General features: G+C 40.8%; 6 protein-coding genes across 8 annotated transcripts in view; all 6 read left to right on the top strand.

Moving 5' to 3' along the window:
• Nucleotides 1–3,579, top strand: part of LOC133019960 (RNA-binding protein Nova-1-like) — a 16,661-nt gene extending 13,082 nt beyond the window's left edge. The window contains exons 3-4 of the mRNA XM_061086558.1: nt 2,029–2,195; nt 2,560–3,579. Coding sequence (XP_060942541.1) covers nt 2,029–2,195; nt 2,560–3,579 — 1,187 coding nt within the window. The remainder of the gene's footprint in view (nt 1–2,028; nt 2,196–2,559) is intronic.
• A 14,921-nt stretch (nt 3,580–18,500) lies between these two features.
• capns1a (calpain, small subunit 1 a) lies at nt 18,501–24,104 on the top strand. Its single transcript, XM_061085624.1, has 11 exons — nt 18,501–18,612; nt 19,488–19,544; nt 19,636–19,672; nt 19,768–19,860; nt 20,016–20,073; nt 20,228–20,292; nt 21,061–21,129; nt 21,668–21,746; nt 22,061–22,177; nt 22,318–22,376; nt 22,513–24,104. Exons 2-11 carry the CDS (start codon nt 19,498–19,500, stop codon nt 22,537–22,539), a joined length of 651 nt encoding a protein of 216 aa, XP_060941607.1. The 5' UTR covers nt 18,501–18,612; nt 19,488–19,497; the 3' UTR covers nt 22,540–24,104.
• Nucleotides 24,105–24,494: 390 nt separating this feature from the next.
• Nucleotides 24,495–28,142, top strand: zgc:153990 (uncharacterized protein LOC768125 homolog). Of its 3 annotated transcripts, none has more exons than XM_061085623.1 (5): nt 24,495–24,541; nt 25,448–25,669; nt 25,889–26,326; nt 26,578–26,631; nt 26,732–28,142. In XM_061085623.1, the coding sequence occupies exons 2-5, from the start codon at nt 25,534–25,536 to the stop codon at nt 27,172–27,174; spliced, it is 1,071 nt and encodes a 356-aa protein (XP_060941606.1). In that variant the 5' UTR covers nt 24,495–24,541; nt 25,448–25,533; the 3' UTR covers nt 27,175–28,142. The 3 variants fall into 3 exon arrangements, with proteins under 3 accessions (XP_060941606.1, XP_060941604.1, XP_060941605.1); XM_061085621.1 differs by lacking the exon at nt 24,495–24,541 and adding an exon at nt 24,597–24,782; XM_061085622.1 differs by lacking the exon at nt 24,495–24,541 and adding an exon at nt 24,809–24,879.
• Nucleotides 28,143–39,984: 11,842 nt separating this feature from the next.
• On the top strand, nt 39,985–44,420 carry dlb (deltaB). Its single transcript, XM_061086372.1, has 7 exons — nt 39,985–40,035; nt 40,122–40,361; nt 40,521–40,578; nt 40,697–40,954; nt 42,079–42,440; nt 42,785–43,001; nt 43,705–44,420. Exons 1-7 carry the CDS (start codon nt 39,985–39,987, stop codon nt 44,418–44,420), a joined length of 1,902 nt encoding a protein of 633 aa, XP_060942355.1.
• Nucleotides 44,421–48,638: 4,218 nt separating this feature from the next.
• ppp1r14aa (protein phosphatase 1, regulatory (inhibitor) subunit 14Aa) lies at nt 48,639–55,645 on the top strand. The gene is made up of 4 exons (XM_061085853.1): nt 48,639–48,840; nt 51,227–51,307; nt 51,587–51,619; nt 54,407–55,645. The coding sequence occupies exons 1-4, from the start codon at nt 48,661–48,663 to the stop codon at nt 54,581–54,583; spliced, it is 471 nt and encodes a 156-aa protein (XP_060941836.1). The 5' UTR covers nt 48,639–48,660; the 3' UTR covers nt 54,584–55,645.
• A 1,828-nt stretch (nt 55,646–57,473) lies between these two features.
• Nucleotides 57,474–68,561, top strand: exoc3l2a (exocyst complex component 3-like 2a). Its single transcript, XM_061086041.1, has 13 exons — nt 57,474–57,603; nt 60,196–60,759; nt 61,562–61,779; nt 62,248–62,998; nt 63,094–63,208; nt 63,292–63,402; nt 63,497–63,597; nt 64,148–64,258; nt 64,367–64,502; nt 64,802–64,924; nt 65,032–65,187; nt 66,161–66,282; nt 67,728–68,561. Exons 2-13 carry the CDS (start codon nt 60,221–60,223, stop codon nt 68,041–68,043), a joined length of 2,799 nt encoding a protein of 932 aa, XP_060942024.1. The 5' UTR covers nt 57,474–57,603; nt 60,196–60,220; the 3' UTR covers nt 68,044–68,561.
• The last annotated feature ends 2,800 nt before the right edge of the window (nt 68,562–71,361 follow it).

The following is a 71,361-nucleotide window of genomic DNA, read 5'->3' as shown; positions in this document are numbered from 1 at the left end:
TGTGAGCAATTACTTTACAAATCTGCTGATGTGATGACAGTGATACATTATGTGTCTGAATAATGAGAATAACCCAGAGCCAGATTGAAATTGCAGGAAAGCTCCAGCAACTGGAGTTGTGTTGAAACTCTCTTACTTTAGGATCAAGATAGAAGACCTGGGATTCATTGGTCTCTTGGGAGAAAGCTGAAGGCTGAGATGTGTGCTCTCTGGGGTAGTGACACATTTCTCTCCCCTACCTGCCAACAAGCGGACGTGCAACTCAAACCCAGAGCTTTTATTGTGCAATTCATCATCCTCAAAGAAAGACAGAAGGCAAACGCTGATACAAGCAATTCAGGAAGTGAAAAGGGTGGATAATAAAACTTGAAATTTAGATAGTTTGTCCTTTTCACAGTTTCATGCCACTGACAAAGGTTTTAGTCACTCATCATGTTACATGGTACATGCATCAAACTCTCCCTCTGACCTGGGAGCTGTACTGTCACTGTGTGAAGACCAGTCTAGATGATTCAGAGATGTTTAACTTGAGGTTTTGGTGCCAACCAAAGTAAATTAATATCCTCATCATGATGTAAGATATATCATAGATTTACCAGGGGAATATGCCTTCTAAGGACATGTTGTGTCACTCAGTATGGCATCGTTTGTCGCATCTGGGTACAGCAAGCAAAAAGGTTGATCTAAGTAAATTTCGAATAAGTCAGTCATCACTGTGACCACATCTTGGTTCTAACTTTTTCATACTTTATATTCTGTGTCTGCTGTTTGTATCCATGGCTGCATACACAAGAGCACACTTCACATTAACATAAATCATTGAGAATGAGAGTAAAAGGAAACAACAACCACTGTTTTAAATGTCTGATTCATTTTTAACACTTGCAACTGATAAGTATGGGACTTTTTAAATATTCACTCTAACTAGTTCATTGGTAAAATGTGCAGGACTACTGTCTCAAGCAGTGTTATTCCAAGTTAGAGTGCAACATGTAGTACTGTATGGCTATTATAGAATGTTCAGGGTAACTAAGAAATTAAAATCAGTTTCAGCTCAGATGCCCGTTCCACCATTTTACCCAATTACAGTTTTCTACTGCTTCTCCTGATAGGCTTAAACTGACCTATTGATTGATTAAATCATGCCGATGGCATGAAGCCAATCCAGTCTGACTTTGACTTATTTCTTTGAATTAATTGATTAATTTCCTGAGTTATTTCCTGATAAATTCCCAGAGAACAGATGTATGCCTTTGAAATTCTACTGAATTACAGATGAAAATTTGAGTGATGCAGTAGAGTAGCGCTGCTTCGTCACGCGTTCACCTCATTAGCTTGCTTTTGCCATTTGCAAATATACCCTATCAATGTGGAAGATACAACTCTTTACTCTCACTAAATCATACAGATTTATGTCATTCTTAAGTCTTGTGAGAAAATCAGCCAAAGAATGGTCAACTGTATAGAGAGCAAGGCAGGAAGGTTGATACCAAAGGGGGAGCATTTTAAAAATCTTGTTAGGAAGTATAAAAGACTCGCTGTTGCATCACCTGTTTCCACAACTCAGCCCCTTTACCATGGTAACGGAATGCCAGTTGGATTGTCAATGTGGGTGTAGAGAGAAGCCTAGAGGAGGAACAAGTGTGTGTGTTTGGTCTGTTAGAGCTGCTGGGCAAGGCTCAGCATTACAGCACTGAAAGAGTTACATCATTGAAGAGGAATGAGCTGCCCCTTCGCTGCACCCCCTTCCCAACCACCCCAACCCCATGACTCCCAAACTAAGCATGGTTCTAAGCATGGATGTTTCTCTGTTGATTGTGTAAATGGAAGTAGCGAGGAAACGCTTAGTATTTGGTTCCTCTTTGTGAAATGTGAAAATGTTTCATGCCAAGACATCTTAATATAAATAGATTCCGGTCCAGCCTGAGCCAGTCCTTCAAATCTGGTCGTCAAGTATGCACTCAGAGAGCATTATAGTAACCAATGTAACAGACTTATGTTTGTCCTCTTCCTCCTCTGTCATCACAGGAACAACAGAACGTGTCTGTCTGATACAGGGTACAGTCGAAGCTCTCAATGGTGTTCACAACTTCATTGCGGAGAAAGTCCGTGAGATGCCCCAGAGCGCCCAGAAACCCGAACCTGTCAGCATACTGCAGCCACAGACCACCGTCAACCCTGACCGCGTCAAACAGGTGAGATACTGTACAGCCAGTGGGTCTGAGGGTGTGTGGTCACTGTGTGGTAGGAACAGGTCACTTCCAGGAGACCTTGTTTATTTGTCTTATTTGTTCTCTGGGCCATGACCCAGAGTCTGGTAGGGTCAGGAAAATGTGAGGGTATGTGGTTATTTTTACCTACGATCTTTCATAGCTAGACAGAGCTGTGTGGCAGCTGCAGCCTAAACCCCCGGGATTAACAAACCGCTGAGTAAAGCGGGGGCTGGTATAGTACTCTGACTCAGTGTAAGATATCACTCTCTCTGTCGGCCATTTATTGCCGTTAAATCTGTCTCTTATTACATTTTATTGCTACTTCAATCTTTCTATTTCTCCACAGGCCAAATTGATCGTGCCCAATAGCACGGCTGGACTGATCATTGGCAAGGGTGGAGCCACAGTGAAAGCAGTGATGGAGCAGTCAGGGGCTTGGGTGCAACTCTCCCAGAAGCCTGAGGGCATCAACCTCCAGGAGCGCGTGGTAACCATCAGTGGGGAGCCTGAACAGAACCGCAAGGCTGTGGAGATCATAGTGCAGAAGATCCAGGAGGACCCTCAGAGCAGCAGCTGTCTCAACATCAGCTATTCTAACGTCTCGGGTCCAGTGGCCAACTCCAACCCCACTGGCTCCCCCTATGCCAACACGGCTGAGGTCATGCCCAACGCGGCCGCAGCAGCTGCCACTGCCTCCAGCCTTCTGGGTCAGGCCGGCTTGACGGGAATGGGTGCCTTCCCCACCGCCATGTCTAGCTTCTCTGGCAATGACCTGTTGGCCATCACCTCAGCTCTCAATACATTGGCCAGCTATGGCTACAACACTAACACCCTTGGCCTTGGCCTCAACCCTGCAGCCGCCTCTGGGGTTCTTGCTGCAGTAGCAGCTAGCGCTAACCCAGCTGCTGCTGCTGCAGCTAACCTGCTGGCCTCCTATGCTAGCGATGCCTCCGGAAGTGCTGGCCACCATGCTGCGGGCCTTGGTGGGTTCTCCCTGGGTTCTCTAGCAGCTGCTACAGGGGCTTCCAATGGTTACCTAAATGCTTCATCCCCGCTGATGGCCTCCTCTCTACTGGCAGCAGAGAAGCTGGGAGATGGGGCCAAGGACGTGGTTGAGATTGCAGTTCCTGAAAATCTGGTTGGTGCCATTTTGGGGAAAGGAGGGAAAACGCTGGTCGAGTACCAGGAGCTAACAGGAGCCCGAATCCAGATCTCCAAAAAGGGAGAGTTCATTCCTGGTACTCGGAACCGTAAAGTTACCATAACAGGGTCGCCAGCCGCTACACAAGCAGCGCAGTATCTGATCAGCCAGAGGATCACGTACGAGCAGGGTGTGCGTGCTACCAACCCACAAAAGGTGGGCTAAAAGGAAAAAGAAGAGGAAAGAAGGAAAGGATGAAGACAGAGATAGAAGGGAATTGAGAGGGCCACGATGAATAGAAAAAGAAATGTCCAAATATCTGTTCAATATTTCAGTAACAAATGAGAGAATCACAAAGGAGGAGGTGGGGGAGACAACCAAGATAAGTGTGTGTGATTTGTGAATGTGTTTTAAGGACTGATGTCCTGATGTTTTTTAAAAGTTTGTGTCGAGTCCTTTTGATGATGGTGATCAGAGTAAGCTGAACTGGTCCACTGCCAAGCTGCAGATTCAAGGGTGAGGCCGCAGGGTTTCACACTTCTCCAAAACCTCATAGCTGTTTTATTTTCCATTTTTTGTTGGGTTTTGTTGGTTTTAATTTCAGTTGCAAACCTCAGCTCCCGGCGAGTTGAGCAGGTCAGATGAAGTTCCAGCTAAAAAAGCTGTTCTACAAACCTTGCTCTTTGTATACAATGCAGAAGGCATTGTTAACAGGGGACAGGTTTTATGACATGCACCTGAGGTCATCTCAATCTATGGGGAAGCAACCTGAGTATATTCATGTCTACTTTCACATAAGTTGAATTTTGGCTCATATCATGATTGACGTTTCTAAATTTGGGTATTTTATATTTTCATCCTTTATTTATTGACATGGTCTCATTCAAACACAAATAGATTATTTAAACCTGCTAATGCAGGTTGATCTGAATGTAAAAACAATATTAGCCTGATGCTATTTTTTATTTACAGGGATCAAACATTGTGTTGCAGTGAAAGAAATGTATAACTCAAACCCAGGCTGAACTTCACTGTTGCTGTCTGCAAGAATAGTTCAGGGGTTAAATAATCAATGTGAGAGGATAGAGGAGACACACAGGAATGTATAAATATATTTTACATGAACTTACATAGATAATGCTCCCACAAATGCACAAACACTGAAACATATTTGCATATTCAGCCACAGCTACAAACACAGAAATTTGTATGTTGTTTAACCCTTTCTGGTGCTATAGGATTAGGTTCATATCTCCTTAAACATGAAATCAAAATCTCTCTGGCGACCAATCTCGTTACTTGATTAGACAAATAAGCTGATGTATCATCCAGCCATTAGTAGCCCATTGGATCTGACCCAGCCTCTCCCCAAATGAAAAATAACTGATTTCAGCGTTTCGTGATGGAAAGCAATCCAGTCTCCATCTAAACTCCCAATGAAGGAATTGTTTTTTCCAAAAATTCTCTAGATTTTACCCGGCAGTGTTTTTGCCTCAGTCACACATTTGTAACCCCAAGAGGAATAACTTAAAGCTCAGTCTACCTTGATGCAGTGTCTATCCAGTTTAGTTCACAAAGGGAACAAAGCACTACAAAAGCATGTTGTGAAGAAAAGCTGTATGAACCAATATCTGTGAACAAAGAAGCGATTGCCTTTACATTAAGGGTACCAAATAGTCAAAAGACATAAACTAATGAAAGGGAAGTAGACTGACACTTGAAAAGAAGGTTTGGGCTCATTTTTTCTTTGAGCCATCCTTCCCAATTTGCATCAATACATAAAAAAACTACGACTCTGTAGTTCACGCCTGTTATCGTTCCCAAAACATGTTATCGCTCACTAACTTCATGTGGCGCACATATTAAAACATAGCAAAATGTTTTGGCATCATTGTCTGTTACGGGCAATTGTTTGTCAAATGCAGGGAGGCAAATTATCTAGAGCATTTACAAGCACGCAAAGATTACCTTGGCTTCCTTCTGTGCTGCTATCCATGGTGTTCATCCTGAGTACACTGGGTCTCTGAAGACTGCACTGTGAGACATTACAAACACAATGTAAAGCGTGTCTGTCCCTGCATGGGATGTGAGTATATTTTAATGTGCACATCTGTGTCACAAACACAAGACGTACCAATACTGACAAAAGGGATATCACCACAAGAGCATTCTCACTCCAGCGTCTTGTGATGTTTTTGTTTACTAGTACTAATGCACTGCATTTAAATTAGCGGACATTTTTCTGGTCAGAGAACCACAAATTTTCCCCCAACCACATTTTCTTGCACTGTTATTCTCCTGCCCTATTGCGTCCACTTCCAACACTTTATCGAGACATCTTTCAATTCTCCTCATCAACCCAAATTCTATGATCAGCTTCCTGAGAACACGGCTGTGAGGGTTGGTGCTGAGTAGTTACCAAGAAAATCAGAACCACTCCCATTTTTGGGAAAATTTAATGAATAGCCTTGTCTTTTTTCATTATCACAATTCATGTTTGAAAGTAAATGGATTTGCAAGTGTTTGAAACAACTCTTTGTGTCTGAACATTGTGCGTGCCAATTGCAACAGTAAGCCTTTCTTCCTAACTGAAATCGTTCCTTTCACTACATGTCCAAAAGGCTTCACAGTCATCCATTACTACGATGTGGCCACTAGTGAAATCTTAGCGTAAGATAACCTTTTACTGCCCAAGATTTTAAGCATATAATAGGATACAAGCACAAAACAAGGGGGTGTTTTATCAATGCAACTGGACTGCTTGCCTGATCAATACTGATCAATACGTTGTGCCAAATACAATTTCTCTCTGCGCCTCATTAGTTTTCCTCTTTCTCTCAACATTTTATTCCCCTGCATGTTGCCGTTTCTCGCCGTTCTAAAAATTCGTCCTGTGTCCTAATCCCTGTCTGTGCTTCTTCCTACGCCGTGCTCTCCCCCTCTTTCTCCTTCCTCCTGTCTTGTCTTCTCATGGGTGGTGTGTCGGGTGTGCTGCTGGTGGGAGTTATGCACTATAGGTCATAAGGGTATGAAAATATTTTCCTAGGCCGCAGGAGTTCACAAGGCTAAAATGCACAGAAAACACCTGCCTCCAAAACTGTGACACCCACCAAACCAACCAGCAACATTAGCTCAAAGTATCAAATTCCCTCTATAAGAAGAACAAGTAGGGTTTAGAAAGGTTTAGACTGTGAACTATGGCCTTTTAAGGAAAGAGAAAGTGTTGTTTTTTCCAGAAGAAGGCAAATCTTGGTTGAATAAATATTCTTATGTTGGCTGAACAAACTGAGCTCAAGCCTCAGCCTCAAAACAAAGCATAGAACGAACAGAATGCATAAGATAGCGAGTTTAAGGTGGGAACTCGTTTGTGACCTCAAGCCGAAACAATGACATCCTTTATGCATATCCTCTTATCTGAAAATGACTAGAATTCATTTCTGTGGAATACAATATGTCATGTCATATGATCTATATGTACTTTATTGTAGCTATTCTAGTTTGTAGTCCAAATGCAGTCCAGCGTTGTCTATACAATGTGAACTATGTTATATTTGTGTGGATGATGAGAGTGCCAACTAAGCCTGATTAAGATTAGCTTCGCGATTTGTTTGTGCATTATGATGACTCATCATCAGCCGGTGGTGTCCATATTTCTGTCATTGATGATTTAGTTTGACAGTAAGAAAATGTAAAGAATATTGGAAGCAATATAGTAGCATGTTGTCCTGTTTTGTGTTTTATGTCTGTTGTATGAACCTTTGAAATTACTAAGATTTTGAATGAATAGGTTTACATGTACTTTTTGTAAGTTATGAAAATGCTGCTATTTGATAAGTAAACTATACAAAAATATTTTAGTTGAAAAAAATGTCTGGTCTGTTTAGAAACATGCTCCACAAGGCTGGAGCATAAAACGAGGTGTATAGAATACTATACAGTATTGGTAAGATAGTAAAAGTAATAATAGACTCCATAGTAAAACCTGTGCCAAACTAGACCTCTGCAGCTTCTGAAATTGTAGATGTGCGATCAAATGTTAGATATCAATAACTTGTTTAGAAGTGCTGATCAAGTGCCAATCAAACACTGTCTTTTAAGTTAAGAAAAGATAATCAAATACATTACTTAAGAAAACAAAGGACAAAGAACTTTTTGTGCATTGTTTTATCCCATAGGTACATAGACTAAGAGTTAAAGATTGTGAATTTTATGGATCCATGTTGTTTTACACTCCAGGCATCCCTTGTGTGTTTGTTTGACCTGTGGCTTAAGTACTGCTGTTTTCTCACAAATGTCTCTATAGGCCAGCATGGACTAAGCATAACATGTTATAAGCATTCATAACATAACATTAACAATCAAAAATGTGTTTGTGGAGTTAGGTGTTATCTTTTTGCACGTCTTCTATTGCATGGTATCAAAGTAAATTATGGAGGAAAAAAATTACAAAAATTTGCGAGGTGTTCTCGCAACATTCAGAGACATAACACTGCATGAAGTCAAATGTAAAGCACTTAAGTTTTTCTCGCCTCATGTTAAAAAAAAAAAAAGTTGTTTTTTTTTTAATGTTGTGAGTTGGGAGGGAGCTCATTATTGTCATGTTGGCCCAAAAAAAAAGACACAGAAACACACACACACAGACACACACACAAACACACATCTCAGATCAAATTCTCATTGGTTCATCGAGTTCATCTCTCTACTTCATCAGAAAAGATATTTTCAATTTTAGGTACAGTGGGGAGTATTACAAATGTGAGACAAGCAAACGTGAAAATGTTATTCAGTGCATTGGCTCCTTGTGTTTTTTTTGTGTGTTTTTTAGGGATACCAGACAAGTGTTTGTTTTACTAACAGGTTGAACCTCATATAACCTGTCCCATGATATTTGTAGATTTTTTTTTATGTCACAGCTTGAAAGCCCAGATCTAATCTATGAATGTACCCATTTACACTTTTTTGATTTATTTCTGTCGAATGTTATTGGTCTTCAATGTAAATTCAGGGCAGGAATGTCAAATACATGTAGAGTTAATATCTATGTCAATAACAGATTTCAGCTATAGTCAGGTAGGCCTCACACGGCCATAGTCATGAACCAGATATGTTTTAACACAACTTCCGATTCGCTGTCAACATTATCTTGTTTGTTTGGTGTTGCATAAATGCACTTTACTGATCAGTGGTCATATTGGCTGTGAAATGAAGCAAACCATGTTGTCTTTCAACAGTTGACCTTTTTTTGTTTTATCCTGCCATTATTTGCTGTTACACTAATGTTACTTTAATTTATTTATTCCCTGAACCCTTTGGGTCTCATGAATGATGGAAAGGGCTGGAGTCTCAGACAAAATAGAGAAGTTGCACCTGTTCCCCCACTTGAAGGCTTCTCCTTCACATTCCCTTCAGCAGAGGCTTGTGTAAATCACTGAGTGCTGTATTTTGAACCAACAGGTGAAACCATGAGGGATGTGTATACTTTTGTCCTTTTTACTTTGTCTTTCTACTTAAATTGTTTTTATTTGATTTAAAGTGGTTTTCATTTCTCCAGTGAGGTGGGATGGAAGCACTGGGGTGGATGTACTGAGGGATGCAGGCTGGACATCTGGCTGATATGCACTGTCAAATCGGAGAAACATAATTGGCACCAGCAAAATGAAGATTGCCTCTGCCACCTCAACATAATGAAAACCACAGAGGAAACCTACTAGACTTGGAAAAGCCTAGTGACGTGAATGATATTTCTCTCCCATTACTTTATGTTACAAAGCCCTGTTGTTGCATTTACTGCTTCACACCTGAATGCCAAACGAACTACAACGTCATTCCAAAAGTTGTCACGTTTGTTTTTATTTCCACTCCAAATGTATTCCGGACGTTCATCCACCACCACCTCGGACCCCCACGGAGCCTTTTCACAGGAAGGCTACGACTGGTTTTAACCGCTACAAACTGGCTATAAGGCTGCTTGCTCCTCTCTTAAAACCTCTTCTACCTGAGCGTCACACTCTCAGCCTACACGATATCACAATTTGTGTTTCATTACAATGAGCACCTGCTACCGTGTCCACTGTTGAAATGGATTAAGGTATTTCTGAGCCCTTTCGTCTGAGAAAATACAGGATTCTTGCCAACCAGACATGAGGCCGTTTTTGTCTTTGACCCTCTGAACCTCCCATGAACATATAGTTGACCTTCTCCATCCCAGAAAACTCATGTACGTGTTGGATTTTACACCACTTTTACTGTCAAAGTCTGTGAGGCTGTTCTTTTCGTTATCTGGACAATTGTGCAGGGCTGAACGCTTGCTCAAGTGTAAACTGAAGAAAGCATGCCAGTACCTTGCAAACATTTTCATGTCATTTGTCGATTTTCTTTAGGATCGATTTTACTTCGTTTAACCTCTGTTCTTTCCAATTCAGAAAAAAATGGACTGACAGCATAAGATCATATATTCCGACCTAAGCAAAGTGATGTTTTGTTGATTGGGTACATCTCTCTTGGATATTAATGACAGTGGTTCGTTTGTTATAGGGGGATCTGTGAAAGTCCACAGTGTTAACTACTAAAAAGGGCTTTCTAGGACAGCATTTATATGTCTTTTAAAATGAGAAACTTCCTCTGAATATGTTCAGAAATGAGAGGAAAATGCCTTCTTGTGCCATTGTAGAAAAAGTGAAAGCTTTTAAATGGCAAATATTTGTCAGCAAGAGTGCCAAATAATTCCATACTGAGCCAAAAGGCTACCAGCCTACATAAGTAAATGTTAGATCACAGGAATGGTTACGTCCTGTCTCCACTCCCCTTGAAAGACATCACCCTAATTGTACAACGTTTGAGCTCATGTACTATTATTGTTATGCTGCCAGTCTGTTTTCTGCTTTTGTCAGAGAAACATCTCAGAAGCAGTATATTTTCTAAAGGATACACTGTTGATAAAAAGACAGCAGCTACTATGGCGAGTGGGAATGAGAGGATTTTAAAAGTGTCATTGTTTTTATTATTCGTTTATTTGAACATTATTCATTAATAGATTTAACGGTAATGACTATTTAATGTAACTGTAGTACTGTGTTTGTAAAAGAAATTCAGTGAGTTGTGTTTTATGACTCGTGGACTACCAGTGAAGTCAGCATTTCAGTGTTAATAATTGAATTGTTTTTTAAAGATTATTTTTGCGACGGCAACAAAGAGTCATTATAAATGTTCATTTTAACATCACTTGCCTTCTGTTGCTTTTATTCTCCACCACATCCCTCTATACTCAAGAGTTTATAGGGTTACAACCAACATCTTTATGACCAGATTGATTTCTGGAGTGTTTAATCTGAGCACATATTAAATGGGAATCACTTCTCTGTTAACATAATCCCCATATAATGAGGTATCCAATTTAGGTGAAGTGGTGAAAAGCAGTATAAAATTCATGCTTGCTTTTATTTGGTGGTTGGACTTCTGCACCGATAGCAGGGTGATACTGCATAGCTCATTATTTTGTTCAGCTTAAAAAGCTTGTTTAGTTGCACCAGAGCAGCAGTGCCATTGGCCACAGCCCATCTGCAAACATGAACATTTTGTTTAATTTCTTAAAACATGTGAGGATACTTTTGTCTCATCTGTGATCACAGTTTGAACGTAGACAAAGTGAACTGAATAATTATAGGGCTTTACAGGCTGAGGCCGCTCCACTACTTGTGGGGATAAGTGCCAAGCACAGATCAGGTTAGCAGTTAGCTGATTAAAGGGCTGCAACAATGCAAGGAGTTACCTGAATAAGGAGAATAAAGGTGTTGTTTCACCCCAGCAAACACAACGTCTACACACATATACACACCCGCAGAGGAGATCTAGTGAAGTCATGTGCCTACAAACACCTGTTTGTGTTTGTGTGTGGTCTACTTATTATGTTGCTGGGACCAAAATCTGGGTCGTTTTAGGTTTAGTTTAAGGGTTATGGTTAAGCGGGTGGTAACTATTGTTATGGTTAGAATAAATCTCCAGAAAATCATTGTAAGTTAATGTAATAACCTTGTAATCGTATGTGTTTGTGCTATGCTCACAACGACCATTATAGTTTTGAGTGCACTAACATTTGTGAATTAGCTAATAAGCAATATTCGTGAAGACTACCTGCACCTTTAGCAGTGTACCCTAATCTTAAAGTTAACATCAGCTTGGTATCACAATGTCCAATGTTCTCTATCTTCACAATGTTGTTTAAGGGTGCTAGTATGCTAAAATACACTAAATCCAGTTCAGGGTAATGTGAATATCATTAGTTACACATGTGTTTGGTGATGAACCAAAGTTCTGGACAAAATGACATTTCTCCTGATGATGACACCAGATGTAAAATGAGGGGGATATACACACCTGTGCCAAACCTCATGCTCATCTATCCAATAGTTGTGAGACATTACTGAGGAGAACACTGATAGAAACATCAGGGGCTCGCCAATGTCATTGTCTGGGAACCATGAATGTTTAATGCCAATCCATCCAATAGATGTTTCAATGGATGATGGTTAACCTTGACCTGCTGGTGGCACATGTTGAAAAGTAAAGCGAGATTAAACCGATCAGTCTCTCTGGATCATGAATATTTCCACTAAACTTTATGGAAATATATTCGGTTGCTCACATTTTTTAGTATCAGCCAAAGCGGTGGATCAGACCCTAACCCTAATAGACTGACATTGCAATCTACAGAGTCAAGCTCGTAGCGCAGCTAAAGAAACGTAATTATTGTTTTCCCTCGCATTTTTTTCTGAATGAGCATTTAGACCATTAATGCACATTCAACCCTATGACGTTATGCAGGGTAGTGAAAACCTTTCACTGTTTAAAGCACTGTATGGCAGAGTGACGCACTACACCATTCAAAGCACAGCAACAAGATGAAGGAAGCAAATTTCATTAACAAGTTAATTATATGGTCAGATAATAAATACATCAGAAGTGGATATAATGACAGAACGTCGATATAAAGTGCAAGCCAGTGTGGGTCCAACATATTAATCTGACAGATACATTTTAAACCAGCATGACACTCCCTGATCTCTGCACTGCAATGTATCCAATGAAAAAGCAATGTTAACGTTATACGGTATGAGCACAATCTCTCCCTTATAGAACAACAGCTAAGTTTGCACCTAAAAAAAGAAATAAAAAATAATTTGACATCAGTGGTTACAAATCATAGTTCCTGAACATGTCAGACTGACGTGACTTTTATGTAATGACTTACATGAGCCGCTGGGCACACAGCCATCCCTCCTACATTGATTGACCTTGTTCATTATCCAGGAAAGCCACCTGTAATGCAGTGTATATGCTGCAGTTAAAACAACTAGTACTGGTGGAGCCTTCCAGGCTTGTCTCTGTATTTGATTGGGCACCATATGTTTAATCCGATCTATGTGGACCTAGAAGAAGAGATAAGAATGAAGGTATTCAGTAGCTTCTATAACAGGACTGTTATTTCTGGCAGTTGTGAGGTTTGAAGAGGGTTCGTGGAGGAGAACATTTAGACATCAGGGCATTTCGGGAAATTATGCTTTCAAGTGAAAAACAAAAGGATCCCATGGTCCCGTATTTACAAAATTCTAGATAACACCCTGTTTTAATACTGTAGCATTCAGAATCTGAATACCTCCCTCCCTCTGCTCTGAGTTAGCTTCCAGGGCCCAGAGATAGAAGTTTATGCTAATTTGATTTAGATACCACTGGAAAAACAATTGAATACCATGGATGCTTGTGGAATTCAGTGAAGCAGATGGGCTTGCCTTGTGGAAAGCTCGTATGTAGCTTGAATAACAATGATCAGAATGACTAACTTGCACACATGCCCCAATAATTAAGCATATACCTACATAAGTAAGTCACTGGAAATAGCAACCAACCTGAGGTCACTGGTATTTGGGGAATTATTTATTTCCAATTTGAATGAATTAACTCTATGTAACTATGTAATCCTTTGCAATGTATCCCCTTAATGCCATGCCATAACAAAAGCATTTGGAATGCTAAACATATCTCTGTATGAAATGCATGATCATTTTCTGTCTTTATAATCTTAAAACCGTTCCTTTCACTTGCCCTAATCATCCAATATGCATTTTGTGAAGCACTACAGACCAAAAGCATATTCCTAAAAGCAAAGGCAAGAAATCCTCTTACATAGTCAATTGTCAAGCATCTGAATGAAATCATAATTGAAAATGTTCTCAGCCCATCACATGTCTCATTTCGACCTTGAATCGATGTGTAGAACCCTGCAGTAGTATACATTTAAGACACATTCGATTCCTGTTGTGAGAGAGGGTAGCAATGGGCTTGAATGATAAAATTGCGTTGTCAAGGTAACAGGTTGTTCTGAAGACTGCAAATATGTCGTATTGGGGATGCTGCTATACAATATTTCAACCTGCAGCCTCAACATGAGCTCTGTGTTTCACTCCCTCCAAGTCGAGCAGGTAACTGCAGATGTTATACGGTTTGCATTCATAATTCAGAGATATTTAATAGCCAGTCTATCTTCATCAATATTATTAAAATTATTCACTGCAAATCTCATTTGCAAAACCAAATCATAGCTGTTGTATACCTTGAGGTGGCACCGTGATTTCTTTCAAATGATGAATGAGGAAAAAGGTGGGGACTGCCAGAGAACAGAGATACTGAGGCACCCTTTAACATGGCTCCTGATGTAACCATGGATACCTCTATTTCGTGGATGGAGTAATTTTAGCTGGAGTGGGACCTGAAGGACAGATATCACTGTTTCTGCAGTGCACATCATATATTAATGCATCTTAAATAGCAGGTTACTGATGCATTTAGTCTTACTGTTAAAATCATGTTTTTCATATGCAGTATTAAATTACATTACAATTAATTTAGCAGATGCTTTTATCCAAAGCTACTTACAATAAGTGCATTCAACAGTATAAATGCAGTATATGCAGTATGCTATGCTTTGATAATAAGACATCCCTTAGTATAATGCTCAGGACAGTTAACCACTGACATTGGGGATTTTTTTGTTTGCTGGAACAAAGGATCATTCACAGAATCCAAGCAGGTGTCTGTGATGCCATGCCCGACAGTACAGTTTATATAATTTTGTAACCTGGCAAACAGCAGTTGTGCCAATCAAGCCCATGGTTTTGCAGATGATATGTCAGTAAACTAAGAAAATTTTAGAGAAGGTGATTCTACCGTGGGTGGAACCCAAAGAGATGTTTTCAAACTGAAATGCAAATGACAGCATCAGCAGCAATGAGATAATTTGTTGCTGTTGCATTTACGAATCCCATTTCTGTGTGAGTGAGAGTTCAGGATAGTAGTACAGAGACTTTTTCTGTTGAGGGGAGAGCAGTGGAAGTGTTGGCACTGTCAAGGCAACCATGAGAGTACAGGCCACAGGGGATTAAGAGAAGATGTAGCTATGATAAAAACAGAGTAGCACTGAGACGAGCTCAGCCAGTTCCTTAAAGTCAAGAAACAAGAGATTCCATTGTCAGTATCAGAGATTCAGAAGACTACCCTTGTTAACTACACGTCTTTACCAGCTATTGTCATAGATCTGGACAAAATAATTGGAAATAGACAGTGGTTAATTTTACCTGTTTGAAACATTAAACCGGATTCAAAAGACCTATTCATGGACTTGCTGCTCAGTAATGTTTACCCGATTGTTCCAGACCGGGGTGTATTTATACCCTCATGGGAATTTATTTATTTCGAAACAATCATCGATTAGAATCCTTGTCTTATTCAAAATAATTTATCAAATAGACACACCTACACCTCAGAATAAATGTAACATTGCAGACAGAGAGATTAACGGCAGCCAAATAATAATAATATAACGTGCCGTTAATCTCTCTGTCTGCAATGTTACATTTATTATTGTGGACATGTTTTCATTTATCTTTTTGGATTGGACCTCAGTTATTTGCACGGTGAACACAGAGGATTGCTTCTGTTTGTTCCATCTCAGCTCGGTCAAATGCTCTCTGTCTCCACCTGCTGGATTTATTCAGCACTGACGCTACACATATATCACTATCAAATCAATTGAAACTCTGCATGTTCAAAGAAGAAGTCTACTATTACCTGTGAATGGCTGTGGTAAACGTGTGGTAAATAGGCTGTTCATATTTCTAATCTTATTCAGCCAGATCAACCTGAGGGAGGAGCTGTTCTGTAGCCTGTGCAGAGCTGGGGCAAGAGAGGCAGGTGATGAGAGCCAACATTTGATCCTGGTGCCAGTATTCAGATGATTCCCACTCACACATTTTCATGCCAAATCAGTAACTAAAAACATGTTCTGTAAAAGCTTAAAAATAGAAAACAGCGTACAAGGTTTAGTCTCTGATACATCATCCTGTAAAGGTTGCAATTAATCAACTGTCCTGTAAAGTGAATGAAAACTTTTTGTGAAAATTTATTGCTTTTTATTTTCTCTCTCTTTATTAATGAGGTATTTGAGAGAGATAACTGAAAATGACAGTACAGACATAGGGAACACGGTCTGCACCTATCACTTGGCAGTCGTATCTGTGAATACATCAGGCTTGTCTCTACTTCTAAAAAACAAAAGCCCTTGGTCATGATATTATTCCACACAGTCCTGATCACTAACAACAACAAGAATAAAAACACTTCTCATGTCAGTTTGGCACACTCACGTCTGAGTCTGGGGTAATGGTACTTATGAGATCCAATTATCAGAGAATAGGATTTTGTCAAAATAAATGACAACACAAATTTCTCTCCCTTCTCATTAAACTGTGTTTAATTATTCAGTGTGCTGTGCTATCAATTCTAAACATGCCCCAAGTCCACTGGCAAATCTTCTGAGAGATTGTTAGGCTTCTTAACAGTGCTCCATTTTCTCTGTGAAACTGTTTAACTGCCATTAAATATGCTTCTCTAAAGAAATCTTTCATTTATGGATACAGCAGAGTGAAATTGAATGGTTTATGGGAGGAAATAGCCACATGCCTGGATGCAAGGCCCTGCTGTCGCTATAGTGGGGCCTTAGTCGTTCAATATAGGGGTAGTCAAACTATAGGACCCACCTGGGTTCTCTAAGTAGGTCCCTGAGGGTCTCGGTTTAAATGCAGATCAGAGTGATTGTGCTATCTCAGCATTCAGCATTTGCTGGGTAAAGACCTCCCTGACCAGAGCACTCACTCTCTGCCGTACACCTGCAGTAGACATAGACCATACATTTCACATAGACATGTATAAATTAATCTATATTTGCTAAGTCAAAGTCAACTTTATTGTCAATTGTGCCATATGTACAGTATGACATAGCTGGGATGGAAATGCTGTTTCTCTCTGATCCCTGGTAATAATTTCCCTTAAGACTATTTTATAACTGACTGTAGATGGCCAACTGTATGCCCAGATGACTGTTATCTTATGCACAAAACAAATGTCTCCATATATACTGCAGCCATATGTTCATACTGAGGACTGCTATGTTCACTTAGAGCCTCTGTAAACAGTATGTACGTAAATATGTTTTTGGCACAGTACTTTCTGAGGACCGAGAGGAGAGAAATATAATAAAATCTTTTTGTAGTAAATACTTGATAACGGTATAAGGCATCTACTGCAGCTTCGACTTTGCAGTATCAATGGCACTCCAAACCACATGGTGGCAGGAACACGCTTTGCACCAGTTCACACACGCTTAGCGAAATCAATGATGATACATTCAATGGTGTCGCAATAATCAGAAAAATATTTTTCCAAACTGGTAACATATGTTACACTTTTGATAGTTGCAAACTGACCCTACCTCAACCATCACCTTTTAGCCTACGGCCACGTTTTTTTTATAAGCATACGTTTAAAATGATTAATATGTCAGTCAAACCTGATGGTCACTGTTGTCTGCTCTTCGTTGCAATGTATAAACATGGGGTTCAATGCTCTAAACATATAAATACAGCACATCCATGTTTTTGTCTCCACATTCATTCATGCACGTGAATGTACAGACATGAAAACAGCGGGATTACTGCCTCTTGATATGCAGTCTATGGTATCTGCTAAAATTGGTCTACACATATGAAGGTATTTGAACATGATCTGTGTGGCGAACAGCAGCGTTTACACGAGTGAAGCACCAGTCGCACCCACACAGTCCTGTCCACAAACCAGTTTATTTTAAAAACACAAACAATACTTTCTATTTTTCTTCTCCAATATTAAACTAATTCTTCAGGTTTAACCCCATCACACACTTCCTCAGCTGCCTAGGTAGTTTTCCTCTCTGTGTGTTATATTTCTGGCAGTGACAGATGACATGCTCCACAGCTTCTTCCCCTAAACCCCATTCACATGGTCCTGATGGATGTTTCCCTATTAAGTGCATTGTTTTATTTAGTCCTGTGTCTCCTATTCTTAGCCTTGATATAGCTGTTTGTTCTCCAGTGTTTTTCCCTATTGTTTTCATCCCTCCCACTTTCACAAAGATATAGACTGTATATAACGATATAGAATGTATATAACGATACAGACTGCATATAAAGATATATACTGTATATAAAGATATATACTGTATATGAAGATATAGACTGTATATAAAGATATATACTGTATATTAGATACAGACTGCATATAAAGATATACACTGCATATAAATATATTTACTGTGTATGAAGATATATATGCTGAATATAAAGATACAGCCGTATATGAAGATACATACTGTATATGAAGATATAGACTGAATATAAAGATACAGACTGTATATAACGTTACAGACTATATACAGATACTGTATATACTGTTTATAAAGATACAGACTGTATATAAAGATATAGACTGTATATGAAGTTATAAATTGTATATGAAGATACAGACTGTATATAAAGATATAGACTGTATATGAAGTTATAAATTGTATATGAAGATACAGACTGTATATACAGATATATACTGCATATAAATATATATATATACTGTATATGAAGATATATATAAAGATACAGACTTTATATAAAGATATACTGTATATAAAGATATATACTGCATATGAAGTTATACATTGTATATGAAGATACAGACTGTATATAAAGAGGCGAGCTCCTCTCCGGCTCCTCACTTCCTGTGCGCAGCGTCCGTCTCGGGGTGTGTCGCTATTGACGGAGCCTCCTGTTCTCTCGCTGTAGTTTAGTGGAAGTTGCTCAGCCCGAATTCTCCCACTACTTCCCTGGCTGCTGTCGCCTCACGGTAAATATAAATGTCAGATGTAAAGACGAACCTCGCCTGTGGGATTAGATATCTGCTCACCACGCTTATTCTGAATCTTGCGCACTTTGACGGTTATCGTACCTAGCCATGTCTATTAGCTCGATGTTAGCTTAGCTAATGCTGAAGTTAGTTATGAGCTCAAAGCTACAGGCTAACGCCACTCAGTGCTAGCTTGAAGCGCAACTGTTCCACTGTGTCTAATGACATTAAGCAGCTGTTTTTAGTAGCCACAACACAATGTGTCGTTAAAACTGCATCGTTAGCTCCGTCGGGTGTAGAGCTCGTTGCGAGCTCACCCAAACTTGGCAGTGACGTTAAAGTAGGACATGTTGTACTAATTACTTGGTTATTAAAACTTCTAATATTTTATCGGAGCAGCTGATAACACACTGACAAAACCTTCCAGTGTCATTTATCGCCAGTCTTTGTTGTGCTTTAAGTGTTTCCGTAACAGGAAACACTGTGAGAGGGGCTAGTGGGTGTGCCTCCGCCTCTAATGGGACTGTGTTATTCTAACCACTAAACAAGGCATGCCATTGCTTGATCTATAACAAGCTCAACCAGTGCGGCTGTAGCTAGCTAGACAAACACTAAAGCTGCTAACATAGCATCAGCATGATACCTTCATACGAACCAGTGTTGTGAATCCAGTTCCTGTTTGTGAAGGTTGACATTCATGATTTATTTGCGATGCCCGTATCACATTCATATGTTACATGCCATTTACTCCTGCTTTTAAACTCTTACTGTTTCTTTATGGAAGTAGATTCTAATGTTGCCTAGGATTTTTATCGAGCATGTTCAAGAATTTGTGGTGTAAATAATTTCTTCTCTCTTATGTTGCACTTTCACAGTTGGTAGAAGATGTTTGTTGCCAGAGCACTCTTCAAAGGCGTCATCGATGTTGTGAGGTAACAATCTGCCCGAAGTACTAGCTCACACCAAGAGTTGTGGCTTGTGTTTTGACTTTTCATCTCACTTGTCTTCATCCTGTCTTTTTAGCAACATCGACCCAGCCCAGTTTGTGCCTTCTGACCCTGTGAGTGACACTTTACATTGCCAGCTTTATCTGCCCAACACTGTGCTGTAGATGATAAGTTTTAATTTCTATTTGCCAATTTCTCTGTCCCCCAGCCTCCTCCACGTAGACCACTTGCATATGCAGAGCAGCATGAGAATGATGAGGAGAAACAGTTCCGCAGAGTCTTCCAGCAGCTTGCTGGAGATGTGAGTCTACCTGTTCTATGGATATCTATTGTACTCTGCAGTAACAACACCCTTTACTCCATTAAATTAACACAAAAATATTTGTAATTGGAATTATTAAAAAAAAAATGCAGCTTTCTGATGTCCTAACTGTTATAATAATATTTGTCATACAGGACTTGGAAGTGAGCCCCACAGAGCTCAAGGACATCCTGAATAAAATCATTGGAAAGCGTAAGACATATTTGCATTTCTCTTAACCAGCCCTGTGTGTAGTTCTTATACTTCTGTGTAGTCTGTCTTTCTCTGTCGTGATTCAGTCCTTAAATGATTTACGTATCTGCCGCATTATATGATCTCATTGTATGCGTATATTATCATATTTCAGATGGAGATCTGAAGACAGATGGTTTCAGCATTGAGTCTTGCAGGAGCATGGTGGCAGTCATGGATGTATCCTTTCTATCATATTTAGGTTCTATATCTTGAGTTGTATGGTCGACAGTAAGTTGCTGACAGTTGACAGCAGAGAAAAAGCAGAATACAATTGAATACAGTTTTTTGCCATGTATTATGTAAAGCACTTTGTAACCATGTTTAGAAAAGTGCTATACAAATGAAGATATTATTAAATACACAGAACAAATACATCAGCATTTGGTTGCGGAGAAAAGAGCTGTATTGACTCACCACATTCCATCACACCCCACAGCTCATTAAGGGTGAGAACATGCATTGAAATGTTGAGGGAGTAACTGACAGACTAAAAGTTGGGCTAAGCCTGCGTTCATTTGTGCCTGTATAGTCAGGTTTAATGACCTTGTGTGCAGGTTAAATGAGTAGATCTCCTCTGGCGTACTGCACTTAAAGCAAGAGGCCTTGCTATAAAAGACCTCTTCCATCATGTTTTTGTTAACGGCTCTTTATTGTAAGCTTGAAACAAAGTCTTTTATACATTTTTCAATGGTAACAAATATGAATAGTATATTGAAAACTGTGTGAAACTAAATGGGTGTTATGTGATCCCTGTCATATGTAGTGTAGGAACAAGTTAGATGAAACGTTTGACATAGATTCCCTGCAGTGAGGAAGGGAATGTCACAAGGAAGGCATATAAAAATACTCCTTGGTCAAACACAGCATGCCCACGTGTAATGCAGTAGCTGATCAAAGCTGAAGGAAAGAAGGGAGACTGTTGTGTTGTCCTTAATGCTTTTTCAGAGTGACAGCACAGGGAAACTCGGCTTTCATGAGTTCAAACACCTCTGGAACAACATAAAGAAATGGCAGGCAAGTACAGCACGACCATTTTGAATTCGTTTTTTTTTTTGGGGGTGGGGGGTTACACAGCAGTTGCTCAGTGACATTCCTGTCGTCAATTGTCTTGTGTAACAGTGAACACAGATGAAGCTGCAGTGAAGTGTATATCAGCTATGGATTCTGGTTAAAAAATAACTTGGATTAGCATCTAATTTTTGCCCTTATTAAAATGAACTGCCATGTTTTATGTTCACTTGAATCTGTTAACTGACGGCCACACAGGAAACAGGCTACATTGCAGGACATTTTTATTTCCTGTTAAACTTATCTGTCAGTGATATGACTCAAATGTTATAGAAATTGAGTTAGATGATGAATTTATTATAATTTTTACTTAAATACTCTTCTATTATTAAGTTGCTACAGCAATATTGGCAGCTATTTGCTTTGTTGAAAAGTAACTGTAGTTTATTTTTCTACTTATAGTCTTTGTAGGCAGTAACACGGCTTAAAAGGAAATGTTTCAGATGCCAATGATGTTTTAAATTCTTATGTTGTTCTTATTTAGGGAGTGTATAAGTCTCACGACAGAGATGGATCTGGCGTCATTGGTGAAGATGAGCTGCCCCAGGCTTTCCAAGCTGCAGGTGAGCCTCTTTTTTTAACTGATATTCAAATTCAAAGATGGGTCTGAATAAACTTAAACGCAGTATGGATTTTATTAACTATTAGTCTGTGCATGTTTACAACAAAGACATATTGGATTTAAGTAGTTTCATAAGCCAGAAAACTACTTTATTCTATCAAATGTGTGTGTTTTTTCTTGTCACATAGTTATATAAATGTATACACCTTGACAGACATGGGCAGTCAAATGGTTTTGAGAGGCTGTATAAAGGGTTAATGTTTTGAATATTATACCAGTTGTTTGAATATATTTGTATGTTCATCTCTTTATCAGGTTTCCCTCTCAATGACCAGCTGTTCAAGATGATAATTCGCAGATACAGCGATGAAAATGGGAACATGGATTTTGATAACTACATTGGCTGCCTTGTGAGGCTGGATGCCATGTGCCGTAAGTTTCAAAGACCAGTCCTTAAATCAATTGATCTCTTTATTAGTAGGTCAGCTTTATCTCTGTGACAACAATGACTGACCTGGGATTAAATCTCATGACCTGAAGGTATAGTAGGCTTAATATCTGTTCTGTTTCAGGTTCCTTCAAAACCCTGGATAAAGATAACAATGGGACAATCAAAGTCAATGTCCAGGAGGTAAAGTCATCTCAGATATTTTCAACATTAGTGGGTTTTGAATGGAATTCAGATTTTCTAAAAGCGGTGGCTCTGTTTTTTTGGAATAAGTAGCTGTTTTCAAATAGTCATCTTCTCTGCTCTTGTGTCTTTCCAGTGGCTTCAGTTGACCATGTACTCTTGAGTCCAGACGACGTCTCTCCTGCTTGTTATACGGAACCACTTTATTTGTCTACACAGTACAATACTTTATCAACTATCCTTACAACTTCCTGTTATAATCAGCAAATCCCCTGTGCGTGCTTGTTTGGAATATTACTGCAATGAGTGTTGGGGGACTCTGTTCTGTAGTACTTGCCAGAAAAAGGTACAAACCTACACTTACAAAGGTACCCCTAGCTGAATACTCAGGACGAGTTTGAAGCCAATATAATTCAATTAAAATATGGTAGTATGTTGAATTGGTTTTTGTTCAGCCTTTTGATTTGCCTCTTCCCACAAGTCAAAATCAGACAGGCCGACATCAAGATGCCTAATTACAAGCAAAATTTTAAAATCTAATGTGAAAGCAGGAATCTCTCATTCTAATGTAGCTGGGGCTGGTTTTACAAGGTTGGATTAAGGAACATTCACATCCTCTGTCAACACTATGTCAGCTGCTGAAATACAGGAAAAGCTACGACACTCATCACTGTCATCAAATCTCACACTTAAGGTTACCTCAGGTGGAAGATTCCTTTTTAGGATATGTAGCTGCAAGCTTGGTCAGCCATGCTCTGTAGATCAAGTAGCTATCACTGGAGGTGTTTACAGATATTGTGCCGGAGGTAGAGTTCTGTAGAAGCTGAAGTTGGGTGACGCTACTGTGAGAATTACGTGAGGTCACCAAATCCCATGTACTAACAGTTGTTTCATGTATAGTTTTACATGGCTGTGTTGCTTTTGACCAGTCTCTGTGAAAGTCCCTGTGGTCCATCCACTCTGACTAGAATAGTTGAGCGACAGCCATGTAAAATTATATATAAATTGTTTGTCTTTTTGTTGAACTCCATTAATATTAAGTCTCTGTGAAACCAGGCCCAATACTACTGAATGAGAGATAGTTCACTAAAACCTTTGAGTCCACTAATATAATTTAAGTGAAGAAGGGGATGAGTTATGGTTTGTTTGCACCACAGCCTGTCACAGGCAGATCTTGGTTGGATTATTTGTACATTGTACAGTTACATTGGTATAATAAATGCATAGTGGACAGTGATACTGATGCTTTCTACAGTCAGTAGACAATTTTAACAAAGAATGTATCTCTCAAATCCCAAATGTTCTTTAAAGTCACCTAATATTAGAGGGAGTATGCTAATATATATATTTCAATTTACCCACATCTATATCTTCTTTCTAATAATAATGAGAGACAATGTTGTATTTGGGCAGGCTGATATTTAGCTTTTTAATATTGATTCTAGCAGTGCAACTTTGCAATAGCCTTCTGTTTGTCTTCACTTCCTGATCACATTATCACTTCTCACTGTTTACTGTGCCTGCGCCAGATAGTGTCAGCACTGTGTGTGAATTGATCACATATAACAGATGTGTATGCCACAAATGCATGTAGCCAATTGAAAGTATGGATTGCAAACGTTTATTTTAAACCATGCAGTTGAAGCCGTGGTCATTTAACTGTTACTGAAAATATTTGGTAAAATACATATATGTGCCATATTTGAAATAAATGGTAACTTAAATGTGCTTCTGTGGCTAATGTTTACTTAAAATTGGAACCCACTTACAACTTGTATGTGATGATGTTTCAAAAACAACCAAATCACATTCTCCCTTTGTAATCTCTAGAGAACTAGAGTCAGACTACTTGTGCACTAGTAGTTAACCTTGATTATAAAGAAAAACAGCAAAAAAAATGTGATAGTCCCCTGCTCTGCGAAACCTGAAATAACATCAGAATCTGCATGACTTTTAGAGCAACAGTGTACAAACTGCTAATGCTGTATAGTGATAAATACCAACACTCCTGTCTGTGTTTGTGTGTGTTTTGGTAAAGTCAGCTGTCACTGTACCGGAAGTTGGATTTGCTCCTTCAAAATAAAAGCACACATTACAGTGATAAATCTAAGACAGACACGGCAACTTAATTAGTAAAATGACTCGATCATCGTGGTCATCGATGTGTAAGTTACACGTCAAACCAATAATTAAACGTCATGTAGTTACTGGTGTCACATTAATGTTATGTTAGTCGGCAATATTTGAGCTACGCACTCAAGTGAAACATGCTACCTTACTAAAGCTAACCGGACATATTTTGCTTAGCGTTAGCTTCACGCTGGTTAGCTTGACGGTGGCTATCCCGGCGATAAGGAAGTTAATCTTCACGTTTTTTGGACCAAATCCCAACTTCTCTGTCCTGTGGTATGTTCACCATCTCGTTAGACATCTTTGCCATCACCGTACACCCTTTTCCAGCGAGGTTACGTGGACTAGCCGCTTCATTAGCCATTTCTGACTGGTATGTAGCGTTAGCTAGCGTCCTGTGCAGGGAAAGCTAACCCTCTGTTAGCTGTAATGTCCAGTTACATTTAACACAGCGTAATACACGTATGTTGCTGTATATGAGAAGATTTAAATGGCCGCTTCATGCTAAAATAACCAGGACAACGCTGGGTAATGCATCAATTCAGTATAAGTACGAATGCTCTCCAGATGCAGCTAGCTATCAGGTTATCGAATGTGTAGTAATAACTATAGCATCGTCCATTGTTCATTCACTCATCAGTGCCAGTGCAAACAGTGTAATATTCACACTAAACCTGCACTATATATCTGCTGAACTGTTGGAGAACCCTTGGGCATGAACAAGTAACGGCCTTACAAATAACCTATTGATAATATTGATTTTATTCATATTTAGTTAATCACCCAATTTGACTGTCACACGTTTATTGCTCAGCTGCTGAGTCTGATCGAGTGTTTCACAGCATTAAAGATACTTACCCCAGCTTCTCAGTCCCAAAGATCAACTGCATAGTTTAATTGATTGAAAATGTCTTCTTTCTTTTAACTGTGCTGTTCATCAGACTCCTGAGCCCTGCCACACAGCTGGAGGGGCTACGGCAGAGCTCAGAGGAGACTTCAAAGCAGCTGCTGACTGTGAGTGTGGAGGATGTCTTCTTCTTCATCATCATTATTCTTCAACCAAGACAGTGTCACCCGCTTCAAGAAGAGAAAAGCCCGGTTCTCATTCAGCGAAGTCCACATACTGTTGGATGAAGTGAGGAAGCATCGAATGGTTGTTGTGGGTATGTGTCGTTATCTGCCCAATTATTTTATCTTCTAAAAATAGAGATGGTTCCTCAACGTTTTTTGTTTGAATATATAAAAGTTTGCCACACAACTGGATAGAAAGTTAGAGTGACGTTCTGAATGATAAATGTTGAAATTGGCCCAACCATTGACCTAATGACATTCAAAAGCAAGCACTTATAAGTATTTTTGATTTTGATCGTTTCCCTCCAAAGGCAAATTCAATCGTGGTGTACCAACAGATGTGAAGAAGCACACATGGGCAGAGATTACCGCACGTGTCAATGAGATCGGAGAGTGTCAACGTGAAGTCATTGAGGTCATCAAGAAATGGTCAGACCTCAAGTGTGACACCAAGCGGAAAGTGGCTGCCATGCGGTCAGGGACAGTACCCAATAGGGGCCTCAACTCACGTCTTTCCCGAGACCTTAACCAGACAGAGAAAATAGTGCTTCAGATCCTGGAAATGGGCAACGAACACCAGAACATGGGTGACTTTGGCCCTCTGGGAGATGATGACGATGTGCCAGATGAGGAGGAAGAAATGGAAGAGGAAGATATGATGGGAATGCAGAATTCTCCAAACGGAGGGTTGGACATGTCATCTATGCCTCCACCAACCTCTTACTCCATTGGTGGACTTGCACAGTCAGGTAACAAAGAAGATCAATTCATGAGTGCTTAAAGGAATAGTTCAACCTAAACGGACCATTTTGTCAAAAGGTTAAATACCACTGAAGTTTGATATGTCTACTTAATAACAAATAATTTTTCACCTTTCTTTTGAGAGTACCTGTTGTGGGTGACAGATTTAGAATAACTATTAATTTTAACTGTTGTTTTAATTGCTTATTGAGGAGAAATACATTGAGGTTGTTTCATTTGAATGCTTTTAATGTTGTAGGAGACTCATCACAACCTTCCTTCGATGTGCAGTATGAAGTACCTTCCATGGAAGGTGAGATCTCAACTTTTGGATACATATGAAGTCAGTGAAATTTTCATAACATGTTTTACTAATGACAAATTACTGATGAGCCCTTTTTCTGTCACGCAAGACGCTGATGCTGCATTTGCAGACTCAGACGATGACCAAAGGGATGACGCACTTCCTTCCACTCTGGCATCAAAACCAACAGAGGACCATCTAGGAAACAACGGCATCCATAAACAAGGACGACCTCAGACGCCCTCCGGACCTTCAACCTCAACAGCCACTCCTTCGCTGCCAGGTCATTCCTCACAGAACATGAGGGACAGCATCCTGAATAGTGCATCGCTGAGCCTTCAGGAGCAGCACGCCACCAACATCCTGCTCGAGACGGTTTCACGCTCCCTGGAACTCCTGTCTGAGTCGGTGCAGCAGCTGGCGGAGACTCAGCAGGAGTTTGTGCGGGAGTCGCTGCAGCTCCAGCGGGAGACGGTGCAGGTTCTCAGAGACTTCACGGGTGGAGCCATTGCGCTCATGCATGACAAACTGAACGGACGGCCAGCATTATAGCAATAAAGCTTCAGAGTTGTAAAGTTGTATCACTGACTTCAAACATGGCCTTCAGGCGCAGGATTTTTTTAAGTTCCTCTGGACTCCATTGCTGGTTACTGTAATTTTGGATAATCCTCAACAGATTTTCCTTGGCTATATTTTAAAACGGAATTCATCGAAATGTATCGATGGCATCTCCGTGGTTACATGAAAAGGATAAAGTGTTCGTTATAAAGAAAGATCATGTGGAGGATTTTTTTTTTTGCTACTGAAAGTGAGACTCCTTCCACTTGCATTGTAAAACATTTTTTATTAAGCGTACACCACTTTTAAAGCCTTTACATTGTTTTAATATTGAGATTCAAAGGATGACTCTAATTTTAAAAAGTCAGTTAAATCCACGTGTGTTTCCTTGTATAAGTTGTAGCTTTCTCTTGCATCAGTGTCTGGAGATAATCACATGTACTGTAATGGTAAGTGGATTTCTGCACCTGACCATTATATGGTCCATTTTGAAAGGCTAAACAAGGTGTGTTAAATAGTTGGAAAATACCTGTAACTGAATACTTTATGACTGTCTCATTTAGTTTTTTTTTACTTTACAAACATGGACACTTGAATATGAAAGTTTAAATAATTATTTTCAATCATTGAATAAACTACCCATGCATTTAAACAGACCAGAATTCCGACGTAATTCAGATATCACATCATCAAATCAAATGCCCTTGAATGGTTGATCATAAAAATGTCAAGCTCAACTGAAGATGGTACATTGGAAATTAAAAAAAATATGGATTGCTTCACAGACTGATTGTTTAAATAAACCCATGAGAGGAACCTTTATAAAGTGTAAAAAAAGTGTTTTCATTGTCATCAAATACCATCGAAAGACCAAAAACTAGTAAACCAAAGTATTGTCTGTGTGCTGTGCCCTCTGCCCTCTAGTCCTTTTCATTGTTGTACAGAAACTATTAAAACACATTGATGAGCCACACTGTTGCCGTGGGTGACATGTTCCTTCACAATGATGAACATGAGCATTGTAGTTTAATTGATCCTGCTGCTGTAAATATTCACTGCATCACCAAGTGTGTATAAAGCGTATGACCAGCTGATTAAGGAAATTATAGGACATTTGAATTAAGATTATAATATTTGTGATCCAGTTCTGAACATTGAGCTAGGGGAACATTGGTGGTCCTGGGGCTGAAAGCTACAGGAAGGGTTAGGGAGGTGTGAAAGTTGAGAGGCAATACATTGGCTTTGGTCACCTTTTGGGATCTGCTGAAGGATAGAAAAATGTAAACACACCACATTTGTCCTAAAGGTATTGTCCTTCATGAGGTGAGGACATGCGATATCACAGCTTCATTAACCATCCTTAACTGAAAAACCTACTGATGTTGTTATTAGTTGGAGTTCAGCCACTTCTGCAGGTACATAAAATGTGCAGTAGGGGGCTCTGCTGCACAGTGTGTCTGAGAACTAGCAAACAAAATACAGAAATTGTCCCAGTGTGTCTCTAGTGTTTCCTCAATTTGAGGTAGTGTAATGCGAGAAACAATAGGCTTCTGCCTCTAGCTCCACCCTGATTAAACCGATCAGTCATAAATTAGGGATACCTGGCCAGTGGATTGAGGTTCTTTAAAAGCTCCTGTGTCAGGATCAGAAGAGAGGCTTCCAGTGTGGGGACTGCTGGTGCTTCTGGGCCTCAGCCGGGTGTTTTAAACGTTGAGTTTATTCTATTGTTTGATGGTTATAAATCCCATGGTTGGGGCTGTTTTAAAGGCTTGGTATTGATTTGTGTCAGTGATCTTACATGTTGTTGGCCCCACATAATCGTGGGACATGACAAATGGGGGCTCGTCCTGGATAGAATATCCATGAGGCAAAGTAAATGCTTGTGTATATTTGTCTCTAATGACCTTTTGTTTTAGTGAAGGGGTCCTCTCTCTAGATCACCTTTTGTTTTTGCTATGTGCAAATGCTTTTGACTGGGTGCTGGGTTCCTTGCTGGATGTTTGAAAGCATCCTAACACATATTTAGCCATCGGGGAGACCTGAGTCTTGCCACTATTCTATCTTGCATTTCTTATTTTTAGTGGTATACCTGGGGGTGGGTATGTTATCAGGGTATGGCAGGAAACTTTGTCTTAGGTCTGTTGCCCACTTCCTGAGTTAAATGTTTAAAGAAGCCTCCTTGGGAGCCACTGAAGACTAGCTAGGCTAGTTAGCCATCTCATTAGGCAGATGGGGTTTGAGACCCCTCAGCTCAGCACATCACCTGAGTTGTGATCTCTTGTGCGATGACTCCATTTTGTGTGATCACTGTGTTGTGGAGCTGTGCCTCTGATTCCAGTATCTTGGGTATGTGACCGTTTGTGTTTTGGTAACTGCTCTCCGCATTTTTTGAAGTGCAGCCATTGGTCTGACCTGTTTGTCTGGGTATCATCACTCCACATATCTTTGGATCTTACTGGTGGGTGTGACCTCCAAGTTTGTCAAGTATGTGTATGTTGCTGGTTTACTTCATATGTGACAGTAAGTGTGGATGTGGCTGAGGACCACTGGGTGTCCATTTTGGCTTGTGGTAGTGGCAGCTCACCCTTGTTGGTGCTCTGTTCTGTTTGTGAATGGCAGCAACTTTCTAGGTGGCCTACTTGTGCCCCTTTTGGTTTGTGGCTGTTGCACTCCATTTTTGTGTAATTCACCTGTGTAAATGTTGTTTAAGGTATATGAAGTAATATTTGTAGGCTACACCTCATGGCGGTAGCCATCTTGTGTCAAGTGGTAGTGGAATCCACTTGTATGGCTACTGATGTGCTTGCTGCTCATTTTTAATCCAGCGGCAGTAATTAGTTGGCCCTTCTGTATTGTGAACTTGTTGTGCCACCTCTCTTTAGCAGCTGAGACGGTTTCTGTCTTTTATCAACCTGACTTGTTAACATCAGCCTCAGTAATTGTTAAATGCATTTCAATGAATAAATAGAATAGAGTCCTTAGTTAGTGAATTTTTATGAAACAATTTATTAATTGATTTGAGGATGGGGGTGTTTGTGTTCCTGTTCTGTGTCCCTGTTTTGTTTTTTTGTCTCTCCTCTAGCTCCACCCTGATTAAACCGATCAGTCATCAATGAGGAGCCAGTGGATTGAGGTTGTTTAGAGGCTCCTGTGTCAGGATCAGGAGAGAGGCTTACAGTGTGGGGACTGCTGGTTCTAAGCCTGGGAGTTTATCATTATGTGTTGTGCCGTTTGATGGTAATAAATCCCATGGTTTGGGCTGTTTTAAAGTGATTGCATTCAGTCTTATATTCCAGGTTTTTAAACTGCAAGATCATTACTAACATTTTACTTGCACCTGACCCTTGGCTTGGAAAAAACTACATTCCCCAACTATATCAAAATACAGTTGATTAATGCATGCATCCAGGGCTACTGTTCATTAGAAAATTAACAAGGCAGAACATATTTATTCAAATTTCACATTTTCACAGATTTTGTGTGAATTCAGAAGTTAAATGTGCTATTACAGTAGGTACAGTATTAATTTGGATCTTTAGCACAAATCTTTGACATTTTAAAACATCCCGCTCCATATTGTAATGTAACAATGCATCAAAGGATGTAGGGGTTACTGATCTGTGGACTGCATTCTTAATTATAGACTGGTGCAAGTACACACACACACACACATGCACAGAAAGAGGGAGAGTTAACTCAAACTGCATTGTTCTGCCGCAGCCCCCTCTGTTTTGCAGCCTCAGTTGGTTAAACAGCTGCTGGGGCAGGTCTGGCATGCTGCAGCAGGGAGGGGTGCAGGGGCGGGATGCAGCAGGAGTTCAACAGTCCGCTGGGGCTTCCTCCATAGCTGGAAGGCAGGGGGCAGCATTAGTGTCTGGCTGGGGGGGCTGGGGTCCTGAATAGGCAGCTGTATTCACATTGTGTGCCAGTCTTTTTACCTTTGGTTCTTTATGGAGCCCTTAAACCTGAGACTTAAGCCTTTCTGAAAGGCCATTATTCACTTTGAATGCCTATAAAACTGTATTCTACTTCTTATTCTCTTCCATCTTTTTGGAATAAAAATACGACTTTGTCTATTGTACTTAGAGAATATTTACGCTAAAAGTGTAACTGATTTAATTCACTTAATAAATGCCTTAACAGAAATGTGATGGTACTATTCCACCTTTGTTTGAATCCATAAAAATAGCACATTTTTAGGATTCAAAATACACTACAATAAGATGAGTTGCATTGAAATAGATTACATGTTTGACTAGATACTGTTACAGTAAACAGCCCCACTTGACTTAACAAAATATTACTACAATTGTTACATTTTTCTAGATTTTAAGATGTTTCTTTCTCCAAAACTCAAACTATATAAAATGTCCACTTGTCACAGTAGTAAGTTGACATCTGGCAAAAAGAGACGGATTGAAAACGACAATAAAACGTTGAAAAAATCTATCCATCGATCTGTCCCAGTGCAAATCTATATGTAGGGCTCCCCCCCCTTTCTATTGCCCCAGTTGACCCCTGTGCCCTTTCCTTTTCTTCAGTTTTAACCCCCACCTGTTCTCATTCCCTCGTTCCTCCCAGCTCCCTCTTTCATCTCCCATCTGCCACTGAAGCTGCTGCATGAGTCGGGGCTGGCGGAGGAAAGGTTGCACTGAAAGATGGCAGATCTGTCTCGCTGCTTGGATGCGATTAAATTATTGTCATGGCTACATTTGTGCCCCAACAAAAAGAGTAATTACACATCTGCTGCTAATCCAAACAGTTAGATTTACTTCATATGTGTTTGTTTTAGGTAGCATTTATGGGGATTTGCATAAATGAGTTAGTGACAGATTTTATTTGTTCAATATGTTAAGACACTGGTCAGATTTTTTTTGTATCCTATTACAAAATGTAAACAACCAGTGCAGAGAGTGTTTGTGATCCTTTTTGCATCTATGGTACCTTATTGACTGGGTCTGTGGAGATACACAAAGAAACCATGAAAACTCATCATCACACATTAAACTGCATTTTACACATTGTGTATTTTATAGCTAAAGGTAGAAAACACTTCAGTTGGTTGTTAACTACAACCAGAGACTCGTGCTCTTCTAAAGGATTGTTATGGTTACTGAAACCCTTTCCCCTGTCACACCATTTTTCACTGTTCCTAGGAAGTTTAACATTGTTTATTAGAAAGGGCTTATATCGGTACAGACTTGGTTAAGAAATCAAATATGCCACACCTCATGCCTCGCATTGCCTACTGTGGCTCAGGAGGTAAAGTGGGTTACCCTCTAACCAGAAGGTAGGAAGTTTACTGCCAGTCTTTCCCATTCCACATACCGAAGTTTCCATGGGCAAGATACTGAGCCCCAAATTGGCCCTGACAGCTGTGCCATTCACTGCCTGCAGATGCACAGTATGAATGTGTGTGTGAATGGAAAAAACAACCATACTGTTATGATGTTATTATCTCAACCAAGGTCAGGTTTTCACCCCTATTGTTGGTTTCTAAGCATCATACACAAAAACAACTGCCCAGAGCATGAATCTTGGTGGAGGGATGCAGTATAAACCCAATTAATCATTGTGTGGATCCAGATCTGGGGCAGATCTAGGATTTTGTTTTCTTGAACATTGCAAGGGCATCATTCGACATTTTTCCTTTTTCCTAGGGAATAATTTATGGATCTTGATGACTATTGTTGGGATTTTAAATTATAGCTTGTTTATAGAACTTTACTCTAAACAATAAAGCAGGAGGGTGGGGGCAGGATCAGTTTGGGCCAGATATATGGCCTTCACACAAATGATTTATAATAACCTTTGCTGCTTAGTGTTAATCTTGAAGTTAGCTAGAAATGTGTGCGTCACAACGCTGGTCTCACAACTGTCTTGATAAAAGGTCTGATAAGAGCCGCTGTCTGTTGTGACTGTGAATTTGTGGCATACGATATACTGTACTTTAACGTTCTCGTACAACTTTTTATATTAAAGCATATCTCCCTTAGCTTCATTCAACATCACACAGAGTTCAAGCAGCTGCCCCAGATTCTGGGGGACAGACAGAGTGGCCTTGTTTTGGTTTGGAGAATGCAAATGTTTACATAAACAGAACATACAGCCGATAGAGCAGGAACACAATATTCTTTACTCCAATGAACAACAACATCGACCCACAAGGCGTCAGCTGTGTCAAGGCTTGTCATGAAGTGAACTTTTTGCCCAGCAACTATCAGAGGATGAGTGAGCTTAGGAGCGGCTGCTCGTCATATCCTTATCCCAATGCCAGAGGGTGGACTACGCCTGCGCACCATCGAGGAAGAACTAAGTTTTGACTCCCCTTCATTATTGACCAATCAAATTAGACCTACTGTAATATAAGATATTACAGATGCCGTCTGTTTGGCGCGACTCGTGACTGCCCGGTGCCGCTAGAGGGCCGGGGGGTTTGCTTTGGGTTCCCATTGCTTTGCTGTAACTTTTCATACCTTTTCATTGCTTCTTAATAAATACTTGAATGAACCAAACCGAGACCGGCTCTTCTCATATTTAGGATAAACGAACACGCAACAACACTTTCAATCAGGCATATTTAGAGAACTGATATCTTGATTGAATTTAAGGGGACTGTTGGGCCATGGCAGAGGTATGAGTTATACTGAGTGACATTCTAGAGTAGTAGATGTCATGCACTCAAATTGCAGCGTTCAGTTGATTCAACAGTAACAGTACTGCATCTATAACCTCCAGAGGTTCTCATCAGCCATTTAGCTGGCAGATCTCTAAACTAAGAAACTAACACTGCAGATATTGTTATGGATCCAGTAAGAGACCCACAATCCTGCACAGAACAGAAGTGGCTCTGATTTAATGTAATTGGTGGTAATGATATTTGTTGCTGCAGTTGAATGTTGATCATGGGGTTAAGGGTTGATAACCCTAGTTAATATATATTTAGTAATATGTGGCACAAATGGGCTAATTTGTATATCAAATCAATCAACCAGTCAATCCAATTTTATATAGTCCAATTTGTAAAGTCCATAATCACAAATCATTTATCTAATGGGGCGTAAAATGGTGCATCTTCTGCCCTTAACCCTCAACAAGTGTGAGAAAAATTACCCCCAAAAAAACTTAAACAGGGAAAAAAAGGTAGAAGCCTCAGAGAGAGCCACATGTGAGGGATCCCTCTCCCAGGACGCCCAGACGTGCAATAGATGCCACGTGTAACTGAACACATCAACAACAGTACAATATTTACAACATTGATTTAGAAGAAACAGTTTTTAAGATAATGGAAAAGTGTTTTTAATGTTTAAAGTATTTAAGAAAATGTCTGTTAGAGATGAAGGGAGCAGCAATGACAATTGTAATCGAAGAGTTATTGTCAGTAATGGCAGAATATGGGTGTAGGCATATTGTATAGATGTAATATTGCTACTTAATGATAGAGTTAGAGGAGAGAAAAAACTTCAACGTTATCACTGTAGCAGGTGGCTGTGGTTCAGGAGAATGAGCAGAACACCAAATTGCACCTGACAGCTGTGCTTGCTGGTGCTTGTAGAAAAGTGCTGCACACAGGTGCACTGTCTAAAACCTGATTCAGGGGACCTGTTAGCACCACTAAATCAAATGCATGGCTGCAAAACAAAAATTCTAATTTATTGATTTAAATACATAAAAACATAATTTTGTTGAGTTATGATGAAATAATATTGTTGATAATTACATCAACTTAATATTGTTTGTAATTCGAGATCAAATTTCTGCATTTATTGATTTGAAATTAACTTTAAGTTGTATCCATAAAATTGGCCGGACAACTACATTTTCTCCAACTTAGTTTAGAATTTTAAGTCCCCTTAAGATGCCTGGGTAGGGACTTCCGGTTTGCAATGGACTAGAGAAGACACATGCACTCAAAGCCAGATCCACCCCGGAATGAGCATGAATTCCCGAGGACATTATTCGGGCGATACAGGACCTAAACATTTGAGACTGTGTCAGAGGACATGCAGGCTGAAAAAACAAGATGAGAACATTCAAGGCAAGTTTCATTTCATTTACAAGTATATTCAAAAAAAGCTATGTATTTTGGCATTTATATCAATTGTATTGGATTGATAACGTTGGACCAAAAGAGAGCAAACCTCTTGTGATGAGACAAAAAGGGGAAAATCTAAAATGGTTGCCAAGAAAATGGCCACAACGTTTTCCCTTTGTAGGCAAGAAATCATATATGAGGCTCAGGCAATCAAAGACTTTATGGAGTGATGGCCTGCATTAGTTGATATAACTCAGGTAAGTTTGTTTGTAATATAAGTCTATGTATTTTTAATTTAAAACAGTGATATTGGTTGTTTGTTAGGCGTTTTCCTACATTTTTTATTGATTTTCCGATATCTTCAGGCAGCCATTGTTTACATTTTTTAATGGAAATCAGTCTGAAGTTACTTAAACATGCTGCAGATAGTTAATCCATCACAGTATACATTAGGTTCACTGTATCTAACTGTTGTTGTGCATTCAAAGATAGCAAAGAGGGAAACAATTTAATGAAAGAATGTAAAAATAACGTTTTAAGTTTCCTATTAAAGGGATATTTCTAGTCTATTACAACTTGGGTTGAAGCCCATTTTTTTAAAGGAATAGTTCACACACTGCACACAAGCTCTTGTCCAAGGGCACACAAAGGGTTTGCGTTAGGATAGCTATATCTGCTAGCATTGCGTCTTCCGGTTTGGGACTTTTAGTCTAAAACATGGTGTAAATTATGCCGTTTCGAGTTGAATATGAATGTCGGGGCTTGGAGCCTTGATGACACCACGACTTCTTCTGATGAGCCTGATGGCACAATGAATGAAACTAGTCAGTGTCAGTTAAAGATTTTTGATCATATTTTTTCAAGTTTAGTATGTGGCCTCTACCACAAAGACTCACCCCACTATTTATGTATCTACATGGTCTCATCTAATTATATGTTTTCTTCTCTGAAAACCATCTTGGTCATTTGTCAAATAAATTGACAGCTCGGTCAATCTCTAAATGTCTAATTGTAGGTAGTCGGCTAAAGGGTCTATATGTGTTGTGGCAATGGGGAAAGAAGGAGAATTCAGTGTTTGGTAGGATATGAATTTGATGAATATGAACTATAAATATTTCATTGTGTATAGGCACATATTTAGTGAAGATAAGATTAACAGGCCTTAAATGGTTAAAATACTGGGACATATGGGTCGTCAAAGGAAAGTACAATATATCTTCCTGTATAAGCCGACTGTCTCTACAGTCTGGAGGAGGGATAAAGGAACAGTAAATTGCCGAAGTCAGCACAGATGGCCCGAGGAAACGAGAGGTAAACGGCCTAAAAGGTTTCAAAAGACTGATTTTGTGACCTGTGACCAGGGACAGTAAAGAAAAGTCATAAGAGACAGTATTTCTGTCTGTATTATAATTAGCCAGTGATTTGCTTGAATGCGACTCCAGACTCCTTGTGCCCCCTTTCACTTCTGTAAATCTGCTCAGTGGGGAGGTGCCCGGGCCGGTGCATTGTTTAGTACCCGACAGTGTTTCTGCATCCAGCATATTAATGAGATCAACTAATCAAGCAAATGACATGCATACATTTTATGCTGCATACACACACACACACACACACACACACACACACACACACACACACACACACACACACACACACACACACACACATACAGAAGATCACAATACACCACACATCCATTCCACACCTCCCATTGTCCCACAGTCAGACAGCAGGCTGGGCTACAGAAGTGGCCACAGCAGCCAAAACATCTCCCTCGAGGGCCTGCTTGGGTCAGATTTGCACCCCCACCACCTCTCTGTTTCCAAATGTCCTTGGGGAGAAGAAGGATCCTCAAGCTGCTGTGGGCTGGAGATGAGGCAGATGCCGGCCACTCAGGCTAATGGGAGGTCTGAGGGGGATGACATGACTCCTTTTCGGTTCCCATGCCCCGTGGCACGCTCATGTCACACTCCTGCAAGTTAATACAGATGACCAGTGAGGGTGCACTGTCCATCTGCTCCCCTGACACAAAGGCACACACACACCCTCCTTCACAGAGAGATGCAGCAGGTAGCAGGTGTAGATGGAGGCAGGACGTACATTTGGGTGCACCTCTCCGAATGGAATAGAGGGGGATGATGATGTATGGGTTATGTGTGTGACAGGAGATGCATAGAAAGATTTACACACAAACACACGGAACTACAATTCATATATTTACAAGTTTTAAAATGCTCTTTCTGCATGTAGACATGATTTGATGTGCGAACAAAGATCGGAAATTTAATTTCTGCTTAATTTTTATCACCCACACATTCGAAGACAAACCGGATATGAGGATCTGGCTCAGTTGATAGTTCAATCATATCATTCTCAACCCAATGATATAATCTGTCCACTCTAATCATAACACTTTCCATATATACAACATTCACATTTTTATAAAGGTTATAATAAATATATATATATTTTAAAAAACCCTTGTGTGAGTAAAAGAGGCCTGTTTTCACCATTGTGTCGTGTGTCCTGTCTATATATTATTTTGTTATATTAAGAGGAGAATATAAAAAAAAAGTCAAAGTCAAGGGAATATTAAAAGCATGTTTGATTTGACACTAAGAAACAATAGCAGAGTAGTTTCCATGCCATTAAAACAACAAATCAACATTAGGGTTGGATATTAGTTTACTGTTAACTGATAATCATACTATTATCTATGAGTAAATAGATCACAGATCACATATTTCATTCTTGTGTGGTTGATTAGAAGGAATTGCAAGCCAAATATATGGCCAAACAAAGAAAAAAGTATTCTCATTTTGTCTGGACGTCCTCATTGGAAGTATTTGGTTTCCACTTGTAGAAACTGCTCAGGACTTGTAAGGTTTGTCATACACGATTATTGACCATTAATAACCGACAGAACTGTGAGTCTTCTCTGACAACACTTTGCTTAGTTTGCATACAACTGTGTGTTTCCTCCCTCCTTTGTCCACGTTGTCGTGCAGGGAAGCGTGTCAGGATATAAAGGGGGCCACTGCAGGCACGCGTCCCTCTAACTCATTTTAATATCAATAGGCCCCATCTCCCATCCTCCACCCTGCTGCCATCACATCCATATATATGCACATAATCACACAACACACATGCCTGTTGTGTGTGAGATGAATAAATAGCAGTTGCTATAAATAAACTGGTGGGATCTTGACATGTCTGATGCGTCCCATGTTTTTGTTCACTCGAGGAGTTCCTCTGGATTCAGAAAATCTGGATCAAACTCACATCCATGTCATCAGGCAGCATGTGTTGGGTTGTAAAAGTGGTTAAACTAAACCTTTAGGCGACCGTCATCATATACAGACAAACCAACGTAACCAATTATGTATTATAGGATAGAATTGTGAAGTGGCTTATTGTTCTGTTCAGTTATAGGACACAGAGTCTTATATTGGTCTTGATATGAGTCGTGGTGGTTGGATCAGCTCTTCTGTCTGAATAACAGTTTAGGTGTGTTTACTCTGAACCACATCACCCCTGCTGCAGGCGACAGGTGCTGGAACCGACCGCACTCCTTCCTAAATCAATAAGGAGTTATGGTGGAGTGTGTGCGCGCGCGTGCTTATGGGGGGGGGGGGGGGGGTGTATAGACGCTTGCGGAGACAATAGCTGGGGTTGGAGCCCCACAGGGCCGACCATGTGCCGCTGATTACCATACAGCTGTTCCTATGAGGTCCAGACAAAAGCAACATGATAGTCCAAACCCCGCAACCCCCTCAACCCACACTCACACAAACCCACACACACACACACAGACGCACACTTTCTTGCCCCCCCTTCTTCAGACTCAAGAGGACAACAGAAGAGGCCCTACCATCAGCATTCGCTATAGACGCACAATGTGGTCCTTCCAATTCTCCACCACCGCACACGCGTCAGAGCAATTATAATGTTGGATGTAAAGAAAGGAAGGCGATGTGCCATTCTTCCCTGCTTCCTTCTGATCTTTCTTTAGAGTGTAGGAGAGACCCAAAGTGAAAAACACTTTTGTTAACAATGATCTAAATAGCTGCGAAAGTTGTGATGGGAATTATTGTTTGATCAAATGCAGGAGGGCTTCATATACATTGTGACATGCTCATTAAGTTTACCCTGATTTTGGATTACTGTTTTTGTCTCTTGGATGAAAAGTTTTCATCTTTATTGTGTTAGAATCTCACTCCAACCACAAAATCGGGCTACTATTAAACACGTTCTTCAATCTGACTCCACTAAAACCTGGACACTTTGTTGAGCATATTCGTTTAGATCTGGTGACGCCGGTCCATCCCCAACACCAGGCCCATAGTTAATTAAAATTCATCTAATTCTCCACATATTTGCCCTACGCCAGCTTCTAATGCATATTCCTAAATGTGTCCAGATGTACTGTAGGTTGCCTAAATCCCCAGACAGGCCTCCTGTGCCAGGCTGCTCCCCTGAGGTCTGCCCCGGCTCCACCTCTTTGTCCGTGACGCGCAGCATCGCTGGGTATAAATCCACTGTGCGCCTTTACGCACCAGGACCAAAACAAGTGTAGTGCCAGCAATAGGACGTAGGGACAGAAGAAGAAGGAGGATTTAAGGGACATCAAGAGGACCATATAGCCCATTGTTTTACCTTTTTTCTTTTTGGGGAGATTTGTCCTCTACGCTGATTTTTTTCCTCTGTAACTTTTGGGAATATCATTGCACAGAACGAATGCGGACATTCACTTAAACAGGGAGCAAGAAATGGCAAATCTACACATCAGATACCTCCTGGCTCTGGCCTTAGTGCACACAGTAAGTTGTTTTTTTGTTTCTCCAAAATGAACCTCCTCACGATGTCTGTCAGACATGTGTCTGACATCAGCTCTCTGTCACTGCAGGTATTTTCCTCGGGTGTGTTTGAGTTGAAGATCCATTCATTCAACACGGCGCAGCGCATCTGCAGGAGACACAGGGACTGCCATATATTTTTCAGGATTTGCCTAAAACACCCGGAGGATGTGATCTCCGCAGAGCCGCCTTGCACCTTTGGCACCGGACACACCAACGTTATCAGGGCCGACCACACCTCCATCTCCAGCAGCGCACCCATCCGCGTGCCTTTCCACTTCAAGTGGCCGGTAAATGGAACATCTTTGTTACGCATGTCTAAAAGTTTTTTTTTTTTTTTTAATTTAAAATGGCTTATTGTTGTTTTTAAAGACCGTCTATATAAAGCAGCGTTTGTCTACTGTTGAATCGATTCATGTTGGATAAACGGTTATTTCTTTCGGTTTCAGGGAACATTTTCGTTGATCATTGAAGCTTGGAACGCAGAATCCCCCACTGAATACACAGGTAGGTGATGCTGTTGTCCCCACTCTTAGTAGTTGGACCGTATTTAATATAGTTACCCTATTACGCACGGGTTTATTTGCAAGATGCAACTGTTCTAAAATCTTGCTTTTCCCCACAGACAACCAAAACAATCTCGTGAGCCGCCTGGCCACCAAGAGGAGACTGGCCATCGGGGAGGACTGGTCCCAGGACGTGCACTTTGGCGAGCAGAGCGAGTTGCGCTACTCTTACCACGTCTTCTGCGATGAGTATTACTTCGGAGACGGCTGCGCAGAATACTGCAGACCGAGGGACGACACGCTGGGTCACTACACCTGCGACGAGGAGGGTAACCGCATCTGCCTGGAGGGCTGGAAGGGAAACTACTGCTCTGAGCGTAAGTGCTTCTGGAGTTCCCTCGAGCAAGGCACTCAGATACTGTACTTGTGGTCCACTGACTGGCCTGAGAAATGTATCCTCCCCTGTAAAACACTATATTCATCCACACACATACAAATAGATTTGGACGTCTAGAATATAATGTAAACATCCAATATATAATTTAAAAGCCTACCTCTTAATTCTTTAAAATAGTTTTTATGATTAAACTTTTAATCTTCACAAACTGTAAATTGCATAGATTTAGTAAACCTGCGTTATGGATACTTTCATAAATACAATAATTATCTTTGTTCAGATAACCCCCTTTAAAACAGCGTTACTACTGGGAAAACACAACAACTCAGCACTACAGTTAGACATAATCAGGTAAATAAATATACACAGTGTAACTATGATAGAATATGATAAGCAACACTAAAAAGGATGAGTAGAGTAAAATAACAGGTATCCTTCTAAGAACTGTGACAGCTCTCTATATTCAGTATACAAACAGTGTAGATAAAACATTTTCTTAAATTGACATATACTTCCATGTAAAGGAATTGAGAGCCTTAAAATAACACAACAAGTCAGATCACAAAATATTAAGACAAATGGACAATCCCAATGTTTCCTCGTCCCCTGAATCAAAATATGAAACTAAGGATTTGTCAAAGCATAAACAGATAAAAAGTGTGTGTGTGTTTATCTTACTGCTCAGATACTGTATTTGAGGTGCTAAACTCACACTTTGAGCAGGGATGTTTTCAGATTATATAGAGTCATTCCTTTCCCTCAGTAATATCCTGTAGTAACCCTTTTATTATTAAAAAAGAGACTCTTCAGTGTCCCATCTGTCTTTTGTTCTCTATTACAATGAGAGAAAGAAATGTGGCCCCATCAGATATACACATTCATTTTTCAAGGTGATCTGGGTGCCTTTGTGTGTGCGTCTGTGTGTAACGGGAAGGAGATAAAAGAAAGCATTTCTCCCCGGCAGTGTGCCTACCAGCTGCTTGGCTTAATACTTAACCAACAGTGAAGTCTGGAACAGGAGTGGGGTCAGACAGGGGGGCCAGTAGTGTGTTTGTATGAGAAGGCGTGCCCATTGTAATCACACACCCTCCCTCTCCTCCACAGCCATCTGCTCGGCTGACTGCAATGAGAAGCACGGCTACTGCGAGGCCCCAGGGGGCTGTACGTGTCGCATGGGCTGGCAGGGCCCCTTCTGCACCGAATGCGTCCGCTATCCAGGCTGCCTCCACGGGACGTGCAGCCAGCCGTGGCAGTGCAACTGTCAGGAGGGCTGGGGGGGCCTCTTCTGTGACCAGGACCTGAACTACTGCACCAACCACAAGCCCTGCGCCAATGGTGCCACCTGCACCAACACAGGACAGGGCAGCTACACCTGCACCTGCAGGCCTGGCTTCGGAGGCACCAACTGTGAGCTGGAAACCAATGAGTGTGACAGCAACCCCTGCAAGAACGGAGGCAGCTGCAATGTAAGTATAAGATAAGGTTCCCTTGTACAAAATAAGAATAAGAGGAGTCCATTAGGACAAGATAAGATCAAGTTAACTGATCCCATTCAGAAGCACAAGAACAGATACAAAGATAGCTTAACTTCAAAAGTGATTCATGCCAAACAGCAGGAGGGTGAATGACTTACATCCCAGTAGTTATGGTAGGCCTCAGTTGGGCACAGAGAAAAACTCTTTCTTTCTCTCATAATTCAACACAAGCAGAGCAGTTGCTATCTTACCTCACAGTCTAAAAAACTTAAAACAGTTAAAACTTTATATATTTCCTCATTAACATGTAGGTTTTTCTTCCATCCCCTCCTCAGGACCTTGAGAATGACTACTCATGCACCTGCCCTCAGGGCTTCTATGGTAAGAACTGCGAGATCATCGCCATGACGTGTGCAGATGGTCCCTGCTTTAACGGTGGCACCTGTGTGGAGACAATGACCGGAGGCTACACCTGCCGCTGCCCCCCCAGCTACACGGGCTCCAACTGTGAGAAGAAGCTGGACCGCTGCAGCAACAGGCCCTGTCTGAATGGTGAGTGGGGAGAGGAGAGGCGCCTCTCTGGCGACCCCTTGTGGCCTAACAGCAAAACAGACGTTTTCTTTTGGCTCAATATAAAATAAGATTAAGATTAAGAAGTCCTTTACTAGTCTTGCGATGGGGAAATTTGCAATGGTACAGCAGCAGAAATACATCACATAAGTAGCATGCAGTACTTGGGTGGAGGAATATAAAGAAATAGAAATATACAGGAATATATAGAACAAATAAAATGTATTATGTGTCAGAATATGTCCAGTAAATAGATTGCACATAACCGTTTAAGATAAGATAAGATAAGATAAGCTAAGCTTTATTTGTCACATACACAATTATACATGGTACAATGTGTAGTGAAATTTGTTATTGTGCCTGCATCCAGCTTTAAGATAGTAAAATGAAAGACACAATCAGAATCAGAAGGTATTTATTGCCAAGTAGGTTTATCAATATAAAAATAGTACACAATAATATTACAAAATGCAAAATATTACAAAGGTAAGATGTAAATATACAAATACTATAATATAATATAATACTAATATATGTTGAGTGTGCCTCTGCTGTAGTGCAGGAACTGTACAAAAAACTACAAAGACGGTGTTAAATGTTATCTTGTTAAAACACATTCTGAGGTAAACTGAATGGTTGTCTTTGAACGCTTGGATGCTGACCTCAGTATTTCTCTCTTCTGCAGGAGGTGATTGTCTGGATCTTGGTCAGAGCATCTTGTGCCGCTGTCAGGCAGCCTTCACCGGCGCCAACTGCCAGATCAACATCGATGATTGCGCCTCAAGCCCCTGTCAGAATGCCGGCACCTGCCAAGATGGTGTGAACGACTATACCTGTTCCTGCACCCTGGGGTACACTGGCAAGAACTGCAGTGTACGCTCAGACGCCTGTGGCGCCCGTCCGTGCCAAAATGGTGGCACTTGCTTTACCCACTTCACGGGACCAGTATGCCAGTGTCCTAAGGGCTTCATGGGTCCAAGTTGTGAGTTCACGCTTCAGCCCAGTTTCAAGCCAGCTTTGCGCCAAGCCTCCCAGCCGTCCTCCGCCACCCTCACCATCTCCTGCATTCTGGCTGTTCTGGTGCTGGTTCTGGTGGCAGGCATTATATTCTTGAGGAGGAGGAGGAGACTGCAAGGGAGGAAGCAGCTGAACGACAGTGCGGTTTACAATGACCTGGAGACGGTCAACAATGTCGGAGGGAACGAGAGAGACGCCTTCCTGGGACCAAACGGCATGTTTAAAATAAGTAACAGCACAGCTCGCCTCAGCCTCTCCCTCTGCCCAGACGGCAGATCTGGGTACAGGCACAGCCCCGTGGAGAGCAGCATGGCCAGAGGTGAGCGTCCGGACTTCATGTGGAGGGACGAGGCCGGGCTGGGCTCTGGAGCAGGCCTGAGATAAAGCAGAGAGTAAACATGGACGTGGAAACAGGGGAAGGAGAAAATTAGCACTTGTTACGCCTCTCTCTTTGTCCACCGTGAGCATGAGCACATGACGTGAGCGTGATTCATAAGCTGAATACTGCTCTGCTCATGCCGGAGAAATAATACCTTAAAAATGTAAGAAGAGGCAAACTATTGACAAATGAACTATTCTGATATGTATGTTTTACAAAGATTATCAAACTATACAGGGCAAAGCTCTTCCATGTTTAAGACCCAAAGAGACAAATAACGCAACCCACTTTTCATAGGACCTACAACACAAACCAAATACAGGAAGTCTCACCTTTGGAAAACCTGCCCAAAAAAAATGTTTTAATAGGTTATTGTCTTTTATATGTTGACTTTGTTTAATTATTGTTTTTTTTTAAACAGAGAATGTTTTGTTTCACTTTTCAATCTTCCTTTCAATCCCCCATTTTTTCCTTATTGTGCGTACCATCATTTTTTATTCCTTATATTATTTATTTATTTGAAACCTTGCGTTTATCACTTCACTTTGATTGTTACAGATGTAGAGATATATATTTATATGATGCTGAATGAATACCGATGCTTGATGTTGTTGTACGTCAACTGTTCTATGAGCTGTGCAGGCTGGTGTGAAATATCCCAAAGATATTCAGAGCAGGGATATAAAGGAAATGTGATTTACCACACAAGACAGCCATTACTTTAATTTAGATATATATAGCTTATATATACTACTGATCACATTGCTCTTTCATGTGCCATTTTGATTTCATGCCAAAGTTTGTGTTATGTTCCATGTTTTCATTCACATTATTTAATTTCATTGTGTGGTGGTTGTGATGTGGAATAAAAGATTCGCTTTGAAGTGATCCTGGATTTAAGTTTCTGTTCCACATAATGGAGTCATTGATGAAGGAAAACGGAAAGAAAATGTCTTCACCATGAACACATCCTTTTATCTTGGGAGTAAATACTGAATTTATTTGTTTGGGTCAGCTGTGGCTCAGGAAGTAAAGCGGGTTGTCCTCTAACCAGAAGTTGGCTGCTCGATCCCAGTCTACCTCATTCCATGTGCCAAAGTGTCCTTGCGCAAGAATCCCGAATCCAAATCTGAAGTGTGTGACAATATGTCATGGAGACAGTGCTGAACATATGCAACGTATATGTGTGTGTGATGAGTGAATGGCAAAACTGTACTGTGATGTACTTTGAGTGGTCATCAAACTAGAAAAGCACTAGTATATAAAAATCGAACCGAACACTCAAGGGGCATGAACAGCTCTGTGCATAAACATTTATCATCATCATTAACATATAAAAGTATAAATATTTAAGTCAGGGGTTCTCAAACCTTCGTGCTTCAAGGACCCCTCATACTTAAACAGACTAGATCACAAACCCCTGATCAGCAAGATGTTTTGTTTTTTATCTCAGGTAGTGTATGAAATGCAGGACCACAACAGTCTTGTGGACTTATGGATGAAATTATAGTGAAAATAACTTACTTCCTTTTGAGCCAGGGTACACCTGGAACCCCTCAGGAATCCTCAGTGGTCATCTGTCCCCACTTTGAGAATCCCTAATCTTAGAGATCTCAGGAAATTTCCTGTTGATATGAATTTGAAATCTGGAGTAAAAGCTGAAAATGATAAAAAAAACTTTTATCTCCCGACAATAATAACTCACCAAAGTGAAAAGTTGTATTTCTTAGGTCTTCTACCAAAAGCATTTCTCAGGAGGAGATACAAACCTCCTGTGACTTAAAACTTTCTAAGGAAGTCAAGTTGTGTACTTGGTGCTTAGGTCACTGGGTGCTGTTGGCTTGTGTTGATGTTCTGTCTAACAAACAGTTTAGGTTCTGTCACATTATCAACTGATCTGGTGCAGCTGAGCACTGAGCTGACACACCCACATAATCTGCTGGGATTTCCTGCCCTGACAGACTGACTTCTCTTTTTTCCTTCTTTCCTCGGGTTTACAGATGAGTTAGAAATAGGGAAGCTTATTATTTAAAAGCTGTCAGAGTCTGTCAGTCCTCACATGAAGAAGGAAAGTTGTGGTGTCAGATACAGGCTGCACATAATGTACATGGCATTGGAATTTGTTAGCATAGCGCCAAATCACAACATACATTATCTCAAGGCACTTTACATAGTTAGGTTGAGAGCTGACACAATTATAGAGAATAGATAGTCTCACAAGAGACAACATTTCAGTTCAATTCAATTTTATTTGTGTGTCTCAAGGTACTTTACACAGTAAGGTCGAAGGTTAAGACCTTAGCAGGGCTGGACTGGGAGAACAAAACGGCCCGGGCATTTTTTGGCTCAGACCGGCCCACATAATTAGCCGAGCACATCTGCCATTAAATTGACGTAACTTATGTCTTCTAAATGTCTTAAAGTAGCTCATATTAAAAGTACTTAAGTATCAAAAGTATCTGGTGTTGAAATGTACTTAAGTATCAAAAGTACAAGAACTAAAATTAAAAATGCAAAGTGCTTTTTATAGTAGGTCTATACAGACACAAAACAACCCAAAATGTTTCTCCTCAAGATTTATCTCAACTGACTGAAAAATTACAACAACAATATGAATATAATGTATATAATGTATAATTTTACCAATTTTGAGCCCTAGATGCTGAGGTTCAAATAGTAATGGACCAGTGCATCTGAACTTCTAATTAACTATAAACAAGTGCCTCTTGTGACCTGCACATCTCAGGAGGGAGGGGGCAGCGAGCGAGCGAGTGAGCGCGCGCGAGCGCGCGAGAGAGAGGGGGGGGTGCGCCGTGGGTAGAGGCGTGCGACGCCAACCTCCGCTGCTAAAGTAACGAGCCAGTTTTGAGAATGTATTGAAAATGCGCGCTCACATGTCTGCCTCCACTCGCTCATCATTGTCGAGTCCTCCTCGCTCGTCTCCCGGCGCACCTGCTGCTGCTGGGCTGGTGAACCCGGCACCACATAGGTCCGTCAGTTTGGCACATTTAGCAGCCTCCACCTCCAGAGACTTCAGCTTTTTTTCCCGATGCTTCTCAGCGCCACCCGGGCGTTTTTTTACTCTTATTATCCATTAAGTTAAGTTTCTGTCTCAGCAGCAGCCAGTCCCGCGACTCCCCCCCGCCAATGCCATGAGGTCCCGCCCCCCCCTGGTTTGTGTTGTGATTGACAGCACTGTCAGGGCTCTCTGAGCCTGTCAGCCCATGATTGATTGACAATGACAAACAATAGACCAATAATATGTGTCGATGCTGGCAACACACTGCTAGCCCTCTGTAGCCAATTGGCCGGCCCAATTGGAGGGAATTTAGAGAGGAAGAAGAGAAAAAAAACAAAACAACAACATAGCGGACCAGACCGGCCCACATTGGGTCAACGGCCCACCGGGATTATGCCCGGTATGCCAGATGGCCAGTCCACCCCTGGACCTTAGAATATTATAGAGAAACACAATATTTCCCTCTTTGGTGACTGAGGAGAGGAATGTTTGTAACAGAAAGAAACCTCCAGACACCAGACTCATTGTTGGCGGCCATCTGCCTCCACTGGTGGGGTGAGCTGAGAAAAATGGGGAAGAGAGGAGGAGTGGATGGAAAAGAGTGGAGAGAAAGAATGAAAGACCAAGGATAGTTGTGTAACAGTTCTGTCAGAATGGTTGTTACAATGAAAATAATAAGAGTGATATTTAGCCTATAATGACGATTTAAATGATAGCAGCACATACTACTAGTAACAGCAATAATGATAACACTACAACTACTACTACTACTTATAATAATAACTGATAAGTTAGAAATAAGGTGTGAAAACAGTCCTGTAACCATTCTATTTCAGCTGTCAGACTGGTTATAATGACCAATAAGAGAGAAATATTTGTAGATGTATTTTTTATGATAGCAACAACAGTTAATAATAGAATAATAAAACAACAACAATAATAATAATACTATTAATAATAATAATAACTAGAATCTTACTACTAATACTACTAATGATAATAATATATTACAATTTGTTCCATGATTTATGGAGATAATGTGATCTGATGTATAAATAGTTCCTCAGTATTTGTGATGATGCTCTGTGAACAAACAGCAGCAGCAGTAGTCAGTCAGCCTGTCTGAGCTGTCGCCGCCTCCCAGTTCTCTCCCCTCCTCATAGAAAGACACGAGGAACCAGTCAGATCAGTCCCCAGCAGACATGGCAGAGGACCGGACCAGCACGATGCCTTTAGCGGGTGACGAAGTATCGCCATCGGACCCGGAGTCGCCCCGGGACCAAGGGGGTAATACCCCGAAGAGACACGCACGGGTCACGGTGAAGTACAACAGGAAGGAGCTCCAGAGGCGGCTGGACCTGGAGAAGTGGATCGACGAGAGCCTGGACCGGCTGTACGCGGGTCAGGTGCGTGAGGGGGGGGGGGGGGGGGGGGCTGCTGAGTCTGCTGCTGTAGTATCATCTAATCAGCAGATAACATTCATCAGAATAGGTTCCCTGGAGTCAGGCAGGAGGTGGCCCATAAGACTGTTACTGAAAAAATAATCATTCATTCAATCAAATAATGTTTGTGTAGCCCATATTCACAAATCATAATTTGCCTCATAGGGCTTAACAAGGTGCACTATCCTAAGCCCATATCCCACTAGAGAGAGGAAACAACTTCAAAACACCTTCTACCAGGGGAACAACAGAGATCTCAGAGAGCCACTGGGATGCTCTGGGATCCCTCTCCCAGGACGGAGAGAGCGTGCATGGAGCAGAGCACATCAAGAAAATAACATTTTGAAAATTTATGAGAAAAGACAGTGATTTGAAAGTTGTTTGTGCCACAGTGAGCTGACAGTGTTGAAGCTGAGGCCTCCTGTGATATATGAGGTGTTTACCTCAGAGCAGAGGGTGGTTCTCCTTACAAGGCCAGGGCTGGTGCAGATGTGCACTCCACAGCTGTCCCCTTCTTCTCTGGGTCCATGTGTCTGTCTTACGGGGTTTCTGCATGCCTTACATGGACAGTGTGGAACTGAGACGAGTATGAATGATGAGGAAAAGGGAGGACAAGGAGAAGTTTATGGCGGATGAGAGCAGCATGTATATGTCCCTGGAGGAGGTGGACACTGTGCATGTGGCTGCTGAGGCAGCTGCTGGGGGAGTGGGATCTCTCAGGGGGGAGAAATGGGGGAGAAGAGTTCCTTTTTGGATTGTGTTGATGTTGATTATAGTATTTAACTAGAATTATTTATTAATTATTAATAATTATTAATAATTAATAATTATTACCTCTGTGAAGGAGGTTATGTTTTTACCCTTGTCTGTTGGTTGGTTTGTTTGTTTTTAAGCAAGATTACACAAAATCAAATGGACAGATTTGCAAGAATAGTGAATGGATTGGTTGTGGGCCTAACATGAACCCATTCAACTTTCAGTGTGAATCCTCAGCAGGGGGAGGTCCAGGAATGTTTTAAATTCCTTTTTTAAAATTGCAAGATACAACGTTTTTAAAACAGAGACTATTCCATTAAACTAATCAGTCGTGGATAGTTATGAGTGTGTGCAATTTGTTGCTGATCTAAATAAAAATCAGGATGTGTTGAATTTGAATGTGGTGTCATAAGGGGACTGTTGGGCCTTCAGGGACTCTACTGCATGCCATACTGCAAAGAGTCATGTTGCGAAACTAAAAAGGCCCACCCATTACTGCTCTGTCTTACATGACACCCGTCATCTCTGTCAGACATTTTCTCTCTGAGCTCTCTGCGTTGTTCCCCTGGTAGAAGGGTGTTTTGTAGTGTTTTCCTCTCTCTAGTCAAGTGGGTTAAGGGCTGAGGACTGTGCACCTTGCTAAGCCCCATGAGGCAAATTATGATTTGTGAATATGATACAAAATTTGATTAATTGAATGATAATTTTTTCAGTTACAATCTTACAGGCCAATGCCTGATTCTACAGGCAGAACAGTGCAGTGGTGTGGAAGGCTGGGTGAGACTGTCCCTTCACTCAGCTGGTACAATGGCTGTTTGTTCACACATAGCAGGCCCCTGTTACTGTACTGCGACAACATTGTTGCTATTCAGCCTCCAGAGACTAACAACACAAATGATTGACATGAAGAGGGTGTAGGCTGGAACCAAAGAGGACTTCATTTTTGGTAAATGTATGAGGAAGTACTAACACTTTTCTAACCTGGTTACACAGGTTCAGCATGAGACACATACATAGGTTCTCTTTGAGCTTTTATATTTCTATTTATTCATCTTATCAAGCATCTCTAGCTTTCCTGATATTCACAGGATTTGTGAGACTTAGTGATTTCTGGCCTCTAAATGAGCTATACAGCTGCTGAGAGTCTCAGACACATGAGGGAAATCAATCACATTTCATTTGTACAGCCCATATTGACAAATAACAGTTTTTCTCATAGGACTTATGGCATGAACTAGTAACAACAATTCTATTCTTACGGGACCTGGCACCTTCATTACCCACAACTTCAACTTGAATATTTACTTTACTTAAATACTATTGAAATATACTGAAATATACTTGAAACCTTTATGATACAATTTAACATCTATAGTTTTCCATTTCATGTGTTGATGCAGCTCCTGTGGGTTTAAACATTTCAGTTAGTAAAAGTAGAACATGCCGCAAGCATTAGTCACGTTTTTGAATACGTGGGAATAAATGGGGAAACTGCATGAGGAATTTTTAAAGACTCAAGTGGCAGTGGGGAAATGTGTGTTCAGAACATTCTTCTTTTATGGTGACGTGTTTGTTGATCTTTTATTTAATTCAGGAGGGTGACATACCAGAGGAGGTAAACATTGACGAGTTGATCGATCTGCAGAACGTCGAGGACAGAGTGAAAAAGTTACAGGTAAAACGAACCAGGTCATTCAAAAAGTATGAGACGGTGCTGATTGTGTGATAGAAGATTTTCTTAATGATCCAACATTGTTAAATGTTAATTCTTCAGTCACAGAGATCTAACATTGGGGTTTTTCAGGTTTCAGCACCAATTTTATTCAGATCATGTTTGAAAGTGTTATTTTATACAGCACTTACTGCTGAAGTGACAATATGTGTTTTATTGTAGAATATTGATATATAAATATGTATTTGTGTTGCTGATTTCTTACCTTTTTTTTTTGAACAGGAGGTTCTTCAAAAGTGCAGTAACAACACAGAGGTACGTTTCCAAGCCAAGACACAAATGATTACCTGCATGTATAGTATACACACACAGAGTGGGAAGATGAAGCTGCAGCACCTGACTCCTCATCATACAGGGGGGTTAGGATTAGGTTAGCAGGGAGGCCCAGGGAAGCTGCTGCTATCTCAGACACTCTGATAAGGTTCATCATTAAAGTATGGGTGCACATTCTGAAGTCTGCTGTTAAACAGCACTCACACACAGGTATGCAGGTTTAGGTAGCAATGGATTACATCATAATTACATAATAATTTCAATGATAAGTTACTATAATCAGGCCAGATCAATTTAATTTGTCAAGGCTTATTAATGTGTCATATATTGGTTAGCTTTATGGCAAATACATTTTTTTCATGAGAACCACTGATGTTTATTAATGAGATATGTGCCTGTAACAAGAGGCTTTGTTATCAAGTGCTCCACCTTGTGGCAGGGAAAAAGAATAGATCACTTCAATTTCAGACACATGCAGCACAAGAAGTGCAATTTTAATAGTTTTAACTGCCATATAGGTTGTTTTCAGTAGCTGACTAGATTCCAAAGTAATGTGGCCCAACCCAGTACATATAAACACTGAAACAGTTTGTTCTGGTTCAAAGTTTATTCCAGAGTTTATCAGGAGCTAATGAGGCGTCAGGAAACAGAGTTAATCAAACTAAGTTAGCATCTTAACAGTTTCTTTGCTCAGGGTCAAATAACTTTAGCTTCATTTTCACTTCAGATAACCCTTGGATTGTATTAATGCAAAGTGAGGACTGTGGATCGTTGGTCAGAGAAGTTTGACTTCAGGAATTTCTGGCCACAGTTTTAAGTCACACTTTAGGCAACGAAACTACTACTTGGTTAGTTAAAATAGAAAATAGTGTAAAGTCTATCTGGCTGAAGGCAAATGTCTCCCTCCGTTTACTTACATTGGAAAGAATTTAGAAAAGGGATATATTAATATCCAGTGTTGATAAGGGATTACAGACAATAGAACTTGTTTCAGTGTTCATATGGGAATATGAGATTTTTTCTAAAACAGAATTGATCAACTCTGAGCTTATCCTTTGAGAGAAATCAACATCATGTGACTTATGTTTGCTCCTAAATACATGTACAGACAGTAAATTAGTGTCAACATGAATGGCCGCAGCCAAGACAACTCTTAACTTTATTACCCCAGATGAATATCTCTCGAAGGAAAACAAAACCAAGCGATTCCAGGGCGGAACAAATACTTGTCAGTATTTGGCTGATTGATTTGGCCATTTCTTCTCGTACTGTTGACATAACACTGCTCATCTGCATGCTGCATTTTTTATCAGGCGGAAAAATCTCCCCACGAAACACAGACAGCACTAATAGATGTGAATCAAAGGGGATGTTTGGAAAGTGTTCTGTGTTGTGTACATACACTGATACACTGTGACTTTATTTGATTGTGTTCATAAGGAATTATGAACATTTACAACAGTTAGATCACAACACAAACTAGAGAGGGAACTTCCTCTAATGGGCCTGAAGGCCCCCTCCTGGGAGCCAGCTGCTCTCCTCAGCCTTATTCCATCTATGGACATAATATCACTCAAAGTCCTTCCAAACAACAGGGTAGAAAATAACTTCCACATTTTAACTGCTCTGATAACGGCTCTATGAATGATGCTTTACATATTTAATTGTGGTTTAATTAGTGGTTCAAACAGGCAAGAGTGACACAGGGCTTACAGTCAATGGCCAGTGATCCAGATGCTTCCAGATTTTTCCATATAAAGTATGAGCACAAAACTGAAATGCTTCCTCGGAAAATGTCCATGTGCCTCCTCTGCAACCACAACATTCTTTTAAAAAAGAAAACACAGCTTCTTCATTTCTGTACAAATTTACCATGTGTTTAATGGTCAGAATTACCCATTCATACATATATTATAAAAGCCATGGATGCATTGGAGTATGTCCACATATAACATGCATATTGCAGAAACTGTCAATCTACAGTATTGTATCATTTTTATGAACGCCTTTGCCAGTTGTTTATTCAGTAACTTTTAGTAGGTACAAACGGAACTGTCTTTGTAGAAGTTAGAGGATATATTTAAATTGAAGCTCCAGAGGATTATCTGTAGAAGTGTTGAGTTGAATTGAGACTGATGGTGAAAGAAAAGAAAGAGAGAAAGAAGGCATCATTGGCCAAAACTGTTAAAAAGAGTCTCCTAAATAAGCCAGGCTCGGCCTCTCCCTTCATCTCTGTCAGACATTTTCTTCTGTATAGATATTTTAAACATTGAGACAACTCAATACAACATCTATGTTAGACACAGTTTCTTCTCATGTATGTTGTATTTATCGTTTGTTTTGTTGCTGTGCTCTGCTGCATCGGTCTGTCCTGAGGTTCTGTGTTTATTATTTTTTGGCAGTTTTTACTCATTTTAGTCAAGTGTTGAAACTAGTACAGATTTTAAAGCCCTGTGAGCCAAATTGTGATATGTGAATGTGGGCTTAAGTAAAACATTTTGATTTTAGCAAACAATTGACCATGCTGGAGTAAATAGTTAAGCTTTGTTGGGACTATTTTTAGCGAGTTTCAGCAGGACGGAGATAGACTCAAAATAAACAAATGTGCGCGTTCATAGTTATAAAGGACTATATCACAATTGTAGGACACACTCAGTGTTGATCTTTTTTTACTCAACATGAATCATAGTTATACACAGAGTATCTGCTGAATAGGCTTATTGGAAAGCTGTTGCCTCTGCTCCCTGAGACGCTTGTGATCTTCTGCAGACTTTCATCCAGGAGATGGTGGAAAAGCTGGAGGGTGTTCAGAAGCAGGACGAGCTGCAGAACGAAGGCATCGAGCATCCGGTCATCTGTCACAGCCACTACCGCCACGAGCCCTACCACTTCAACAACTCACAGCAGCAATACCACCAAACTCGAGGCCAAAACCAGACCCTCTGACAAGACCCCGACCAAAACAGCCACAGATAAGAAAATCAATACCACCAATAAAGATCCCCTGAGGAGTTTGGCAGCACTATGTCCCATTGTGTTGACGTGCAGATCCCCGTTTTGTTATTTTGCATGCAAGTAATATACTCACTGGTCTTCTAGCATCCTCTCATTGATAACAGGACTCCAGGAAGTTCCTGCTATCAGCCAAGCAATAGTCTGGCCCATATGTCCAGTAAACCCACAGGTTGCAGTTCTTACTCTTCATTTTTGTGAGGATTGAACAATTAGTGAACTAAGAGCTGCTGTTTGAACAGTTTTCTTTCCTCTCTCCAGACTGGCTGCTTCACCCTGTTTGTCAGTCCTTATGCTAAGCTAACTGCACCCTTATATTTAATGAACAGATATTCAAGCAGTATCAAGCTTTTCATTAAAGTCTTTGTAAGAAAGCGGATGTAACAATTCCTTTAAGTATTTATTTAAAAAAAAGATTGCACATTTCCCATGTGTGGATGATAAGTCAGTCATCATACAGGAAGAAAACTATCAATTATTCACATACATCTCTCTTCTGACAGTATTTCCCTGAAGACCAGGATTTATTTCCAGCACTGAAACATGCGACTCACACGTTTACTCGACTGAGAGTAGATGAAGGGATGGAAAAAGAGAATGTACAGCTCTTCCTTTTCACACAACATCCTGATACATATCTAACATCACGCATCATTTTATATCACTCTATGTAACAATGTAACACTGAGCTGCACTGTGGCATACCTACAGTATGTTTCACCTTTCACTCAACACATGTTGCACAACTTTAACACAGCTCAATTAGATGCATATATGACTTATGTTAAATTATAAAAGTTATTTATTGTCATGTCTACTTATACATTTACTTTACAGTAAAATGTAGCACTGGCAGTAATCCTGTTTACACTGTAGTTTTTAATGATACTTTACTGTCATTCAATTGACTGGAGTTATTACTTAATTTTCAGTTTTTCACTTAACTTTGATGCTGTAAAGCGCTTTGAGTTTCTAATTAAACCATTTCTTTCACTATGGGTGTGTTTTTTCTTGCAGTATTCTACTTCCATGTATAATATTTGTGCGTTGTCACAGTTTGGCAGACTATATACCAGAAATACCGGTTCAGTAAGTACAGCTGTATAATTCCTCCTCAGGACTAATGCCATACATACATTTGTTTCGCACATTATTCCTCTCTATACTCAAGCATACTTGAAGAACATATATATTAATATATATATATTTTCATTTACATTCTTGCTGATGGTATAAATATATGGGACATTGTTCGTATATTATGCTTATACAGTAAATGGTAAATATTTAAAGTGATACTCATCTGTGGAGGTCAAATTAAATCTTATATGTGAATTAAATGTAAGGGCTGCTGTGACTCAGGAGATAGAGCGGGTTTCACTGCCCATTTCATGTCCACTAACCAGAAGGTTGGCGGGTTTATTCCTGGCTGCTCCAGTCTGCTTTCTGAAGTGTTCTTGGGCAAGTAACCTAACCTGAAATAGCTCCTGAATGAATGGTGTGTGATAGAAAGTCGCAGCACATAGTAGCGCTGTATGGGTGAATGTGACTTGTGGTGTAAAGAGCGATCTATACGACTATAAGCACCATAGAAATACAGACCATTTAACCACATACACGTTTCTGTTTTACTTACCCTTAAACCAAGTGTGACACATTTAAGTCCAACATTGTTCTCAGCACACATGTATAAAAGTGCAGGTTAAGCAGCATAGAGAAATTGGGCGTGATATTCAAGGGGTGGAGCTGAGGGCCGGTGAGTTTACAGAAGCTTAATGAATGAATGAGACACACAGCACATGATGCATAGATATTTAATGAGTTAACCGATTCATTCATTGGTAAGTAACTGTCCAATGAGGTCGTGTCTGTACTGGACTTTAATCCTGTCATACCCCAAAGTGTACACTGTGTGGCAGTAGGGAGCCACAATGAGCACAGAACATTTGAGGTGTCCCACCTTGTTGACATGTTTCTTTGCTTGGTTACTTTTTTAAGTACAACACACACACATACACACACACAAACACACACACATACATACACACACACACGCACACACACACACAAACACACAAACACACATCCACACAGCCACACACGCACACACACAAACACACAAACACACACACACACACAAACACACGCACACAAACACACACACATACACTCACACGCACACACAAACACACAAACACACACACACAAACACACGCACACAAACACACGCACACACACACACACACACATACACACACACACACAGCATATATCCTTCAACTGTTTCATCTTACAGCTCTGGTCTGTGTGTGACATTAGAGCCGTGCCGTGGCTGCAGTGACCTTGAGGCTGCATTTGACCAAAGACAATGTGGCAGCGGCAGAATGTTGATCCTCACTTCAGTTCAGATCTGTCCACTTAAGGTCTTCCTCTGAGGAAGAATACTCTGCAGATGGTGTATGAATGGAATTTTGACTCAAGGCCGTTGACGCTGAATCATCCTCATTCTGTGCTTCAATAAACTAGAAATTAGTCAGGGCACGCACACACACACAAGTGTGTAGAGCTGAAAATCATAAATCATAAAGTACTGCAGAGGAATGCACTGTCCAACTCTATCTTCCTTCGCTGTACAGTTAATGTAATTACTGTAATTAGAAAGGTCCCTGGGGTGGGGGTGTAGGGGTGGGGACAGAGGGTCTTTGGCTTAGGAGGGGGGCGAAAGGACGGGACGGGCCTTTCCTCAGGAAAACATATCACCTTCCACCACAATAGGGCCCGTCAGGAAACCACAGGCAGCCACATTGCTCTCTTGAGCCACCGAGTACTTTCAGACACGCTCTCACACTTGTCAGTCGCACACACACATCCATACACTTCACAGCCTGGCAGCACGCACAGCCACACACTCCAGGATGAGATTGTACTAAAACACTGCAAAGCCATCATATCAGGTAGGTCCTCATCCTCTGTACTCATAGACCTGATTCCTATCAGTGTCCATATTGTTGTGTTTCTCTTTTGAGGTTTTACTATTTGTTGCCTAACCTGTGATAGCTGCTCATCCTTTTGTGTTGTTGAAATACTAAAGGTTTGAAACTGTCACTTACTCTGGTATGGAATGCATAAAAAACCTGTATCTCTTTGAGTGCTGACTCTCTCTGCTTTTTGTGATATTGTAGTGACGGAGGTTCTAATCTAAACTTAAGTTCACAGCAGAACAGATACAAGTAATTGCATATCCATAAAAATCCTTTATTAATGTCGGAGGTCTTTATTTCACCTTTTGTTTTCACAAGACAATTTTCTTTTAGAGGCTTTAAAACTCTTCACAAGTGTTTGCCTGGCCCCCACCTCTGGAAGAGGCCAATAAACAGTAGATAAGTAAAGGAATAGATAATCAAAGGTTATCAAACTGTTTCAGCATCAGATACAATGTTTGAAGACTATGTTCAGACTATAAAACATAAAATGAAACATGCATGATGCCAGAGCAAATTGCACAAAAGCTGACAAAATGGATGTAGATAGAGTTTATATACTCTTTATGACCCAAATACATTAATTACAACCATGAATTCAGCATAGAAGTCAGCTTGACGTCCGATAATTGTAACTTTATGTTCACAAGAAAAAATGTCTGCAGATGATGTTGGTTTCATAATAGAGTTTCCAGGTGTATGTGTGTAATTGAAGTGCTGAGGGGTGAGCACCTTGGACCGAGATGTGGATTGAGCAGAAAGGGTGGTGAGGCCATAATAATATTGTGTGATAACAACAGAGGAAAGATCAAATGTTTGAGACACGGGGGCTGTGGTTCAGGAGATAGAGCGTCCACTAATCAGAATGTCGCTTGTTTGATCCCTGGCTTCTCCATGACGACTGCCAAAGTGTCCTTGGGAAAGACAATGAACCCCAAATATGCCTCCCGCAACTTTGCTGGCAGTGTGTGAGTGATGTTGATGATAAAGTGCTGCATATAGATGAACTGTATTAATCTGTGTTTGGGTGAATTACACAACTGTACTGTATAGTGCTTTGAGTGGTCATCAAAACTAGAAAAGCTATATAAATACGAACCATATACTGATGGCTCCTTTTAATGCTTCTGCTTTGGGGTAAAAAAGTGTCAGACAGCAATGTTAGAGTTTGTTTAAACAATACTAACATCACCCTTCTGTATGCTGAGACACTGTGAAAAGATTTCTTCCTAATTAGATGTCATTGGATCAAGAGAGAAAAAGAAACAGTCAAAGGTACAGTTAAAGCTTATGAGGCTTCAACCCCTGAGATATCCAGATATTCTGGTTATCACCCATGGTTACAGTGTTTTTTAATACAAAAATTCTATAAAATATAGATAGAGTTTCCTTGCTAAGCTGAATAGGAAGGATAGTGACACAAAGATGGAATTTTATAATATGACTCACTTTTGAAAATATCTAATTAATTTGCGTAACTTTGCTGAAGCCTGAACTTTAAGAATTACACAGAACAAGGGCTCCATCTCCTGTATCAGCCCAACCTGATATGAGGGTGTAAACTCAATGTTACAGGTCAATAACAATTTTTATGTAATTCAGTTTTATATAATTACTGTGCACTAAAAACAACAGGCTGGTTTTACAGCCTCCAGTAAATAAACCAACATACCAACCTCTTTTACATTGTGTCTTCAAATTAATAACAACATGAGCAATTATCCTTTTTGACTAAAAACAGAAATCAGTACAGTGTTCTGACAAAAAGAGAAACTCAATATGACAGAAATAACATGATTTAGTTTTATGTTAGACTGATTTTCGAAACTTGCAGCAGAAAATAAAATCAATACATTTCAATCAAGCGACCAGATCTTATTACATTTAAGTAATGAATGATAAATTAAAGAGATAAATCTGAAAACTGTCTAAAATAGTCCCGCCACAGTGAATCCTATACTGTATACACCACTCCTGGCAATCATATGTTGGTTAGTCTCAACAAGCTGCAGGTCAACCTTTCCTGACCAGGACCACATGAGTGTTTGTTGATGAGGGCTGTTATATTTATGTAAGGCTGCAGGGCAGCACATGTAGATGCAGCAATATTATGAATACATATTTCCTATTTGCTTATTGAAGAGCATCACACAACCAGCATGTGAAAGGATGTTTTTGATTCTGCGTATATAAGCTGTCTGGTGACAGACACACAGTTTCCCACGTTTCATGATTTGATTTTTCAGTCACACAATTTAGTGTTTTCTCTAAGACGATAGAATATAAAATATCCTTGTTATTACCTCTCAATATTGAATAACCATCAATAATGAAGTAGACTGCTACAAGTCATTTTTTATCCCAATTAGAAATAAAGCACCAGATAGTTTCGAATATGTAGGCATTTCAAATACACCAAATCATATTAAAGTTAATGAGACAATCACATTTTCACTTGATCACTTTGATCTGTTCTGGGAGACTTATTCATAATAATTGATTGCGCTACATAAAGCATAATCCTTTCTGCCATTCTAAGACTCACACATTGTTCCTGTCTTTCAGTTTTTCAAGAATCTAATTTGCAACCATGCCCATTCTGAAGAAGCTCCAGGGAAGGTCCAAGAGCTGCCACGAGTTCCCCAGAGTGAACGGTGAACTGATTATGCCTCGGCTGGACCTAGACCTCAGGGAACTCAATGATCTGAAGGATCTGAATGACCTGAAGGATCTGAACAAAAACCTGAATCCTTTTGAGGATGTAGACTTGGATGAGGATGCGAGGAATGGAGGTGACATGGGGCTTATCATGGGAAATGACAGGGGTAACCACCAGCTCAGGACCTCCCGTGATGGAGAAGAGGAGGAGAATGAGTTGAACTCAGAGAGGCACGGGGCAGGGAACCCTAAAGGGAAACCTCTCAGGGGGACCCTGGAGCGGATCTGTGGAGTGTCACCACTCAAAACCCTTGGAAAACTGGGGAAGGGGCTCCGCATATCGGGACGCAACGTGTGGGGGAACAACTACCCCAACTACAGCCCTGGAGACTCGAATACACTCCCACCAGAGAGGGAGAAAAGGAAAGGGCTGCGCAGAGGCTCAGAAGGAAAAATTATGACCCTACTCCGGTGAGGAGGGTTGGGGAGGAAGGAGACTAAATTAATCTAATTGAATCTCTATTTGGATTTCTAATATGAAGAGTAAAAAGGTTTTGTTGAAATGGTTCAGGTATTGTGGAGTACAAGAAGGAAAGTAATTATTTTTAAGTATGATATCTTTGTCTTATGTAGTGTATAACATTTTCCCCAACTCTATATATATACAGCACATGATGTGTAAACCCAATGAACCACATGTTTTTTTAGATTTAAAAGAGAAAGGATAAAGTGTGGTTTTAATAAAAGGAGAGTGGCACCATTTGCTGGATGCCACAATCCCTCCATAAATTAAGTAAAACAGAATTTGGATAGATTTTGTATTAAAGATAACATTTATGTCTTCTTTATTGAAAACAAATTTTGTCAAATCAGAGTCAGAGTGCGATGTATTCGTCTCTGAGTCCCGGAGATGACACAGAAAAAATTGCAAATCACGTTACCTTTGCTTGTCAGTAATAGCACAACATATAGTGTGTTTATTTTATGTGGAGTTATGCAATGTGCCATAACAACCTACTGATCGACGGAACCTCCTTTGTTTTCCAGTGACATGTGTACTTGCTAGCTGAATTGAGCTATTTTTAACAGAGGCAGTCAGGGCTGATGTGTGATTGTAGCTGCTACTTGGCACGCACACTACAATACAAACCTCGAGTCTCCTTAATACCATTCATACTGTGTACTTTCCTGCATACAATCAATTTGAGTCATATTCAAGCCCTTGCAGCCACAGTCATTCACGTTCTTTGCTGCTGCTTTGGATGTTGTGCAGCTTCACAGGTCGACGTAAGGAGGAGCGCAGAGAGAGCCTGCCCTGTGGGGACCTGAGCACAGACATTGAGGCGGAGGCTTCCAGGCGGCCCTCCTTCCTCAGGATGGTCAATTTGGGCATGCTGAAGAGGGAATCCATGTCAGACAAGGCCTCCCAAGAGGACGAGGAGGAAACGATGGAGGAGGAGCCGGTGGTTAAAACCAGAGAGCCCCTCTCAGGTAATAAAACCCTACATACACCTACATACATATTAAGACCTCAAATCATCCTTTTTGTGAGTAGCTTCCCTCATATTTGAGAACTTTTCTCTACCTGGGTTAGTCTAAGTTGTACTTGACGATCCGAGTAAACTCTCTGATGAGTTTGAGAGGTCCCCAGATCCCAGAGTCACTGGGTTCAATCACCAGCAGACTGTGAAATAAGGAAATGAGCACACTTCCTCCTATTCCAGGTTCCTCTAGATAGATGTTCAACCAGGCTACTGTTCACAGACTCCACAGGGAACCCCACTCTGAATAGAACAGTGTGCAGAATGAGCGACAAATAACCCAATTTGTCAGTCAGGCACATGCACAGCTACTTAATAATGATGAATGAACACAGTAGGGATGTTTTGTTAATCCTCCATTTTCTGAAGGTTGCAAATAAACAGATCTATTTTCCTCTTCTTGGTGTGGTCTCCACAGTGCTGGAGATCCTACAGTTGGTCAACCACAGGGACCTTCTACTGGCCGACACACACATGCAGGAGTTGGAGCGAGAGTGTGAGCTGCTGTCTCATCTGCCGACCCCATCTACTCCCACCCTTACTCCCACGCTATGTCCCAGCACTCCCCTCAGCATGATCCCCTTCTCATCCTCATCCCTCGATGACTCCCTCAGCTCCAACGCAACGCTGGACTCGGGCCGGCGGAAGGTGAAAGACGTGGAGCTCTTGTATGAGGCCCTGCAGAGGGAAATGTGGGACGTAGTGAGGGAGTCCCTCCGCCAGCCCAGTGCTGGTCCAAACCTTGGGCTTGTGGTGCTAGTGATTCAACAGGAGGAGCATGCGGATGCTACGTGGTCTCTAAGAGGGGACACAAAGCCTGAGCAAGACTCGCCTCAGATCCACACCAGCCAGCGTCCCCGGCGATTGAAGATGAAGTGGAGACAGGCTGTGGCAGAGGCTGCAGACTGGAGCCTGCCGCATCAGGTGGATACGCAGGCAGGACAACTGTCCTCGTTCCTGGAGCGTCTGAGGAGCAGAATGGTGGATGACCTTGATGCAGCGAGGAGGAATGCAGTGTCCATCTACCCAGAGGAGTTTTCTGCCTTCCAGGTGTACTTGGAGAGCTACCATCGAGCTGTGGCCAAACGTCTTCGCATTATCACCAGTGGGCCGCTGCAGATAACAGATGTCTACTCTCTGCTGGACTGGTTCTACAACATCTACAACAGGTAGGGCACCTAATTAATTAGTGAACCTGGGTGCTCCCATGAAATAATAGCCAGAAAGCTGAAGTACTAAGTAATATTTCATCGCTTTCCACCAGGGACGTCTTAGGAACCATTGGCACAACCACACCTATCAACTACAGCCCTCTGGAAACAATTCTGCCCCAAGACACAGTGGACAGACTGGAGCAGGACTGTATCAGTATTGTCAGGGTATGACATCTTGTTTTTGCTTCTCTGTTTCTTAGAAAATCTGAACAACTAAGAGGTTTTAATTTTCTTGCTGTGATTTTCAGGACAAGGTGACAACAGAGCTTATTCAGGTTCTGGATGAAGAGGAGCGGCGATGGGCCCAGACGCTGCACATAGAGGAGTATCAGTCACACCTTGCACGCTCTGTCATCCAGGTACATCGTCATATGCCATTTTTGCTGTGAAAGAAATCTTGGAATGATTTTAATAATTTTTCTAAGACACTGCTTTCTTATCACTGAATTTCAGAGGGTAAAAGTGGATTTGGACAGATCCACATCTGTGAACCAGTTTCTTGGGGCAAGAGTGGCTCGCTGTAGTCTAACTGGATTGGCTGACTTCCTCTACAAGTGAGTACATGCAAACAAAGACTGAGAGTTAAGTTATAACTCAACTTTGTGAAAGTAGCAAACATGATCCTTGCAACATTTTCAGATGGCAAAAACTAAATAAACTTCAGCAGGTATATAGTAGAGTAATAATGATATTGGAAAAGTAATCTCTATTTCGTCAACACAGAACTTAATTTTATTGATGCCATAGATCACAAGATTTTGTAACGGAGACTAGAACAACATGCAGTGATCACAGGACCAGCACTAGGCTGGTTTAAGTCATACTGGAGGATTACAATTTGTTCATGTCTATGACATACAAAAGTTAGTCATGAGTTCCACAAGGTTATGTAATGAGGCCGTTAATTTAAACTTTATATATGCTTCCTTTCTGCAATATTATCAGACCTACTTATGTAAAGGGCCTTGATTTGTGGCGCTATACAGATACAATTGAATTGAATTGATTGAGCATTCATTTTTTTATATAGCCTGAGGATATCTTGAATGCCACAGTGTATTTAAAGGACAGGATGGTTATTTTCATACAACCTGTTTGTGTTAGTTTCCACAGGAAGGTGGAGATGTTTCATGACACTCAGGCGGAATTTGGAGACCGAGGGGACGGATATGTTTCCAGGACCATAGCTCTAGTAAACTGCTGCCCTCCTCTAAGGTAACAATTATAAAAAATCATTATTCAATAGATGTTATTTTATTTTTTGGTGCGGGGAGCACCACAGTAGCTGAACCCACTGCTTCATACCTCCTTTATGTTCTCCAGATCCTTTGTGGAGCGCTGCAGGCAGTGTGACCCACAGGGCGGCGAGGAGTCAGCGCAGAGAGCCAACTCGTCTCTGGACAGGATCATCAACCAGTCAGTGAGGGTGCTGACTGATCGACTGTTTGAGCACATCAGGGTCAGTAAAACATGATCAAGTCTCATCTTTGTCCGTAAAGCTTGTTTCCCTTTAACTAGACCCCCATGACTGTGCAGATCATTCCTATTGTCACCTTTTCCTGTACAGATGGGTGTTAATAACTAGTATCTGCAGTAAATGTACTGCAGTAATATTTTCCTCTGAAAATGTAGTGGGGCACAAGTATATAGTGCTGGAACAATACATGTAAGCACAAGTACTTCACAATTGCACTCAAGTAGAGTACTTCCTTATATGTACTTTAATCTAACTAATCAGATCTTGGTTTGTCGTTGCAGCCTTTCTTTGACAAACTGATGAAGAGAAAATGGCTGAATAACACAGAGGCATTTGAAGCCATTGAAGCCAGCATTAAACAACACTTTAAGAAATTCAGAAGAATGGACTGTCCACCATATCAGGTAACACCTGTGTGATCACATGGAGCTTAATATGTAAACATAAATGCAGTATTTGCTTGAAGGTCGTATGTAGCCAGTGAGGGACTAATGTTATGATTGACTGACAGACGCTGGTGGGTGAGGTGCACCGGCGGGTCCTGGTAGAGTATGTCCGAGCCATCATGCGTGGACGGGTAATCTGCACATCTTCCAAGATGAGGAAGAGGATGGCTTTCCGTCTGCAAGATGAGGCCAAACAGCTGAAAGGACTCTTTAAAGATCTGGTGAGTCTGTTACTCACACGAAACATTATCTTTATTAAACTGAATCAGGTGATGCCATAAACCTGACATGCTCTGCATCCACAACATCAAAAATGTTTCCTTTTCGGGGACCCCACCAATGATAAGTGATTCCAAAATGCTGATTGTTCAAAACAGTGAACGGAGCTGGCGAAGGCAAATGCAGAGTGTGGTGGCTCTGAATGGAGCCTGACCCTCAAACTTCCTAGGTCAGGAATAACTCAGACAGTGTTGATACAGGAGTGAGCTCAAAAAAATGGCTGCCGTCATTGAGATGGAGATGGATGAACCAGGCTTACGTTAGCACTTGCCAGGGGGGGGGTATAAAACAACTTGGCCTGTCAGTGTGGCATTTGCCCCCTTTGTGTGTGTGAGTTCAAAAAAGTGTCCGTCACCTCGGCTGACAACAGGAAGCCGCTGTGCTCAGGAGGAACTTCCTGTTCCTGTCAGCTGGCCAGCTTTGATGTGGCTCAGGGATGGCCTTGATGGCCTTTTTTGCGGAGGAGTGAGATGAAGTATCTGTGGAAACTGGGAACTTGGCATTGGGGGTAGTTTAGTTTTTAATGGCAGTCCGAAACAGACGTTATTTTTAGTGAATGCCAAGTCAAAGAATTCTGCTTTCTTTTTCCTGAGTGTTTGACGGAAAAAGTGGACCTGGAAAAACAAAGGTGGAGTTTTGTTATTCTCTCAGGATATCACCTAAATGTTTGGCCTCTCACCTTCGGAGGTATTAATCTTTCTTTCCTCCTCTTCAAAACACATTTATAATTGGCAGAAGAAGCCATCTGGATAAACAGGGATAACAAATAACAAGTGCAGTGAACTTCACATTTAGTTAGGCAAATTTCCAAAAGGAAGTCGAATAAGAATATAAATTCCATCATTTAAAAATAAATGGTAATGAACTCTTTCACTTGTTTTTAATCGAAGTTTATACGTCTTCTCTCTGCTTCAGGATTCAAGCTCATCTTGGTTGGACAGCATCATCTGCCACCTGGCTGAAATCATTCTCCTGGAGGACACTCCCTCCATCCAGATGGAGGTGGCTGTCCTGGTGAAAGAGTTTCCAGACATACGGTGAGGCTCTTAAATAAATTAGCTGTGTTGGAATGTTTCTGTTACAACCAGGAAGTGTCTCTGAACCCCAAAAGGTCATATACTCTTTTATGCTTACGGCTACACATTCAGAGTGCTGTTGTTGGCTCGTAGCCAAACCAGAGAAACTGTAAAACTATGGATGTTTTTTTGTGTGTGTGTCACAATGGATCAAAACAAGGAAAAGGAGCACGGAAACATATCTTCATTAACTTTGCTATTTTCGGAGAGGAGCGAGGGTCTGCTTTGAGAATGGATGAGGCTGAGAGGCCTCGGGGAGGATGGGGGAGCCGGGGCTGTTTGTGCACAGATTAAGACTCAGGTGACGGTTGGCAACCTACGGCCGTGTGTGACGCAGAGCCCTCTGCGGAGCAGACAGGAAGCTGCTGCCGAGTACTTCCTGTTCCTGCCACCCTGCAGGAGACAGACTGGTGCCATACTTGTGAAAACTCGTGAATCAAAGAGAGAGAGGTGTGGAAGAGAAGAGCAAAACACAGCAGTGCAGACATGGAGACATGCTAACTCACCGCTTGACTCATCCCTTTTGTTTACTTTATGGCATCCCCTGCTGGTATTTTGGGAGATCAGAGGCTGCCGCTCTTCCTTGAGGTTTCTGGGTGCTTCATTTAACTCCAGCAAAGTCCATTCATAGACTGTGACTACACCTGGGAATACATGTCAGTCCTTCCAACCTCCTTCCACTCTTTCCTCCGTATTTAGTCAACTCACAGAGGACCGTATCAGTCAAGCTGGAGTGTGACCTTTGGGGTTGCGTCTCAAATACGGTTACTATGATAACAGGAAGTGCAGTTTACATTGTGAAATAAAGGCAGGAATCTCTGTCCGTCAGTTTTCTAGAGAAACACTTCAGAAAGCAAATCAATTATGAGCTGCTGTCAAACAGACAGACAAACAGGCAGACAGACAGGCAAACCGGCAGCCAGACAGGCAGACAGACTTCTCAATTTATGCCTCAAAAAACAAAAACCCAACTCCTTTTGTGGGTTTATCAATGCCTTATGAGTAATTTATTAATGCTTTGTATATTAGTTAAAAGCCAAAAATAAGAGCTGGATGAGACTTTTCTTTCTAGGATATTCTTCCCCTGTGGATCATAGCACAACAATTCTTAGTTTCAATACATGAAACAGTTGAAAACATTAATATCAATTATCAATTATTATGATCCATTTCTGCTGACAGATATCCCGAAACACTGGACCTTGAATGTAGTTACCACTTCTTCTGAAATGGTTCTTATTTGGAAAGTGACATCAAATATTCTGTTCCAGGAACAGATGCTATGACTCAGACAGATGTGACTGTTTCTCATAATCATTTGATGACAGCTAACAGGCTGAGATTTCATTAACACCCGTCTACCTCCCTTCCCCTCCTCATCCTCCTCATATCCTTCCTCTGCACAGGAAGAAGCACGTCTCCACCCTGCTGAACGTACGGGGGATGATGCGGCAGGCGGAGCGCCAGGAGATCCTCAACATCGTCAAAGACTTTGAGTGCAGGAGCGCCCTCATGTGCCGTGACCACGCCCTCTTCTCTGACATCCCCATCACCTCAGAGGTGCACTGCATCAGCTTGGGCCTCCTCCGGCTCGCCATGACCGTCTCCAACTGGTTCTCTGAGCACCGTGTGAGGCGAAACCGCAGGATAAGTGTGAGGAACGCAGCACCTCAACCCTCCGAGAATGTGGAAGACCCAAATAAGCTTCACAGAGAAGACTAGCTGTTGGTGTGTTGTGCTAGGAGAGCAGTCACAGACGGGCTGTGACGATTCTGATGAGATGATGAGATGTGCATGCACCTTGACCAAAAACTGTACCAAATATTGTTAACAGCCATTTAAGAAACTTGACCTCAGGTACTGCCTGTACTGTACACGCTCACTTACTTACTGACACTTGTGCATTTTTAATGGAATAGTGAAACGTTATAGCTCATTATCATTTGCAGTTGTTTCATTTTGATCCAGACAAATACACAAATAAAATAAGTGACATAAAATAACCTCAAAATGTAACCTCTCCACTTCGCCTTTCATTCCTGCAAACTACTGCAGAAACAACTGCTAGCAGATGCAATGCAATATGATGTAGGATGTTTGCTATTTAACATGTATTTACTCAAACATATATACCCATTCTCTGGTATATAGTACAAATGTATGTGAGGAAATAGTGTATGGAAATGTATATGTGTCGAACTGTCACTGTGAATGAAATGGATCTGTTGCTGGAACCATAATAAAACCCATTGACTGGGTGGATTAAACAGACTCAGCAGCTCTATTATTGGGTCTGTTAATACTGTGTTAATACTGTATACTGAGTTTCAGCTGAAAAAGAAAAAGGAAACGTGTTTGTCTGCATCTTGTCACAGCACTATCAAGTCTGCGAATGGATTTGTTTTATTGTAGTTCTAACTTTAGGTGTTTTGTCGTTGAACGTGGGCATGTCAGACAATAAGTCTGGAGCTATGTTAAACAATACATACCAAACAGACATGGGCCAGAGGGTCTGACGCAGGACTGATGCTGTCAGTATATATACACACACATACTTTATGCCTTTGTTGTTTATCTTAAGGATACGGAAGCTTTGTTCAGTAAACTTGAGATCCTGAAATATCAGGCTCCACCATGGCTACTACATGGCACTCTGCCGCCAAACCAGAGGGGTCACGCACCCCGAGGTCAACAACGGGATGTTTTTCGATAAACAAAGATTTCCTGTTGTCCACTGAGGTGCCAACGGATGCTTTTATTGGAGCCAAGTTTACGTTATGCGCTAGGAGGGGACTTCCCCTTTGCTGCTCAGAGTGAAGGTGCAGCAGCCACGGAGCTTTTTCATGTCAGAGCTGCTTGTGGGCTTCTCAAAACAAACCCCGCCAGCCTCCGCTGGGGCCACTGTTCACACTGAGTCTCTGGGTCTATATCAGAAACTAAATGACCCGCTGGTCACTTTGAAATGTCATAATAACTCAAGACGTTCGTTGTCACCTACTGGGAATTAACCGCTGGTGGTTGGACTAGCCATGAAGTTGAGTGATTATTTCACTCCTGATATTTCTTGTGTCACAAAAAAATCACCATATGGACATGGTAACACAATGTCTCTACAGTTATAATTTCTTCTTCTTCTTTATTTAAAAATCCAGAATCTATGAATGGTAAATGGTTTGTAATTATATGGTTGTTTTCTGGTCCGGATGACCACTCAACATGCTCTACAGTACAGGCTTTTTTTGACAATCACGCACAAATTCATACATGACATCTACTTGAAGCACTTTCTCTATCACCCATCACTCACTCACTGCCAGCAAAACCATCAGGGGCCATTTGGGGTTCAGTTTTTTGCCCAAGGACACTTCAGCAAATTGGTGGAATATAGAATGAGGACTCATCTCGCACTCATTCTATCAAATATTGATTATTTTCAGGAGTATAACTATTGAACACAAAAGTCTGTGCCAGGTGAAACTCAAACTTGCACAAGTTTCTATCTGGATTGTCATGGACCGAGCAGGAAGACTAGAGAGCCACAGGGTTTCTTGAAAAAAAGGTTGTTTTTTAATTTGGTTTTCCTTAACAAAGTGCCAAAAAGATACATTTCACAAATCGTCAATTTCTTACACTAGCCTCCTGTAACTGCTGGAGACCAGTTAACAGCATCCAAAAAAGAAAGACCCCCACTCAACTGAGATGGGGGAACATATATGGTGGCTGGTCAAGCCACTCAAAATCAAAGAGGGGGATAGACTTAAACATACTAACATTGAAAACAAACAAACACAACATTACAAGACCATATAATATTAACTAAGGGAAATTAACTAAATATAAATATCAAACAATAATCAAGGATTTAACAACTACAAATCGAGATAATGAAATGATGTCCTTCCCCATGATAACACGATACATGGTGCAGTCCAATTAGTACGCAACCCCATTTAAGGTTGCCTGCTGCAGCTGGGCCTCCTTTTGCTGAATGGCCAGATGACTCCAGCCACAACCCCCAGGAACTGGCAACTCAAAGAAAATGTAATTAATTATCACAGAAAGAAAATATTTAATAAATAAAAGTATTTTGTATGAAATCAAATTGTGTCCAGTTATTTAATAAATTAAGGGTGGGTGCGTGTGCAAAAAGAACTAAGCAAATTAGGAAGTTACCACCATGTTACTGAGTCTCAGCATGTGTGGTTGCTGGTGCGGCCATCACATGGATCAATGAAGGCGACAAAACTTGTGACAAAGTCATAAATCCTGCCTTTTTGTCTCTATGTAACTACACTCATGTTCATTTGTGCACGTGGATCGCTTTTATTTCTCTCATGTTTATACTTCCATTTTAATTTTTTTTCCAATTGTTGATGAAAATGTACAATTTGGACATTAATCCATCCATCCGTCCATCCATTTATCCATCCTATTGATCCATCCCTCCATCCATGCACCACTGTGCATGGACCACTGTGCATGGATGGACTGTGCACTGTGCATCCCATATGCATTATAATGAAAATAAAAATAGAAATAAAAATTATATCAAAAATGTTTATGATATAATAGGATATTCTATTCTATTATTTTCTATTCTATCAAAATCTAACTTATATGACCACTTTAACTAGTTTAACTGTGGTTTTCTCTTCTTGACAAAAAATACTAAAGCTTAAGTAGATACTGTACATATTGATTAATTTTTGCATGGGCAGTCATGCTTATTTTTGGAATGAGAGTTAATTGTGCATAACAGAGATTCTATGCAAATGTGTGTATGTGGACTACTTGAGTCTCTTTTTTTTCTCCAGATTATTTGAAAGTCATGATGGTCAGTTAGTCAGAGAAGAGTTGTGCATTAGTGCTAACCATTGCTTTGCTGCACTCATAAGTCAACCATTTCTGACTGTCTGTCATGTTCCATCCGGCAGAGCTTTCCTGTTTTTGACGTGACTGATTTATGGCTAAAAACGATCAGCATGCACTCTTGACACAACAAGGGAAGAAAACATATGTGTAAAAAAAAGAAAAGAAACC

This window comes from Limanda limanda, chromosome 14, assembly GCF_963576545.1.
Source record: "Limanda limanda chromosome 14, fLimLim1.1, whole genome shotgun sequence".
Taxonomy (NCBI): domain Eukaryota; kingdom Metazoa; phylum Chordata; class Actinopteri; order Pleuronectiformes; family Pleuronectidae; genus Limanda; species Limanda limanda.
Note: the sequence above shows the minus strand (reverse complement) of the source record. Positions and strands in the feature narration are given on the sequence as shown.

Coding starts and splice junctions, on each gene's coding strand:
- capns1a (XM_061085624.1), top strand. CDS start 19,498: ATGTTTGTTGCCAGAGCACTCTTCAAAGGCGTCATCGATGTTGTGAG. Junction 19,545..19,635: donor GGCGTCATCGATGTTGTGAG/GTAACAATCTGC, acceptor CTGTCTTTTTAG/CAACATCGACCCAGCCCAGT. Junction 20,074..20,227: donor GAATAAAATCATTGGAAAGC/GTAAGACATATT, acceptor ATCATATTTCAG/ATGGAGATCTGAAGACAGAT.
- dlb (XM_061086372.1), top strand. CDS start 39,985: ATGGCAAATCTACACATCAGATACCTCCTGGCTCTGGCCTTAGTGCAC. Junction 40,955..42,078: donor GGGAAACTACTGCTCTGAGC/GTAAGTGCTTCT, acceptor TCTCCTCCACAG/CCATCTGCTCGGCTGACTGC. Junction 42,441..42,784: donor AGAACGGAGGCAGCTGCAAT/GTAAGTATAAGA, acceptor TCCCCTCCTCAG/GACCTTGAGAATGACTACTC.
- zgc:153990 (XM_061085623.1), top strand. CDS start 25,534: ATGTCTTCTTCTTCATCATCATTATTCTTCAACCAAGACAGTGTCACC. Junction 25,670..25,888: donor GCATCGAATGGTTGTTGTGG/GTATGTGTCGTT, acceptor TTCCCTCCAAAG/GCAAATTCAATCGTGGTGTA. Junction 26,327..26,577: donor TGGTGGACTTGCACAGTCAG/GTAACAAAGAAG, acceptor TTAATGTTGTAG/GAGACTCATCACAACCTTCC.
- exoc3l2a (XM_061086041.1), top strand. CDS start 60,221: ATGCCCATTCTGAAGAAGCTCCAGGGAAGGTCCAAGAGCTGCCACGAG. Junction 63,209..63,291: donor ACTGTATCAGTATTGTCAGG/GTATGACATCTT, acceptor TGTGATTTTCAG/GACAAGGTGACAACAGAGCT. Junction 65,188..66,160: donor AAGGACTCTTTAAAGATCTG/GTGAGTCTGTTA, acceptor TCTCTGCTTCAG/GATTCAAGCTCATCTTGGTT.
- ppp1r14aa (XM_061085853.1), top strand. CDS start 48,661: ATGCCTTTAGCGGGTGACGAAGTATCGCCATCGGACCCGGAGTCGCCC. Junction 48,841..51,226: donor ACCGGCTGTACGCGGGTCAG/GTGCGTGAGGGG, acceptor TATTTAATTCAG/GAGGGTGACATACCAGAGGA. Junction 51,620..54,406: donor AGTGCAGTAACAACACAGAG/GTACGTTTCCAA, acceptor GATCTTCTGCAG/ACTTTCATCCAGGAGATGGT.